The sequence below is a fragment of the Chelon labrosus genome (genome assembly GCF_963514085.1).
Source record: "Chelon labrosus genome assembly, chromosome: 17".
In the NCBI taxonomy this organism is placed as follows: Eukaryota; Metazoa; Chordata; class Actinopteri; order Mugiliformes; family Mugilidae; genus Chelon; species Chelon labrosus.
This window is the reverse complement of record NC_140350.1, coordinates 3,136,051-3,198,325: the sequence shown is the minus strand read 5'-3', so window position 1 is coordinate 3,198,325 and position 62,275 is coordinate 3,136,051. Positions and strand designations below refer to the sequence as shown.

Below are 62,275 nucleotides of genomic sequence, written 5' to 3'. Positions count from 1 at the left end.
ACATTAAAGCAAATGACTCCAGTGAATTCATTTTCATTCATTCATTTTCTGTAAAGGTTTGACCTCTGGAGGGTCGCGGAGAGCCTATCCCAGATGTCATTGGGCAAGATGATAGGGTACACCCTGGACAGATCTCCAGTCTATGGCAGGGCTAACACAGAAAGACAGACAACCATTCACACTCACATGCACACCTACGGCCAATTTAGAATCATCAGTGAACCTAAGAGCATGTCTTTGGACAGTGGGAGGAAGCTGGAGTACCCGGAGAGAACCCATGCACCGTGATCTAAATCCCTCTGCTCTATTTCTGCAGTCATGCACCATCCACTCCTCTCATCTGAAAAAAACCTGCGTAATTTCTTTCCCCCAACTCATGAACACATAAACAAAAGAAAGATCTGGATTGACATGCAGCAGCTGTCATGAATATGAACAAGCTTTTCCTCCTACATTGAAGATCATACAAAGTTACAGTAGGTTGAAGATTATGCTAACACTTGTGTGGCAGTGTTGAGTTCTCCACTTTTGATCTATCTGGGGGCTGCTTCAGAGCTGGATTGCCATTCACCAGATAGATCAAATTTGTGCTGATTTGACTTTTGCTATGTGCCTTCTATGATCCATGTAGGGATGACTCAAATATCAACACATATGAGTTTGGAAGGAAAAATAAACTAATAATCAAGATTTGTTAAATAAAACATGTGCTACTCTTAAAACCAATCATGATGTCTACATTGAACACTTGAGTGATGCTGCTAGGTTACACCTCTCATCAGTAATCACTGCTGTTGCTGAGTTACACTAATAGCCTTGGGCAAGTTGCAACCTCCAGTAATGTCAGGGTGTAATCCTCACCAGCCAATGAAGTCCCAAACAGGATTTCAGGTGCAGAGTAAAACCTCGACCCGAAGCCCTAACCTTTCCAGCACATCAAGTTGATGGGTTAGGAGGGGAGAGTTCAGTATCTTCAAGACCCTGACAAGACGGAGATGAGTTCTAATAGTTCTGGTTAATGGAAGAAAAATAAGCAAATAAGGAGGGAATTATACATTGGATGCTATCCACTTGGAATTAATTCACTAGATTTAAGTCCACATTTGACTCTACTGCAAGAAAGTACGGTGAGTGCTGCTTTATCTGTTCTAATTTCAAATGGTTTTACCCTTAATATTAAATACTTTCTTTTTAAAACAACTGCGAGTCATTTTTTAGGGCTGCAACATTATTTAGTGGTTCAATCATAAATGTTGCACATTAATGAATATTCCCTCCATCAGTGTCTGCTACACCATAATATATTTACCTATTTAAAGCCTGAAAACTAAAACTGACATCTGCAACTGTAACTGTAGATTGCTTTCTTTGGATAGTGTCAGAGCTACACTATAAAATACATAGCTTCAATCCTGAAACATTCATAAAAGTCATTCAACAGAAGTAGGTTTAATTAACAAGAAGGTCAAAATCTGCACTAAATCTCAGGTATCAACGGTCAGTGTTAACTGGATTATTTAGAGTCATGAAAACGCCTGAGCAAACAGTGTCACTTTAAGTACCACATGTACATGAAGTATACACCCAGAGAGACTGGCAGCATTCCAGTGATCTACATTTGCACGTTTTACATGTTCAGAAAGGGGGCTCAGAATGTTGATTTATATCGTCTTTCAGTACAAATAAAATTATGTTCAATATCAGAAGTTATCCTTTACTTAATATTCTAGCTTTCAATCTCACAGAGTTAAAACAAGACTTTCTTTCAGAAGCTTAATGCAAGAAATGCTGATAGTTCTTAACATGTAGGTTAAAAAATTGATTAAAGATTACTTTTCTCTTTTCTTTTCAAAGTTTTCATTGACTGATTCAGGGAAACACTGGCTAAGGAATAATCATTTTCATTCATTCATTCATTCATCTTCTGTACCCGCTTATTCCTGTTAAGGGTCGCAGGGGTCTGCTGGAGCCTATCCCAGCTGTCGAATAATCATTTTCTCTTTTCATAATATATACATGTATCTATATCTAAGTGGGAAGTGTACATCTCAGATTAACTCTATTGTGCAGAACAGAAAAGACACAGAGGAACCAAACTGAGGAAGTGAAAATGCCCTGGAATGACCACTGTGCTCACGTTCTACTTCCTGGGCTTGCTGCTCCTCAAATGCCTTGCTTTGCGTCAGTGTGCAAGTGCAAGTCATGCAAGCCTTATCTGTATCGTCTGAGCTAGAAAGCCGCGTTCGTTCACTTTAGTCTTTTGAACAGCAGGGTGCAGCATATCACAACATTATCATATGCATTCAACTTGTCTCACCTGGATAAAGTCTTGACTTTTATTAACTGCACAGTTTAATACATTTGACACAGGTGTTCGTTTGCCATTCTACATTAATGAGATAGGACAAAGCTGTAGGTAAAGACAACAGCTGACCCTCAATTAAAGAGCCAAGGTTATCTCTGCAAACACCAACAACTAAGGAAGAAATGAACAGCAACATAAATGCATTTTTAATGTTTCCATATATAATTAACTATCAGTGCAAAGAGACTGTGAACTCTGTGCTGTAGACAAACAAAATATGGTAAGAAAACACCAAGTGTAAGTGAATGCTTGTATTAAATATCTAATAGAACATCCTCTAGTAGCAATAACTGCTAACTAACTAACCTGAACAACTTCAGGTTACAGCTGGTGAACAGCCACTCTTATGTAAGATACCACAGTCAATTTGGGAATTTATTTTTCTCTAAATGACAAAGAGGCAGTAAAGCAAGCTGGAATCATGATGCTCCCTTCACCTTGCTTCACATTTGATATGAGGATATGATGATATGATAACATTTTATATCACATATTTTTCTAATGAAATATCAAGGCACTCACTTAGGTGATTTTTATTTAGGGTCCATTCTGCCTGGATCCATTAATGTCCCTTGATTTGTGAACAGACATGCTTGTCTTAATTATCCCTTATACTTTGAGTCTCATATTTAACCTCGCTGTATACTGCAATGCTCTACTGGAGTCATCTTAGCTGGGTTGCCAAGAAGAAGAGCAGTACTAAACCATCTCAATTCAAAAACAATCTATCTGTAGATTGTTCGATTTTAAAAGTCTTGAGATAAACGTTTCCATCTCAACAAACTGGATTATAATTCTTCGGAGAGCTCAAACTCATTTGCGTGTTATTAATTAACACACTTTGTTCATAATAGTAACATAGATGATGATCTGTCTGACCATATTTTCAATTTAGATTATTACACCAGATTGACTTACTTTTCAGTGTCACAGTAAATAGAAGATCTAAATGATGTTAGTCAGGGTGAAACTAGCAGCTTGAGTTTCAGGGACACCTGCAGGTGAAAGGAGAGAGGGAAAATAAACGTCAGAGGAGAAGTCAGGCAAGGGTGAGGGAGTGAGACCTTCTGTGTATGTGTGAGGGAAAACATGGTGTTATCTTATCTGAGAACATGGCCTTCTATGTGCAAACAAATGAAGCCTGACCTTTTCTCAGACCTCACCTAACTCATCAGTTCCCAGACAATTAATTCTAGGATGTAGAAAGTCAGTCACCCCCTAAGTTTGCACAGGTGTCCCTTGGAGAGAAACCACGTCAACAATGTTCAATCATTTTGTTTCTCTATGAAAAAAAACAAAAACAAAAAACTCTATGATGGTCAAACAGTGCTTACCGAGGCCACTACAGTATGTAATTGTGAAAAAATCTGTTAGAATGAGTCCCTAAAGTAAGGAATTCCCAAATACAGAAAGCAGCCCATTAAAAATAAAAACTAATAGATGGAGATTGATAATTGAACCTTTTAAAAGTGGAAATTGAGGGAAATCATAAATTGGATATGGTTATGGTTGTGACTTAAAATCAGTGAAATACAGATATAGTTTCCAGTTCTTTTAACAACATTCTTGGTTTTGTGTGTGCCAGACAAAGGTGTAGCCATGGACATTGGGGGCTTGGAGACAGTTGTGGCCAACTCTGCCTACGTGTCAGCCCGTGGCAGCGTGGATGGATCTGCAGCAGCTGCCATGCGTGACAAGAAGATGCGTGCCAGGCTGAAACTCCCAAACATTAGAGATTGTGAACACATGAAAACAACCGTAGACACAACCTTTGACAGCATGTGTGTCAAACAGCCCATCGGCAAGCGCTTGTTCCAGCAGTTTCTGGAAAGTGACGCAACCCATAAAAATGCAGGAGATCTGTGGAAAGACATTGAAGCGTACACCATATGCCAAGAGAAGGACAGAGCGCAGAAGGCCCAAAAAATTGTCAATAAATACTACGAGTCAGCTTCTAAGAATCTTTGCAGTTTCCTCAAAGAGAAGGCCATCACTCGAGTTAAAGAAGACTTCAAGAATGTCCGCGGTGACCTGTTTAAAGAGAGCGAGCAGCAGCTGCTCAAACACCTGGAGCTGAAGGCCGTAGATGGCTTCAAGAACAGCATGTACTTCCTGCGTTTTGTTCAGTTCAAATGGCTGGAGAGCCAGCCTTTTGATGAGGAGTGGTTCATGGACTTCAGGGTCCTGGGTAAAGGAGGTTTTGGGGAGGTGTATGCTTGTCAGGCAAAGGCAACAGGCAAAATGTACGCCAACAAGAAGCTGGAGAAAAAGAGGCTGAAGAAACGCAAAGGCTACGAGGTAAAGCAGTGACGTGGCACCCACGGCCATTTATAAATCAACAAAAGCGAGATTATTCTACTTGCAATCTCAAAATAAGCCACAGCAGGACAAAAGAAAAACAGACAGTGAGAAGATATTTCCCAGTGAGCGCAGGGGTTTAGCTCTTACCCCATGCAAAGAAGCAAATAAGCTTGTGAGCCTTTAAAGTCCTCACAAAGCAGCTCAGAGTTAGACTAGCTAGAACGTAGCCCACTGCATCTGAAAGTATCATTGCAAAATGAACGTTACTGGGAGATTTACAGATTTACTGTTGCTTTTCCATGAACAAATAGTTCTTGTAGCTATACTCATTGAAAGTGAAGAAGTTGCAGTTGAGAACCATAGTGTAAGCAGCCAATTTAGTGAACAATGTAAAATAACATAAAAAATATGATTTTGATGTTTGTTTTCTGTTAAGGGAGCTATTGTGGAGAAGCGCATCCTTGCCAAAGTTCACAGCCGCTTCATTGTGACACTGAGTTACGCCTTCCAGACCAAGACTGACCTCTGCCTGGTCATGACCATCATGAATGGCGGAGACCTCAGGTGCGCTTTATAAATACCAAATAAAATATCTGTGGAATGACCTCAAACACTATGCCTAGATACTAGTTTATGTAGCTCACAACAAGGCAGTAGTGCTGATTCGTCTCATCTCTACTAATGAGCATGTGATAAAGGCCACACATTCTACAGTAAACAGACCATAAATAAATCACACTATAAATCAGAGAAGTTATTTATCTTATCTCTGCTGCTCTACTACAGATAACACTCAAACACTCTTCACTTTCTCGCAGGTTTCACATGTATAATGTTGATGAAAAAAATCCCGGCTTTGACGAGAAAAGAGCCACTTTCTATACAGCTCAGATCATCTGTGGGCTGGAGCACCTTCATCAGCACAGGATCATCTACAGAGATCTGAAACCAGAGAATGTACTGCTGGATGATGCAGGTGAGCAGCTTTCTCCAAAGCATTTCACCGGATGTACTCACATATAGCTCCAAGTGGGGATTGGGTGTGGCAGGCTGTTGGTTTGTATCTTCACAGCAGCTAGAAATAGCAGCTACATACCCGGAAATCCAGGCCAAGACTACAGGTTTCATGCACCAGTTGTCGTGCAACTTGAGACAACTTGAGATGATGCCTACAATCAATTTACACTCACATTTTAGAACCAGTACAGTGAGAGTATTTGCTTGACAAATACAATTTGATAGCTCGCTGTGAATCTGCAAGCAACCAAAGCCCACTCAAATATGATTGTCAGTACTACTTGGGCTGCAAACTGAAAAAAAGCTCAGATACCAAAATGCAAAAAATACCTGCTTATTCACTATCCATGTGCTCTGACTGTAACCAATGTCTCTTCATTCAGGACATGTCCGCCTGTCAGATTTGGGTCTGGCTGTTGAACTTCCACCGGGAAAAGAGAAAACAACTGGATATGCTGGAACTCCGGGTAAGTTAAAAAAATATCGTTAAAGCATACTTAAAGATGATGTTTAACTGTCCCAGTGTATAGGAAGTACTGTCCTAGTGTTTAAAACATCTATACCATAATACCATATGTTACAAAATCATCTTGTCCATGAATGTAGGTTTCATGGCTCCAGAGCTGCTCCAGAAGAAGGAGTACGACTACACAGTGGACTACTTTACTCTGGGAGTCACCCTGTTTGAGATGATTGCTGCCAAAGGGCCATTTAGAATACGAGGAGAGAAGGTACTATTTATAAATCCTCACTTCATCCATTTCCCTTTATTCAGTGCAAGTTCTCAAATATACATATTGTTTTTTTTTTTTTGCTCAGGTTGAGAATGACGAGGTAGCTCGCAGAATCCTAAACGATCCAGTTTCTTACACAACCAACTTCAGCAAAGAGTGCAAGGGCATTTGTGAAGGGCTAATGGAGAAGGACCCAGCAAAACGACTGGGGTTCAAGAATAACGAGTGTGCAGAGCTCAAGGATCAGCCCTTCTTCAAAGAGATTAACTGGGGCCGTCTGGAAGCAGGTACATGAACAAATCCTCAAAATGTAAATACAACCACATCTCCTGTCATCTGTCCAGTAAAGGGGAAAAGAGACCCACTAAAATATTTAAAAAGGGACGGCTGAATTCAAGCACTATTTTTTTTCTCCCTATGTTTAACCCACAGGTATGCTGCCTCCACCATTTGTCCCCGATCCCAAAATGGTATATGCCAAAGATATTGACGACGTGGGAGCCTTCAGCACAATCAAAGGTGTGGTCCTGGACAACAAGGACACCGAGTTCTACAGTGACTTTGCATCTGGCAACGTCCCAATCCCCTGGCAGGAGGAGATGATCGAGACAGGCGTGTTTGGAGAGATGAACGTCTGGGGAGAAAACGGCAAGCTGCCCAATGACCTTGACCCCAATTACGTGGAGACCAAAGGAGGCGGATGTGTGTTGCTTTGAGTCAGACACGGAAATATATTAACACATGTAGATTTGTGCTCATTTGGTGCCACTTCTTCCTAATCAGTATTATATGTAACTTGTACAATAATATGTTGCTGAAATGAAACAATATTAATTGTGTCTTTACGTAATAATACACATATTTTATGTACTTATATTGTAATATTTGTCGGGTTACCATGTGGCAGCATAGTGAAATAGCACATAGTTTAAATATTATGTAACCAAAATATAAATACAGTTTTTGCTTAGTGTTTTCTGACAAATTAAATGAAATGTGTTTGTATAGTCACATGTATTCTTTGTATAATATGAATTACTTGAAGCAAAGAAATGCAACTGTACTGACACTACAATGCTATGTAATTATTCTGTATTTCTTTATTATAAACTAGTAGTATTTAAGTTATTACTATTGCAAACATTTTAGAGAAAAGAGTTTAAAGCAATCAATAAAATCTTGCAAAGCAGAATTACATGTGTTGACTCTTTTATGCAGCTTTATTGTCTAAATTTGGGTAATATATAATTTGGGTCTAAATATAAGGTTGTAGTGAGTGTAGCGTATGAACTTGAGGAAGTACTATAACTTCCTGGCATCAGAATATGGGATTTCCCTCACTGAGAAATGTCTGCTTGGGTGTGCTTGAACAGTGTCATTGTTGCCAAATATAATAAACCCCATTACCATGACACTGTCTAACTGCTTCATATGTCTGTCGTATTTGCTATTGCGCTTTCAGCATGTTGTCTATTAATGCGTGTTGTCTGGAGTTTGATCTGTTTCCTGCATTTAGCAGATACTGACCTCAATTATATTGTTTTGTGCAATCGTTTGCATCAATTATTAACCGTCTGATAGTGAGTCCAGAAATAGTCTCCAAAGAAATCCTATAGCGCGACCTTTTGAAAATCTTGCATTAATTCCTGTCGTTCGCTTTGTTATTCTGACAGGATTTTGTTACTATGAACAATTTTCTCATGCATTTAATTTGATCAGTGCTGTGAGAAAATGAAAGTTTCTTTAAATCACAATAAATTAGACAAGTGTGACTTAAACAGCCACATAAACATAAATCCCATTAATATCATAAACTGTGAAATGTGATCAGTAATCAGTATTATTAACAATATTTTTACAAAAAAGTTACCCTGATCTTAAAGGGGAATTGCCGTTTTTTACAACCTGGACCTTATTTCTGGCATGAAATACGATCGCTTACTCACCCATATAACTTTGGTGTCACTCGTAGTCGTTTGGGAGATATTTAGAACCCGTATATCCATATAGTGGGAGTGACTGGGGCACCGAAACGCGGCTTCTAAATAACGCATTATCGGCGCATTATCTGCCACGAAACTCATTTCACCAATATTTTGTTATTATATCCTGCTATTCCCCGTTGATTCCAGAGATACCTGTTATCTATTCGTGGACGTGAAGGAGTTTGTTGTTCTTTGGCCAGCTGTTCCTCTCTCTGCCTTTGCATCCTCCTTTCAACGAGCTCCTAATCCCTATACTCTGACTCAAAATGGTAAGGACGTCCATCATAAACAAAGTCGTCATCCACAACCTCTGACTTGGAAAAATATTCAGCCATGTTGCAAAAAACTAGCAGTAGCAAATTACAGGTAAACAAGCCGACCGTCGCGAGATCCGTGTGGCCCTCAGAGATGACATCATCTCATCACCAGGTCAGAAGTTAGTATGTCAGTCTACAGAACCCGGATGATAACAGGTAACTCTGGACTCAACGGGGAATAGCACTAGTGTATCACAACAAAATATTGGTGAAATGAACGAGTTTCAGATAATGTGTTATTTAGAGGCTGCGTTTCGGTGCCCCAGTCACTGCCACTACATGAACATACGCGGATCTGAATATCTCCCGAACGACTACAAATGACACCAAAGTTATATGGGTGAGTAAACGATCGTATTTTATGCCAGAAATAAGGTCCAGGTTGTAAAAAATGGTAGTTCCCCTTTAAGTCTTCAGAACATTTGTATTGCACACACATGCAACTAGTACTCATCTAGTATATGAATATATAGTACATATATTATATTGTAACAGTTCTGTTTGGTTTCTTGGCTTTTTTTTCTGTCACATGTGTCTCATGGGTGCTGTGTTTGATGAGCAACTGAGACGACGGCCTATCAGAAAAGGCTCATATGTGCCACTATTGCAGAACCATTCTGTGGGGTCAAAAGGATGGTTCTGGTAAATGAAACATCAAAAAACCAATGTCACCAGTCCTATGGGAGAGTCTTGATTTATGTCTATTTTACGCAATACAACAAATTTTCCAACCTGGATAAACACTAGCAAAAATCCCTTCACGCTTTTTATTTCAATGGAGTTGAGGAAAAGGTAAATATTAATCCACTGCACATGTCAAATCTACCTTGAAAAGTTGAGCTGAGAGCAGGTCTGTGAAAGTTAAAGTGGGATTGTATGCACATGCTAGAACAGTGATAAAGGTACACCAAAAATCACTGTTTTAATCTATCATGCTAACATTTGCTTATTAGTATGTCCATTAGTATGACCACGTTAGGTTTGATGTTGGTGAAGGTGTCGTTAGTTTTACAGTTGAGGACAACACACATAAACATGAAAGATCAAAAAATCCAAAAGTAAATTTCATATTGGCTTTACAGGCAACGTCCAGTCACCAGAGTCTCTGTGATTCCTCTGGGTACCATTAATGTCCATACAACATGTCAGTGACTAATTGTTGAGATATTTCAGTCTGCACCACCTTGGCAGACCAACCAACAGACACACAATGACATTTATAGAGCCCTGTAAATCATATTGAACTACATAACACCAACTGAGCAACAACTTAATGGACCGCCTTCCAAATCAAGGGTTTTCAAGTATGGAGACACGGTGACTAATATATCCAGGTATTGATGCAGTGGCTTCACCGAAACTCTATTACACACAGTACACAATGTGTCATATTATATAAACAGATTTTGCTGAATGCACATTATTGAACCCACTCATGAATCATACTCTAAATTTAGCTCAGTGGACAGTTGCACATGTCTTTAATGTGATATGTCAATAGACAACCAAAAAAATAAATAAATAAAAAGAAATGTAATTCAAAATAACTACAATAATAGTACACATTCAGCTAAGGCAAACGGCTGTTAAATACATGTATTACTTTAATGAAACTGAAAGATTATAATGTAAATCACTGTAGTTATAAATAAGTTCGATCTTGATTAAGCAGCTGATGACACCATCATTCGGTCCTACTGGAACTTAAAAAAAACAAACAAACCAAAAGCCGTGTTTAAAGTGAAATCTGCCTTTAACTGGGGAGGTCAAAGCGGACACTGATGAATAAATAGTTCAACTGACTGAAGGAAGGGCAAGGAAATAAAATATTAACAGAAACTAGATTATATGTTAAAGACTGCCTCTTTAATACTGTAAATTTATGACAGTACTTTGAACTGTGCTTCTGATTGCTGGCCGACAAAACAGGATTCAAATTTGATAAGATACAGACTGTATATTCTACGTTGGCATTGAGGACACTGAATATGAAAAAGCACTGTGTGCATTTGTACTTCTAGATCTTGCATTAATGCACCTTTCCTTACATTTCCTCTATACGTATAGGGACACTGATGAATTATAAGGGTGTGTGTTCCTTTACCTGGCTTCTTTCAGGTGACAGCACTGTAATGTATCAACAAAGCATTTCAACAGACATCACTGTTAAATCTACACACTTAAGTAATAGAAATGTATTCACAAAGACCAAGGACTTCACCTCATCCTTTGTCCTGCTGCAGACTTGTTAATGCTTAACCTGGACTGAGAAAAGACATGCTCTGCCTTCAATAAATCACCCAAACACTTTTGCCAAGCTTGCAGTGTTTGCTGTGCCTTTTTTCAGTATTTCCCCATTAGTATTTGTATATGGGACTTGAAATAACCTCCCTAAACTCACAAGCTACCAATTCTTCAAAAGGGAACAGGAGGACAAGATGATGTGAGCACCCACATTATACACACTGAGTAAACCTAGAACACAATAAGAACATCGCCACATAGGATGTTTCCCTGTTACCGTCCACATCATCAAATCTTTCCTTGATTGTCTCATTTCATCCTACATGTAAATTTAGGCAAATTTTGCCATTATGGCTGCTCATGAGAGGCTATTCTGCAAGTGAATAAAACCCTGTATAATTGGGTCAATTGTCTTCTAAAGTGTTTTCAAAAGATGTCAAAGCAGAAGCAATTTAAAAGATTGGGCTTGAATTGCAGCCTTTTAAATTGCGGTCTCTTAGAAAGCAGTGATAACTGAGAGAGAGATTATAGATTATCTCTACTGACAGTCAAAGGAGAGGAAAAAAAAAAAACTCCTCATTGTATGCTTTCTATGGTAAAATGCCAGGCATGTGAAATGTCATCAATTTTGGGCGGGAATAGCGGTCTTATAATGTAGCTACAGCCAACAAATCAATGTTGAAATTAGTCCAGGTTTGAGTGCATGAGAAAAAAAAATCCTGAGTCAGGTCTCACACTCCTAAAATGTATGTCAGATACAGAAGTCTGGAATAGAGCTGCACGCACTGGCAATATCCTTTACTTTTGCTAATTATTAATAGAAAATTACTTTCAAAATGAAAGAAATCGTTGAGATTATAGCACTTTTTCTAGGTTTTGCAAGCTGGATACTGATTTTCGTATCACTGGAGGATCAGTATTGGAGAGAATCCACCCAAGATGGGAGTGTGATTGTAACCTCCACAATCTATGAGAACCTCTGGATGTCTTGTGCCAGTGATTCAACGGGGATCTATAACTGTAGAGACTTTCCATCACTCTTTGCTCTCCCAGGTAAGTAAAACTGTCTATCTAGCAATTCTCTAATAGCTCTCTGAAATGGTTAAAATGGTTAATAGTTCCTGGAAAATGAATTCAGTTTTACTTGTGGTAAAAGTATGGGACACTTAATGGCAATGTATATTAAATTACTTATGCTTGTATTAATATTTTCCACATTATCAATTATGCCTTCATGTTTCTCTGATGATTCAGCAGTATGTAACAGCTGATTATGCAATCTGCAACCTTATATCAAGACAAGTCTTTAAATGATTGAGGCATAATTTAAATCAGATAAATTATGGACAACACATACAGAATCAGATAATATAACGTGTTTAAAATACGTGCATATATAGCCCTTCTGTGTAATCTACAGGAGAGAACAAAGACCGCAAATGCAATAGAACTGTAAAGTTCCTAGATGAGGGTTTACGGCTAAAGGTATAGACTGAGCTGGATATCATTGCATGTTTAGGTGTGAACAGTCTCAGTGGTACATAGCCTTAAAAACTTTACATGCATTATTGTAGACCGACAGAATAAAATTACAGGTTGTATTATTTCTTCTCTATCTACTTGGCCATTAAAGCTGATTCTGATTCTGATTCTGTATTTGGAACACTGTGTGACTGACACTCATTACCAGAGGTGTATAAAGTACTTGGAAAAAGTAAGTAAAAGTACAAATACCATAACTGAAAATGACTTTGGTAAAAGTTAAAGTCACCCGAATTACTTGAGTAAAAGTCTTAAAGTAGCTCACATTAAATGCACTTAAGTATCAAAAGTATCTTGTGAAAAAATATACTCAAGTATCATAAGTACAAGTACAAGTAAAATACAAAGTATTTTAGTAGTACGCATAAAAAGAAGGAAAACAACCAAAAATGGTTCTCCCCTTGTTCTCTTTATTTCACTTTCAGGTGAATGAAATAGATGTGGTATGATAAAACAAACAAAAAAAAAAACACTTTTAGAGTGAGTGAATCAAGTGTCTCGTGTCTGCCTAAGAACACAAAAAAGTGCCTCCTATCTCCTAGTCATGGGTGACTGTCGTCTTCTACTTAAGGAGATGCTGTCAGTGTGGGAACGTCTTCCATGTCTTCCTCATCAGCGTTAACTGCGGAGGTAGCCATGTTGATGTCCGCCGCCCCGCGCATCCCGCCCTTACCTCTAAACCTCGTTTAGAGTACCGTACGTTGTTCCTCTCGTCCTCTCGGACACGCCCATTCCAGATAATCCTTCGATGATTAATTATATTTCTGTTTTAATTTGCAACGAGTAACGAGGTGGCAAACGTCACAGTAACAGAGTAAAAGTATATTTTTTAACTTTTAAATAGTAAAAGAGTAAAAGTAAAAGTCAGGTAAAGTACAGATCCTCAAAAAAACTACTTAAGTAGTGTAACGAAGTACATCTACTTCGTAACTATACACCTCTGCTCATTACACCATGCTATATTACACAAGGTAATTGCATACTGTATTTATCAGCATCTCAAACTGTTTTTACCTCTTGTTCATGTAATGCATTGCTTCATACATTTTTTTTCCCTCCTGAATATATAAGTAATCCGCTAAAGATGTTGTTCCTTAGAGATGTCCACAAAGTCAATATAGAATTAAAGTAATTCAACCTGATGGTTCATTGTTCTTGTTTAAGTTGAGACCTTTTGGGTCTTTAATGTATACCCAAACGCCTCGATGTTAAAGGCCTGATAAGTCTTTCAGGTTTGTCAGACAAGCAAATAGCCTTATCTTTTGATAAGCACACCATGTAGTGATGCCCCCACACCCCTCGGTGCCGCGAACTTTCCCAACATCACTTGGAGTGAGGAGCCAAAACGAATCCCATCAATAACGGTTTAATATTATTGACATAGCTTTGAACACTCTGAACTGACACATGGCTTTAAGTCTATAGAGGTTGGTAAGCAGGTTTGAAGGCTGGACTTCAGCTCTCTGTTGTCATTAAGTTAGGTAAACATTTGGTCATTCAAAGGATTCAATAGAACTGAGAATAATAGGGGAAAATTATAAGTGGGCTTCATGGAATTAATCATTGATTTGTTGCTTTCTGTAGCATCCCTGCTCACGGGTTGCTGGGAATTGGTGTGGCACACTGAGGATGTGAAGGCAACAAATACACACATTTGTGAAGGAAGATAGCTTAGAGTTAACGTTTGTATTAAGTGTTCCCCTCTCTGGATAACTTTATACGAGTTGGACTGAAGAAACAAGGAAATATGAATGCAGCAGTGGAGGCTTTTGCTTTCTTTCTGGGCTTTCTGGCCTGGCTGATGGTTGGGATCGCCCTTCCTAATCGATACTGGAAGGTCTCAACAGTGGATGGTAATGTTATCACCACATCCACCATCTATGAAAACCTATGGATGTCCTGTGCAACTGACTCTACAGGGGTTCACAACTGCCGAGACTTTCCGTCTTTGCTCGCTCTCAATGGTATGTGGCAGAAATTGTTTTATTGTTTTGATGACTTACCTATCAAGCTTAAAGGCTATCCACCCATCAAATAATCAGCATTTTGTAGACTGTGACATGGTAAACAAGGAAGTCTTTCATATTACATGAACTTAGTGTTACAGATATGTTGGGGAAAAATACATTTGTGACATGTTAGTACCGGTTAATCTGCTGTGTGTGACGTGGTGACAATGTTAGGATCAATAAAACATTCTGATCTTCAAAGATGCCCAAAAGTGGAGGAATGACAGTTCTTATCTGTTAGCATTTTGTTTCACATTCACTTTATCCCGCTGCACTTGTGGTGTGTCATTTACTTAAGGGTTATTCTTCTATACTGGGTGTAATCTGTAGAGTCATATGAGATATGATAAGATGAGCAAGGATAATCACAGTGAACCAAGAAATCAGATCTCATAAAATAATAAAAACTCTCAATTAATTTGTTAGAAGTACACTGTATGCCCTGTCTGGCCAAGGCTGTCATGTTTGGTGAACTACCTGTTTAGGTATCGGTTCAGAAAGCCTGGTATCGACTTCAGACGTGTGGCTAACATGTCTATGTCAGTTTGGTTGGTACTAAAAAGGTTACTTGGTGGCATACCAAGCCTTTTTAGTTTCAAAATGGTTTTGACAATAGTCAGGCTTCTCTTACTCTTGCTGTTCATGTTGTGATTTGAAATACTAATATCTACTGTATATTTGAAACAAATGAAATTCTGTTTTGTGACTAACTGATTGTAACCTGTTAAAATGGTGGCACTGAAACGGCGGCCTTAACCCCTAACACTAACCCTTCTTGACAGATACATAATTTTATATGGTTTATAAATGAAAACAATGAGAAAAATCTCTGTCTTGCTATGTATAGTGGAACACTGGGTGCACCTGTTCACACCCTATTCAGGTGTTGCAAATATTTGTTTTACTTATGTGTTGCTGACATGTAGTACATTATCAAATATTTTTTGTATCTCCTAATGTTCATACACAGGGTACATTCAGGCCTCCCGAGCTCTGATGATTGCTGCCATTGTGTTTGGGACGTTCGGGCTGGTGGCCACTCTCGCAGGAATGCAGTGCTCTAAAATAGGTGGAGAGAACTACGTTTTGAAGGGGAGAATTGCTGCCATTGGAGGAGTGTTCTTTTTACTACAAGGTAATGAATTGGTCGGAGTGAAAGTTATAAAATGAGAACGTTATTTAAAACATTTTTTACTTATACTCAATACTAACCTGAAAACTCAATAATGGGAGTTTACCAGGTTGAGAGAAAAAGCCTTAATAAGTATTTTGATCCAATACGTTTGATTTAAGAGGTCTTACCCACAACTCTTATCTACACTTGGGTAAGTAAACATGTCTGGTGCTCCACTCTGTGTACAAAAGACAAGCTGTCAGAAAATGGTGCACCAGTTGAAAAGGTTATCCCTGCTCCAACAAGCTTGCCTGCATTGAACAAAACTTTACAAATTGTGAAAATACTGCGGGTCACACTAGTACGCTAACAAACCCTGAAAAGTCTTTACTCCTGAGCATTTTTATTCATTTATCTTGAACAGGTTGGTCGTTATTTACAATTTTAACTTCTACAGGGCTAACAAGTTTTTGTGTTGTGTAGGGATCTGCACCATGATCGCTGTGTCTTGGTACGCAGCCAACATCACACAACAGTTCTTTGACCAGTTTTATCCAGGGACGAAGTAAGTTCATTTGATCTCCATCCACAACTCAATGAGTTGGAACTAACTGGCAAATTTTGAATACTGAGATAAAAAAAAATAAATGCATAGTAGAATATAAGGCAAATGTTACTGTATCACAGGTATGAGATTGGAGAGGGCCTGTACATTGGATGGTCTTCGGCCACGCTTGCCATTTGCGGAGGTTCATGTCTGTTGTTTGCCTGCAGAATCCAGACAGACAGTGAAAAAAGGTGAGTATCTGATGCTGAAACATTTGTATACTTTGATATACGGTAGCACTCTGGCATATTGTCCTAACTGTAATAAACATCTTTTGTGTTTCAGTGCCTATCCGTACCAACCGCCCTCCAGAGGACATGCTCTGTCAGCCGTGACAACGTCTCACACTGCGCCAAGCAACTACGGAAGAAACGCATACGTCTGAGAGGGAAAAACGGCTGGGTCTATTAACAGGACCCATTCCGTATTATAAGAAAAAATGAATAGTTAAATATCCTATGCTAACCTTTACAGTAGTTGGTTTGATTTGGGGAATTTAATAACTTTATACAGTGTAACTTTTCTATGACATATTTTCTCTAAGTTTACATTCTATATAAACTGCTTGACTGTTGTAGCATACTGTATACCTACTTATACGTCTGTTGCAGGTACACCAAAAGAAACAATATCATAAGTATTTTTATCCCCAAAAAATACTGGAGGAAGCCTTTCAAAACAAAACCTTGACACCTAATTAAGTTACATGTTCTTTAATTTAATGAGCGATTGACTGCGAGAAAAGAGTTGCGAAAAAGTTGCCATGAAAATTCTGAGCCTCCAACCTCAGGGGACACACAATTTTTACTATTAGTTTAAGGGCTTAAAATAAAAAGGTCCCTCTGTGTTTTTATTTTGTACTCTAAATAGGACTATGTATATATGACACAAATTTTATGACACATTTTCTGGTCATTTTATTCTATATTAAAGCTAGCTGTGTGCATTGAAGTTTGCATTGTTAGTATATAAAAGGTTGCAACCTTTTATCTTTCTCAGCCAGAAACCCAAAGACAGAGTTGCACCCATCTGTAGCAGGCATCCTCCACTCTGTAAAATAGGATGGTCATTCCAGAAATCTTAGAAATCTACTATCCCGCAGTGCTTAAAGCAAATAAAGCTCTAATCTTCAATCTTTAATATATCGGTTATGAGGAGTAAATCTGAATCTGACATCTTACAATACAAAAGCCCTAACAGACATCTTTCTATTTCTCATAAATAGTAACACTGGTTTGTTGTGATTATACAGTAGAGGCCTTTCTAATCAGTCACAGTCACATAGCACAAGGGTGGTTTTATTCTTGCACAAACATTGAAATCAAAACATGTTGGTTACAGGGTTGGAACTAATATAAGTGTACCTTTTGTGTGTTTAATTATTTGGCATGTGTGTATTTAAAATGAATGTATTTCATAGTTTTTTTCAAAGTGATTTTACATATGTTCCTGTGAAATTTGATGTGTTTTATACAAGCATAAATATCTTCAGTGACTAAGAGTGCACCAACCTTTGAGAATGAGTTTATTTCAACATGGGGGGAACAAAGCTGTCGAAAAATATCATTTACAGTTTTTTAAAGTATACCAGTTGGAATGTTCAAATAAAGGAGCATTCGGTTACAGAAGCAGCAGACTCTCATTTGACTCCTTTAATGAAATTACTAAATGCTCATAGTAAAGACTGTAGTCATGACACAGAGCTGAATATACAGCCACAGCATTCCCTGATTTACCACTCAGTTTTTTATGTCCCTTTTATAAAGTTGAGAAATGTGTTGTACATTTTCACAATACATGAAACTCATAAAAGATGGAGTAATTGCAAGAGTGCCAGTTCCAAGACTAGACAGGCAACTGCCTTTGCTCTAGTTGGAAGACCTGCTATGATTTTTGGTTGGAAATGCCACCTACTGGTAAGACATGGACGAGTTGGATTCATGCTGGTCAAACTGTATGCACTGCTGGGAAACTGGCCCGTGTCTTCTTCACCTGCATCACTAGATCCTTCGGAGATTAAACATGTCAGGGCAGGACCGTGCTCAATTTCCTGATGAAAACATTTGGCTAAATCATAGTTTAATTTGATTTTCTAAACTCTAACAAATACATTTAGAAAAAAACAGTGGTCACACTGAGGTAAATGTAATGTAGCATTTGTCACAGCAGGATACAGTCATGTAGTCCTTTTAATCTTTAGGAGCTTCATTTGCCAAATTGTCCAGGCTTTGTCCATCAAATCGTATAAAGTGCCATCCTTCACTGACAGTGAGGTCCTGGGCTCCTTTGGCAGCATAGAAGTCTCGAGAAGGCGTGTTCCAGTCCAACACAGATAACTGCAGCCGCACACACTGCTTCTTTTTCCCCACCTGAGCAAGAAAAACAGTGCCTTTTTTAAATACTTGGAAGTTACATGCAAATCACATATCCTTTCTTCTTCTGCACTACTAAACCTACCGTACAACTAGAAAATGATGCTTTAGTGGTGTACAAAAGGTTTCTTACCTCAGCTACTTTGCTCAATAAACCCTTGCCAATGCCATTTCCTATAGAGAAAATCCAGAGAAAAACATAAAAAAACATGTATTTCAGGAAGAATAAAACATTTTTATCCAAGTATTGTGTTTGTAGCATATATTATACCTCTGAAATCTTGCATCACGTACAGATCCTCCAGATATAATGTTGGTCCTTTCCATGTGCTGTAAGTGTAAAAATAAAGGGCGTATCCAACAACTGTATATCCTATATGGACAAAAAGGAAGAAGGCAGGGAAGTAACAAAATAGTAGTAAACAAAAGAAAATGTTGAAAGACCGTAATCATACATGATCTTCCACCAATCGATTCGCTGCAGGGTTGTTGTTAGCTTAAACTATAAGTATCTTAACACAGACAAGTTATCCTTCTGTTTGTTTTTGGTTTTTTTGATGATATCCAATGTTGGCTGTTTTTTCCTTGTAAAGGTAAAAGTTTTTGTTGTTATTGACTACAACAAAGAAAGATGTAAAATGTGGCAAGGTCTTTATTCAGAGTAGCATTCACTCTTAATTTTAACTGTGTGAAGGAACAGATGAAGTACTGTCAATGATGATTTATGAGGTGGCACTCAAGTAGCCAAGCGTTATCCTAAAGAACAGGCATATCTATCCATATCTAAACATCAAGGGCAGATACTAATATAACATGCTGACGAGATCAAGGCTGCCTGACAAGGCTTTGATAAACCCTTTACCTTCAGTAGATTTATGCTCCTCAGGTACTTCTGCAACGAGGCATTGGAAAAAAGGATTCTGGCAGAAACCATCACGCTCCAGCTCTAAAGTGACACAAGAAAAAAAAAAAGGACCCAGATATGCCTTTTACATTTCTATCAGAGGCAATAGCATTCATAAACACCCAAGTGACAATATACAGTATATAAATAAATATATACTTGAGAAGAGTTCAAATTGTCTACAAGTTAGCTGGTATTTAATCGTAACAAGTGAAAACGAGACTCATTGGGACATTTCTATAAAATGAGGCAAGTATCAGAGTTTGAGGAATTACATAAAATCATATCCTTTATAAACACACCGATCAGCCATAACATTATAACTGACTGGTCACCATCACCGCTTAAGTGAATAACACAAGCTCATTATCAAGGTACTTGTGAGTGGGTAGGGTATTTTAAGCAAGACTCATTGATGCACGTGGAGAGTGAAAGCTGGCCCGCAATGAAAGAAATTACTTTAGCTCAAACTGATGAAAGCGTTCATGCTGTTTCTGATAGGAGGGTGAATCACAGTTTGTTTTGTATGTGGCTGTGTAGCCACAGGCCAGTCAGGGTGACCATGCTGACTCCTGTCCAAAAGTGGCTACAATGAGCATGTGAGTATAAAAACTCAACCACGGAGCGATGGAAAAAGGTGGCCTGGTCTGATGAATCCCATTTCCTTTCATATGTAGTGTACAGACGGTACCATTGATGTTGTCATGGCAGTGTGCTTGGTCTTCATCCATGTTCAGGTTGTGGTACATGTCAACATCCACATAAATTCCAAGACAAAGCCCAGACAAAACTTACATTGTAATGAGATCATCAAATGTTCACTTTGCAGGATGGTGGTTTTAATATTGTGACTGATCGTTGTATCTGATTTATTCAACTGCAGGTTTTATACTCCAGAATGTGTTTAATGCATGTTGACCCTCATGACATGTAAAGCCACACCCTGAATATTTCAAATCTGCATCAGCTTTCAGTCTTCTTCCTCTATTCCACTCTCACTGGTGCATTAATATCCACCTATCTACACTGCCACCAGCTGTTCATTTGTATCATCTTCAGTCAGCAGAACTACTTAGTGTGCCGTGCTTGTGCTCGCAGAGTGTGGCTTACTTATGAAGAAGGGTCTACTTTCAATGTACTATATCCATAGTAAACATCACATTTATACAGTGTGCAATCCCCGTTGTACTGTTTTAACCACCAGCTACTTACAATACAGTTCAAAATGAGTATTGGGCGTAATTCAAACAGAAATTACACTTTCTATAATCTTTAAGTGTAAGAAAATAGCATGAAGAATTGGGACAGATGCTAAACATCTATACAACAACATGGAAGAGATCTGGTCCTAACCGACTGAGAATGCTGGACGGATCTGAACTCCAGGAGTTGATTTAAGTTACTGATTACCACACTGCGTTTATAATTACCCAGGTTTGGCTACAATGTCCTGCTCTACTGTATGGTATTTAACCTCACAGAGCATATTATACTTTCCACACACTGTCAGACACATTTTTTTGTTTTTTTCCGTGGACAAAAACATGTTTGAATCCAAACGTATTAACTAAAACACTATTAATGCCATTTGTGGCCAAAAGGTCTGCTTGGATTCTAAACAACATGAGTGAGCACAACATGAGGCACGTAGTGTTTTTAAAGTTACTCTCTTAACTTTTGCCAACACATGACCATTTAGAACAATAGCTTTCCTCAAAAACAATGTCATAAAACATAATTTCAAACTCTGCCAATTTTGCAGTGCTTTGTAATTGTGTTCTTTTCACTAGGTTCCCACATAAATCAGTTCAGTTGCTTTTCATTTCCAAGAGTTTTGAGGGCAGACATTTTGGCATGTCATAATTAAATAATGGCTACATATAGAAAGGGTTCAGGTATTGTGTTTAGTATATAACGAATGGTATGGTGTGAATAATGGATACTAAGGGAGCAACTAGCACTAAATGGAACTGTTTCAGTCTTCATGTCATTAAACACACCTGTGCCTTTTCTCCTATGGCAAGTCCTAATGTGAAATGTCCGTGATAGAGGGCGGTGTAAAGGGGCTATATAAAGGTATTTCATATCACTTATTTAGCAATTCATTGTTTTATTACCTTCATGGGATATCTTGACTTGGTCGGGCATTTTTTCATATACCGCCAACTCCTGAAAAACATTAATGAATACAAATTGAATATCAAGTTTAGCAACTGGAAGCACTTATAGGGAGGCGCTAGCTCGCACTGGGACTGACTCACCATAATCATTCTCGATATGTCTTTGCAGTCTTCTTTCGTTGCAGCGCGTATTTTGAAATTCATGTCTACAGCAGAAGCAGCAGCGTTTGTACTTGCTTTGTCTAAGTTTCCACAGCAAAAGTCCGCACTTCTGTTCGACTCTGAGCTGTCATAATGAAAGTGGTCTTTACCGCGTTCAGTACACAGGAAGTGATTGCGATGTAATAATTATCCTTTCAAAATAAAACGTGTTTTTAAAACGTATGTACAGCATAATAAAACCTTATCACCCTTAGTGTAAGTACTTAAATTTACAATTTTAAAATGTGGATTTTATTTTATATCTGTTATTTTTTAGCTTTAAACCTCTTTTAAATTTAAGTGTGAAAAGTGTTTACATTTTTCTCCACTGCATTTATTTGACAGGTGTCAGCAAGCGATCAGCACGTCATTATAAATCTTGCAGTACAGTATGAAAAGCAATTAAATCTTAATCTCCACCAGCAAAATTCCACTTAATTATTATTGCATAAGTCCTCATTAACTTACAGATGTGTTTTTGTCAGCTATTCGATATTTGACTTTGAAGACATAGCTTGAGTTTGACAGTAGAAGACCGACTCTCAGCTCAGAGGTCCAGTGCATCCTGCTGATGAATAACAGTAGAATAATAATTTTCTTTTAAATGATATTAGAAATCTTAAATAAACACATCCAAATCCAGGATTTCATACAAAATCTGATTTATTTTAGGGTAAAAAAGAAAACAAAAACACATGAAATCAATTAGAATGTAAGTTGGAACATTGAAGGTCTCACAGATTGGTCGGTTTTCCTTGGGCATTAACATATTTACAATGTCACATTAGCGCTTTATCAGTGAAGTTCAGATATTTCCTTTCATACCACTTCAGAGTTTACCCCTTTAAGTTCAGCCCAAACAAACCTCCATGTGTGTCCAGCTGCTCCAACATGATAAGAATCTCCACTACATTTATGAGTCTCAGTGTGGCGAGTGTGTGATTACTCCTGGAGACTCAGACCGCTCCAACTTCATGCCTGCGTCTAGTGGAGTTGATGAAATTGAGGTGGGAAGCACAGAGCTCTTAGACTCCAAAGAAGAGGAGGCAGACGAGGGCAGAGATACAACTATGTATTTCTGAAGAGGTCGTGAAGCCGTCAGTCCAGGGCCACTACCAGACTCCAGCTTTACCAATGGCTGCAAGGTGGAGGTAGCGCTGGGAACGGTGCTAGTTACTGGCGAAGCGGACTGGGAGGAGCTGAGAGTGATCACCTAAAAGGAAGACATAAATACATATACTCTGATGTGTTGTGGATCCCACAGGGAAGGAGTGTGTCTGTATTCAGTGACTCCTAGGTCCCTTTTCAGATTTTAATACATTATATTTTATATAAGGTTGTCACTGAGCGTTGAACCACTTGTCATGCCATTTATGTCAGCAAGCAATGACTGATTTACAAGAGCTGACAAAAAGAATTTAGAAACGGATGTTACCTTACTGCTCCCGGACACATTTGTGAAATATTTGATGTAGGCTATGTAGCCATACATTTTCTCTACGTATTTAATGAATAATTGTCCTGGAACTGTGGGAATTTCTCTGTGTTCTTGTAATAATTTTTTATCACAATCTTGGAAGTATATGAAAAATGTTACACATTTTCACAAGTATAAGTCCACGAAGGTACCTTGTGCAGATTTCCTGAAGTGATTTCCTGAAGTGCAAATATCAAAGTACCTGCTGAGTTGAGGCCGCTCCTGCGCTGGTTGCCATAACAATGTACTTTGTTGCGGGCGGAGATGGCTGTGACGGGGTACCAGGTCGGGGGGACATCAGTGTGAGGGAGCTTGGAACCTTAATGATGCTGGGAGTGCGAGGGCCTGTCGACCCACTTAACCCACTTTGTGAAACTGAGAGTGTGGGACGAGGCTGCAAGAAGTTGTTATCATTCATTAGTGAACAGCAGCATGCAAGCCATGGTGCATACATCTGAACTGTATCCTATCGTATTGTAGCTCAAATGCCCCTTAACCTTCTCACATTAATTTGCATTCCAATAAAGCATATCTTATCAAGTACTAACCTGTGTGATTGTTAATGTGGTTCTGTTGACTTGCTGAGCTTGCAGTGCTGCTTGAGTCCTTGCCTTCATTACATGGGAGCAGAGCATGGGTCCAAGGTAACCATAATCTGTCCGATACTGCTCCACAATGTCAGGCTGAGGTCGTATCTTGGCAATAACACTGGCACAATGTTTCTTTGAAAAGACAAAAAAAAAAAAAAAAAAGTTATGACAACTTAAACAACTGCGATACTATCTTTGGGTCTTGCTTTGGCTTTTTTATTTACATGAACATGCATGATACTCATAGAACTGCATTTATTACCAGTAAGAGGCTCTGAACATGGTCAGCTCCTATCTTATCAATATTGGAGACCACAGGTCCTTCCATCACTGCTTTGATGCGAGCACCCTCTATAGTAAGCCGAGGAAGGATCAATGTCTTGATCACCTACAGAGGACAAAAGCAGGATGTTGGAACCAAGTCAACAAAAGGAAAGAAAAACCTAAACAAAATCCCACTCACATCAGGTCCCAGTTCAGCAAGGCCCGCAATGCAGCCGTATCGGGTCGTCCACTGGGTTTTGTCATCCAACCAACTCTGAAGAAAAAAAAATAAACACAGCACTCTGGTTATGTAAAGTCTTTGAATTTACATATTTTCTGAATTCAACTTTGATAGTTGAATTCAGAAATATATAAACTATGCATTAGTATTTGTTTTTCTATTTTGGGGACAAGGACATTATTTTCAAATTTTACTTTTTAGACCGTTTCTGTTTTAACCAACAGAGATTTTCTAGGCTTTATGGTAGTGGGTAAGAAGCCAATGCTGCCAAAAAAGAAGAAACAGGAAACTCATGCTACAATTTTTATTCTATTTTTCTAAAATGAACAGTTATTTAAACTTTCCGTTACATATTGTTTTTTGTTTTATTTTTTTAATGGGCACCATAATTTTATTGAAATGACAAAAGAACCTTAATTATTGTTCCAACATCGATAATGCGTATGCATTTTTCCTGTGACATACCTTAATTTAAAAAAAAAAAAAGGTCTTCACAAAATCTTTGGCAACAAAATACACAATACGAAAACTCACCTTAGTAAAAGTCTTGGTGATACGTGATTGGATGTTGTTGGTTGTAGTACTGAAGGTTTTACAACTCTGGGCCATAAGGCGTGCAGCAAAGTCTCGTAAAGCCCAGTGGTTGTCAACATCTGGCCGTAAGCAGAGCTGCTTACTTACTATACAGGTGACCACAGCTGGGATGAGCTCATGCAGCTACACATACAAACAGACACATTAGAATATTACAATACTATTGATTGTATTAAGATCACATGTAACATTTTATTACTAGTATTTACGTACGTATTTCTCCAAGTACAGGGTGGGATTGTCCATCAGAGCTTTGACCATTCGCATTAGATAAATCAGTAGAGCCAAGTTGTTTTGCACCACATTTACACGAACCTTTGAGGAGAGCAGAGAGTTAGCACTTTCAGCAGAGGTGTGCTTGAGTATATGATGTGATGCAAGTAATGTTTCAGAACATTAGATGAAGTTGGAACCATGCTTACCCCCTCAGAAATGAATGTGCTAAATCTTGGGAGCATCTGGTACAGTCCTGGATCAGTAGCAATACTCTGCAAAGCCTCCTGTGTGAAAAAACAAAGTCATGTGAAAAACAGGGGCAAAATAACTTTTGATAATTTGACAGTATCCTGTAAAAGCACTGACAATTTTCACTCAGTTGTAAAGTGACAAGTGACGTACAGCATAGCTTGTACACAAAAACCCATGCATTATGTTACTCCTCAACCATATATGAAATAAACCATATACAGAAAGACTTACTGCTCTCTTAGCTTCACAGGAGCCAACGCATGCTTCTGTGATCTCCTTGTAGTATAGTTGCTGTTCTACAGACAGCTCATGAGTGCTGCGTGGTTTCAACCTTATTAGACCCTTTTCTTTTCCTGGTAGAGATAACCACAAACATAAGATGAAGTATACAAATATTATATCAAGGTACGGAAAACCAAGAAACAAAACAAAACAAACAAACAAAAAAAATTAAATATAACAAAAGATACTGACCTTTGCCATCAGGAGTTGTTGCACTCTGACCCTTGCCTCGGATAGTACCGTCCTCCTCCTGGCCAGGTTTGACAACTTTAAGGGGTTCTGTGGATTCTGCCTTTTGCTGCTCTTTTGGTGCTGAAAAGTAGTAAATAAAACTTAAATCTAAGTTGGGACTTTATATATATCCATATATTTTGTGAAAACTTAAAATCAACTAACCTGGTGGTGGATTTTCTGGAATAGAAGGCTGCACCCCTTCAATACTTAACCAGTGGGCTATGGACACACAAACACAAATCATGTATAAGGTTACCAAATCATTAAATCAAAACAAGATAATACAATGTATTAGAATATGATGGCATCGGTATGTTATACTGATTCTCTGGGTACCTTTGAGAGACACGTCTAGTGGTACTCTGGGGAGCGGTGTGTTTATAATGTCACTGAGGTCGACTTCTTTTTCCTCATAGAAATGAAGCTCTCTTCCGCCACCACTCGCAAAGCGAAAAGGGATAAACTCTTGTGACTGGAACCCATACAGAGGCTAAAACAAAAATAATTCAGATCCAGTTCAGGACTTTCTTTCCAAATAACATCAATAAAGTTACTTGATAAGGCAACAAAAAAATCTTGTTTTCCCATACCTCCACATTTTTTAATTTGAGAGCATTATCTATGTCACTGGTGGTTAATTTACGTCTCTTCCCATGATGCATGAATTTCAGAGCATCCTATGTAAAAGAAAAAAAACATTAAAATGTATCCACGTATATCACAAATAAAATGCTTTAGAGAAATTTACTGTGACACAAACAACACAATAAATGGTCTGCTTCAAACATCCATGTTTTACCTGTGCAATTTCTTTTATTCTGTAGCTGACTTCTTCACTTAGAGCTACGCAGCTTTCCTCTTGTAATTGCCCCACTCCCACAGACTCCGCCATGGCCTTCATTGACTCTGTGGGCAGGCTGACCGAACACTGCTTCTGCCGACGTTCCTCAGCCATGGCTGTCACAACAAAGCATACACATCTCTAAGAACATTGTTCACATATGCACAGACAAATTCAGGTTCTCACTTGCATGATGCTTTTTTTGGTATATTTTCAGTTCTGCAAATTTTGCAGATACAGACACTTAACAGGTGTTGAGTGTCAGATGTTTCATCTATTTCATATTCTGTTGGAAGCATGTTGTCAGTGAGTATCTAGGCACGTATTACCAATGCAAATGTGATAAAGAATGTGTCTAGCTGCATCAAAAATATGGAGTGCAAGGATGGAGGGAACACCACTGAATGAGATCAGTCACATCACAGAAGGATGTACAGGATTTCCATTTCTGAGATTTGCAAAGTATGATTCACAGTGGAATTATGGAACAACTTCCAGAAACTCAACACAAGACTTTTCTGAGGTCACCGTGACCCTTCTTGGTAACCAATATTATATTTGCTATAAACTTAAATGCACAGGTCAGCTAAATGCAACATTTTCATTATGAAGCCTTGGGGTAACAACAAACTGTCAGGTAAGCAAGTAAATGGTAACGTAGATGCAAACAGAAAACAAGAAACACAAAGCTGGGCAGGAACAGTTTCAAAACAGTGTGTTGTTTACGTCTCTGGAGCTAGTTTTTCAAAGGAATATTTGTGTCAGAATTTAAACTGTTGCTCGTTATCCTTATGCAACTTGTCAAGCGCAAACGGAAGTTAGCGAAGACTGCAAATGACTAGAAATGACTAGAAATGACGAGATGTGCAAAGCTAAAGAGGTCTTTCCTAAAGAAAAGTGATGGTAGACATTTCCATTATATGCCACAGTTAATTACGAATGAAAGTAGATAATTACATTAATACTTATTTACCGTTAGATCAAGACAGTCAGAAGTAGTTTCTGTTCTCAGCGTCAAATTCAATTACATCAAATTTTAGTGTGTCTGAATCTTGCAGATCGAAGAGAATAAACAATTAATAGTTTTAAACAGTACTTATACTTGTAAACAAACGGTAAGCTCCACAGAGAGCGCGCTAACGACACTGACGGAACAACAACCAACTAGCTACATGCAACACACAAGCCACGCCAGGTATAGTCACCCAAAAGCAACAATCTCATTACAAAACCAAAAACCATATTCATTTTAAGCCCCTACACGATGGTATACGTGTTAAAATTTAACTTATACTTGCGCTAAATGTGATGTACGTTAGCTTAAATGCTAATAACGTAGCTTCCGTTGACGTTTTTACCTGTGTGAAGTTGCCGTCTACTTTCTGAGTTTAAGTAGAAACTTGCACGAATAAAAACAATCAATATTTAGAACAATACTGGTTTCGCAAAGCTATGTCTTCTTTATGAATATCCATTTCTCGCTGTAAATAACTAACTAATTCACGGACTGCAGCCTGGAGCTTCGTGAATTAGCGCCTGTGTCCTATCGCCATTTTGAGTCACGTTCCTCATTGTGATATCGCGAGACTATAATTAAGAACCCGATAGAAACCGCCTTTACTGTTTATTAAAAAGTAAACACGTTATAAATACGTTAAAGAAATGCAGTTCGTGTTGTAAAACTAGAAATATTTTAATTTAATTATTCCACTGTATAATCATATTAAAAGTACATTTTCCTACAAGGAAACCCTTCCAATCCTGTACACAAGGATGCTATGGTATCCATAGGCCGGAACTATTGTTGCACTCAAGTTTAGAGGGGAAACGTTATGTTGGAGCAACGTAGGCTAATGTCACGAACGTGGAAGGACATTTCAAGAAACAATCATGTATAGATTTTTATTCCGAAGTGGTTGTGTGGCTCGAAATTCCGCAGTCATCTTGTCTGAGTCGGGTGTATTAACAGCTAAATGTGACAAGGCGGCAGCTCCAGTTTTCAGGTTAGTGGAGACTGTTACTGTCAGCTGGGATTGAACGGAACACGGTGAAAGGCAGAGAGACCCGTCAGCTTCTTGTTGTGTTGCAACAGTAATTTTATTGAAGAAAATATTAGTGTGCAGTCGAAATTACTCTAACCTTACCTATTTTCACTTAAAAAGGGAAGAAAAACAGCTTGCTATTAGCTTACATAACCCACTGGTTACCGACTCTGATGGGCCAGGATGTTTTGATTGACATTTCTTCCAACGATCGTTTCCATGGTAATTTATACATGATGTTGCAACTATTAAACTTAAAAAAAAAAAAAAAAAGACAGAGACGTCCTACGGTGCAATTATTTTGTTATCAATTCAAACGGTTCAGTCGTCTCTTCCTCCAACATGTACAGGGTTACAGATAATGTGTACAGAGATGGATCCACCATGCACAATGCTTTTCATTTTTACTCAGTATTTAAAGAGTGAGAATGGACAGTTTAATTGTGAATGGTGCAGTTTGAAAACTTTTTTTGCATAATACAGTTACATTCAATTTTACAGGGTCCCTGCTATGTAATGTGATTTTAGTGATTTAGAGTGCCTGCGCCTTCAACTTGTAGTAATAGTCATTCAATATTTTTGATAATTTTTTTTAGTTTCTTGTAATTCAATGCCAAATAATGAGTATCCGCGTTGTCATCTTAACACAGGGTTGCAAATGGTGGAGTAAACCCTCTCAGCACAAGTTCAATCAGGCTCTGTGAAAAGAAAGACGATGTCGCTCCCTCTAATCAAGGGGAGAAAACAAATGGAGATGAAGAAGTTGCTCTGCCAGAAACTACCCAAACAAAGATGGTGGGACAAAACGAGGAGCCGGTGGTGTTAAAGGCTGATGATGGACATACCGCAGAGCCAGAGATGGACGTTAGAATTGAACAGGTTGTGGCAAGGCCAGCACAGGTGAAGGCTGATGAAGCTAAGAGTGGGAAGCAGAGTCTCTTGGACCTTCTTGGAGCTATGAAAGTGGAAGTTACCAATAAGAGGAAGATGAAAAGCATGAACGCAATGCAAAGTTCTGAGTCAACTACACAGCATAAGTCAAAGTCAGCAGGTATGGAGAGCACCACCAGTATGTTTCAGAAGGCTTCAGCGGATGCTTCACCACAGAGGTGAGAGAACTGTGGCAACGAAATAGAAACGTTTGCCCCAGCATGATTAGATGATCGCACAAACTGATTCTGTTCACTGTTGATTATTTCATCTGTGTTATGTTCTTTACACCCTAATCTTGGAAATATATCTGAAGCTATTAACTTCATTCACTGATTCCAGCCACTCTGCATTGTGTTCATTTAGTGAGACATTGGATCCTGATCTGGTTGCAGCAGCATCTGCCGCTGCCTCCACTCTTCCTGACAGCAGCCGAGCGGAGTCGGAGCTTCTCAAGCAGCTGAGGCAACGCAAGGCCATGAGTGAGGCTCAGAAGCGGGGGGACGTCAACAACATTGGGTACGTTTCCAGTATGTGCACAGTATATGCTGTTTAAATGAGATGTTGACACTTTGTCTGCTTTTGTATTTAGGAAAAATAATAAGGCCTCGTTCACTTGTAACTAACATTATCCATCAACGCTTTCTCAGAGTAATTATCGCTGACATGAAAGTAGGAAAGAAAACAGGCAGACAGAATGCTTCCCCGACCAGTCAGATCCGATTTGATGAAGACGGGCGAGGATACACAACAGACAAAGGAATCACTAGTGAGCTGGCTGGTGTTCGGAGACGGTAAATACTTTTATCTCTTCTTTTATTTGGTAACTTTTCAGATAGATAACGTATTTAATGTTTTCTTTTTTATAGGAGACAATTGTTTACAGGTAAAAGACTCAACATCTTCTCCTCCACTGCTGATGAAGATGGAGTTGCGTCAGAAGTTGGTAATAATGCATTTGGATTTGTCTGCATTAAGATTACTGTCATTAATTGTCTGTGTTTATCTCAGTGTGTGTACTTTCTGGTGTAATGCAGATTACTTTTGATAACCAGAAATATTTTTAGATCAAACATGTATGTTCTGCTGAAAAGCTGTGCCTTCTAGCAATTTTCCTCCTTACCCTATTCATGCTTCCAATATTCACGTGTTGAGTGACGGTTTCATCCTCTGGAAGTTAGCCACTCCTACTAAAAATTGATGTGGTGCTATAAAAAACTGTTACATTGAGAAATAAGACATATTGCCATGGGATGCTGTCATGTGTTAGTCTAACTTTACGTTAGATTTTTGCTTAACCCTGATATCATATTTGCAGCAAAGCCAACTCTATGGGACGTGGACTTTGCGAATGAGTTGTCTCTGTCGACCAATCAGTTGCCCCGGAATGGGTTTGAGGAATTGATTCAATGGACCAAAGAGGGGAAACTGTGGCAGTATCCCATCAACAATGAAGCTGGTGAGTTGCACAAGCTGTATTTGAATCCATCATACAAATACAGGGGAAAAAAGATTTTGTTTGACAGACTGACTGACAGCGTGTCCTTACTCTGTGTTAGGCCTCGAGGAAGAAGCCAGTGTCCCCTTCCATGAGCATATCTTCTTAGAGAAACACTTGGAGGAGGGCTTCCCTCGTCAGGGACCTATTCGTCACTTCATGGAACTGGTGGTGGCCGGTCTGTCCAAAAACCCCTACCTGACTGTGCAGCAGAAGAAGGAGCATATTTTCTGGTTCAGAGACTATTTCCAACAAAAAGAGGAAGTTCTCAAGGAGGCCGATGTTTACTTAAACTACACTTAAGACAATTATAAAAACATTTTCTCAGTGGGGCTTTGCAACTGTGATCATCCATACACATAAAGGTTAGGAGGTTCGGATAGACATCGGATGTAAACTCGTATCAGGAGACCCATTAGGGCAAACATACTGATCAAACCATGCTGCCACTTCAACACTGGCGTGTCGCAAAGTAGAAGAAAATTGTCCAAAAAGTAAAATAGATGTTGCTGTACACACAAATTTGACTTATTTAAGTGTCTACCAGCTATTCCATCTGATCATTTGATATAATATGTCACTGGCACTGGTGTGGTGATACAGTTGCATTAAAACACATTTGGATTTTCAGTGCCCGAGCTTGTTTTCAAAAGTAAACGTCATCTCTTCAATCACGTCAATGCTGTAAGGTCATGTGATACACAGGGGGTATTAAAGTGATGTACAGTATATGCTTATTCTGGTTGAATTGATTAAAGTATTGGTGTTTAAGGCTTAGTTTTGTATCGGAGCATATTTGCAGACTAGGCTGGACTATTAAATTGGATGGATAGACCTTCACGTGAAAATATTTTGTATTCTTTACATGTCAGAGGTCCCACAAACACTTGCAGTCATGATTAATGGTGTTTTCCAAGGCAGGCTGTGAAAAAAAAAAGTAGATCCTGCACACAGCACTGAGAACCTCCAATCAGGTTTGCAGTAAGAGCGATTAGACCTTGAACCCTGTGCCCCTCATAGGGGAAGTTCTTTTAAAGTTAAACAACCTCTTAACAATGTGCCACACAGATTCCTCCTGGTCTAAAAACACCCACGTCCCATCTATTGTCTGAGAATGTGGAAAGTGACAGGTTGATGTTTGAGAGTGTCTCATTTCCACATTTTGTTCACTTTTCCTCTAGCAGTGATTGGCATGATAAGAAGTTGGCAACACTTCCTCACTTCTATTTGTGTCGGGCTTATACAGTAAGAATTTAAAAAGTGGATCGGTGTGGAAAAACATCAGGTTGTGAATTTAAACCAGTAGATGGCACTATTGACACCTGTGGTTCCACACCAAAATCTTAATACACAGTGTACACTGATTAGGCATAACATTATGACCACCTTCCTAATATTGTGTAGGTCTCCCTTGTGCCTCCAAAACAGTTGTGACTCATCAGAGAATGGACATGGGCCTTCTGAGGGTGTCCTGTGGTGTCTGGTAACAGAATGTTGTTAGTGGGGGCCTTTGGGTCCTATGGGTTGAGGGCAGGGGCCTCTGTGGATCATCCCACAGATACTTGATCAGTTTGGGATCTAGTGAATTTAGAGGCCAGGTCAACACCTTGTGCTGTTCTTCATGTTTTTTGAGTTGTTCCTAAACCGTTTTTGTGTGTGTGCCTGTGTCAGGCTGCATCCTGCTGGGGATGGCTGCTGCCATCAAGGAGTGTCATTGCTATGGGGTGGTGGGGTGGGGGGGGGGTGGGGCTGGTCTGGTCCAGGTGGGTGCTACATGTCTAAGTAACATCCACATGAATGCCAGGTCCAGAAGTTTCCAAGCAGAACACTGAATTGTCACAAGATGGTGAATGTTGTTCACTTCATCAGTCAGTAGTCATAATGTTAGCCCGATGGGTGTATGTTCCACAAGTAAATTTAAGACTTCTTACAATCTGACATTAAGATATTTTTAGACAAGAAATGTCAACTTGTTTTGCAGCATTTGTAATGAAGATTACAAATTATGCTGATGATCATAACTTAGAGTGAAGTTACTGAAGGGCTTTGGATATCAAATTCAGAAAGAAATGCTGCAACTATGGACTGTCTATTAAAATAAGACCACTTGTGGGGAAATACCCACCTACATAATATATATAAATTGTTATTATTATTATTATTATTATTATTATAAACGTGTCACCATTCTAAAAGTAGCGCAATGGAGATAATATTTACTAGATTTTACTATGAAAACCAACGAGATACAAAATTCAGAAAGAAAGGTTGGTCAGTTGCAGGATCTCTCGGACCGCTAGGGGGAGTCTAGATTTTCCTCTGCTTGTATGGTGCATTTAGGTGCCGTCAAAATCATAGACCGTCTAACATGACCAAAATATTTGCAACGGCAGAAAAAAAATGTGAATAGACAAACAAGCAACAACTAGCCAGTGATCCATTCTACAGTTCTGAAGTTATATAATACATTTCACAATACACTGCGAATCACTTCAGAAAAGCAAGCGTTTTCATATAGTCCGTATAGATTCTATTAACTATAAGTAAAATATGATGCAGTGAAGTCGAACCTAGCCTTAAAATAAGTGCTAATCAATGACGCACTCGTAATTCACGAAATTAATCACACTTCCCACTGCAAGCCAAACAACCCACATGAGAACTCAAATAAGAGGCACTGTTGTATTATTTCCCCAAACAAAAAGTACTTGAATGCACCGTCATGTTTTGAAGCTCAGAAGACGGAGCCTGTGAGTGAGCCTGAAGGCAGCATCGTACTCCGTACTACTTGTTAATAGTGACAGAGGGAGCGACAGACTTGACAGTTGCAAGTAGTCGATGCAGGTCAGGATGGTGTGAACTTCAGTGAAGACCCTGAACGAAACATTTGTCTATCTCTTCTCTCTTGCCCGGCTTAGTTCTGGGATCTGGTGTGTGAACGCAGCATTTTACTTTATTTTTGTGGCTGTGTGATTTTTCTTTCCGGTGGTCCTTATTATTTTTATGTGAGTGTCTATGTGACAGAGAGCGCCGGTTTGACCCTGACATGGCTGAGGTACCGCCACCGCAGGCACAGCCGGTCGAGATAGACCCGGATTTTGAGCCTCTCTCCCGCCCGAGATCCTGCACCTGGCCGCTTCCCCGACCGGAGCTCATCGACCCGGCCGGCTCCAACACATCCTCCCCGGCACCGTCCGTGCAACAGGAGCCGGGAGGAAACACCGAGTTCATCAGCAACCTCGGCTTGTTAGAGGAGAACTATGAGGAGTACGCTGAGCGCAAACCGCCTTGCAATGTTTTTCAGTGTCGGGAGGGAAACTGTGCGCATCCACATCACCCCCACCACCATCATCACCATCACCTCCAGCAGCAGCAGCAGCAGCAGCAGCTCCCGGCTCCGCAGCTGCCGCATCAGCAACAGGTGCCTGCTCCCGGGGTCCCACCTTTGGGTGGCTCCGGCCAGAGGAAGAGCAGCTCGTCCCGTCGTAACGCCTGGGGGAACATGTCGTACGCTGACCTGATTACCAAGGCGATAGACAGCTCACCTGAAAAGAGACTGACGCTGTCTCAGATTTACGAGTGGATGGTGAAGAGTGTGCCTTACTTCAAGGATAAAGGAGACAGCAACAGCTCCGCGGGCTGGAAGGTGAGTGGAATTCAGCTACTGGCAGTCAGGAAGAGGGTTTGATATTAAACTTTTTTACGCACCAAGCAACAGCAAGCCAACTGATTGGTGTCTCGTGTTATATTGTGCAAAGAGCACACCTGTACTATATTGTGGTTAGTTATTAAACCTTGATGTGACCTTAAAGTGCAGAAAGTGCAGCAGACAAACACTTCAATGCGAGATCCTAATGTCTGAATGCACCAATGTACAATGTGCAATAGTGCTTATATCTTTCAAGCAGTGTCCCCAGGTTGAGGTTGCTAAATCTGTCATAGGTTAGATAGCAGTAGTAGATAGGGGGGGGGGGGGGGGATGCTGGGCTATGGTTGCAAAATATGCCAAAAGATAGCCATCTGAGGGCCCCCTTTCTTTTCTTTTTTTTTTCATGGGACCACAAACAATTGCTTGGTTTGTCTTAAATAGTGTGTCCTTGCATTAACTGTCTCTGTAGACTTGCTTAAAAATCTGCAAAACGTCCCTTAGTTCACTCTAAACCGTGAACCCAGCAACTATCTCACTCAAACTGTCTAACTCTGCTGAAAAACATTGTAGCTGATGACACTTTGGTATCAGTTTGGTTCACTTTTCAAGACACGTCAAATCACTGGTGTGAGTAGTAATAATAATAGTAAAAATCATGGATGGATTCCATGTATTATGTAATGAGAAACACCAGTGTTTTTCCTGCCATCCGGTCAGTGACGTCACTGAAAAGTGTTTTCTAACGAGAGACAAATAAGTGGTGAGACGTCACCCGCTACGGTGTGCTCAGACTGAGCAACTTATTCCACAGAGAGAAAGCACTTTTCTGATGTATATGTTGTTAGATATTAATCGAGACAACTTTGTTGCAGAAAAGTAGCAATGAAATAAATAGTACTGTCCACTCATTATGTCCAGCCTGACAGGCAGCACAGACAAGTGCTTGCTTTTGCATTAGGCTTTATTCAAAACTTAGTGTACTTCTAAAAGCAGTCTCATAACAGAGTAAAGCCGGCTACGTTCTGCTTCTGCAGATGTCGTTTCCCATGCTGGTGCTAAACTTCTTCCTCTCCGTGAACACTGTTTCAAATGTGTTCAACGGTTAGTTTTAAAATGGGCTGCTGAGCTTTGGCAGCTCAGTAACCTTTGAAGTTCTGGAGTGATTTCCTCTGTCAGCGGTAGCAGCCGCCTCTCTGCTGTGTCAGTGAGGAAACGTATAGCTCTACTGTAAAGCTGCAGAGGACCAGCCTGTTTGTGTGACTGTAAACATCCCCATACATGCATCTTAGAATATATCTCTTTATAGTGTAGTGAAGTAGAACACTGCAAAAAAAAAAAACAACACTGCACCAGTTTGGCATGAGGCATAGCTTTCATCTGTAGCAGACAATTAATTAGCTATTAAGTATCTCACAACAAGATGTTTGAGTGCAAGGTTTGATTGAGGGATTGTTCAAATCTGGTTTGATTGGGAGCAATAAGATGCAGGGATGCTTTGGGCACTATGTGGGAGCAGTTACTCCTGTATTACCATAAAATAAGACTGACTCATTTCCACAGCCACGGAAAACCCAGTTCCCTCCAGAAATTTTGGCCTGGAAAATTTTAAGAACAACTTGTAAAAACATTTGCCTAATGCCTGAACAAACACATTAATCGAGTTTGTCTAGCCCCGGTGAGGAAGTCCCTCAGCCTCTTTCAACGCGAGCAGACAAAGCTGAAAGTGGACCGGCGGAGGAGGCAACAAGACCTGAGTCAAATTCATATTTCTGCCTCTCAGTCATTCCTGAAACCCCTGCATTCTCACCAGACGTCATTTCAAAGTTGTCAGGAAATGCCTTTGGGAAACCTCAATCAAATATAGCTCCCATTGTTTAACACCCCCATGTGAAAAGCTTAATCACAGCTTATATTATGACTTGTGGCTGTGCTAAACCTCCTTTTCCTCCTCTCGTTAGTTCTTAATCTACAATCTTGTGAATGTGCTGTAGGTGGTGGGAATGCGGATTTGAACTTTTTTTTAAAGGGAAGCAGTGTGGAGTAAACTGTTCGGAGCTCCCCCGACAATAACAGGAGGCGACGCAAACAGCTCAATCAGTGTTGGGGAGTGTGTCGGAGGGGAAGGCGCTGGGAGAAGGGGGATGCTGGGAACAACGTCAAACATCCTCCATTCCTGAGTTGTGTGCTCATATCTTTGTGTCCCTGTCTTCTAGAGTTTCCTCAGCGGATGCTTCAGCTTGGAGAAAGGGATCGCTGCTCTTTATCCTATCGCTTCCTTTCATGCACTCTCCCAGACCTTTTGCTGAAGGTGTTTGTTTGAGTGGAGCTCAGGGAGTGAGACTTAGATACTATCCCAATCATTTCACTTGAACCTGGCTCTTTTACATCACCCTGCTATCCCTATTGTTGGATTAAATTAACTGACATTAAGATCATTTTTCTGGTTTCTTTTTGCGTAAACATTTCCTCTTACTCCAATCTTAAGGGTCAAAGTGCTATAGTCTTTCTTTCCATTGCGTGCCATCCAGTGAATCGACAAATGGCTAATGAGTTTTCATCAAGGACAAAATCCTGTTGATCTTTTATATAAAATCAACACATCTTTGCTTCAACCTCTGCATTCCTGAGCGCTAGCATGCCGACTGGGCTTTGGAACCACTGGCTAATAGTTATTTTTACACTTTCCTGTTAAAAAAACACGGCGGTCCCCCCACAATGAACTATGATGCATTTCCTGCCGAGTGCATGGAAAACAGTGCCATGTGTTAACATCCCCACCCTGCAAAACACGAGGGTCAGGGCTGGAAAAAAAAAAGAGGAGGAATCAATAGGAGAGACCATATATGGATCACCATTGTGCAACTTTACACCATGTCAGCATTCATGCCACATATTAAACAAAACCATCATATTATTATATTCTGCGTCATATCCTGGCCCGTGTATTGACTTTACCACATGCATGAGTGTCCTTATTTGTAGTGGCGGACAAAGATAAGCCAGGGACCTCATGGTGGGTGGAGGGCGTTGAGTTTGAACCTCTGTGATTATACCACTCCACCTAGAAAACGGGAGATGGGTGGAGCGCAGGACGAGGGCGATGCTGCTGCCTCTGCAGCTTCCTGGCTCCCTCATCGAGATTTTTTTTTTTGTTTTCCCTCTAAAAATGGCGTGCCAGCGTAGTGCCCCTCGCCACAAGAGAGGGCCCCCGGCAACTGGGAGGACTGGTTCCCCTGAGATATTGGTGGGTCTGTGAGTGAAGAGCATGCAACGTATGCTTGGCATCTTACTGGCACTGCCACTGTTTTTCTCAGTGAACTGTGACATTAAATAATGGAACAGGAAGTGGCACCCCTGCCTTTAACTGGCACTGAGGTGTGCATTTAAAAAAAAAATGTTAAAAAATAGCTCAACATTCTGAGCTGTGAAGAAGCCATTGATTAGTGTTGTTATGGGGAAAGAAGGTTGTTTGTGTTATTAATGTACCAGTGCTTTGTACATAGACTCCTGTATGGCTGCATTATCAGCCTGCAGAGTTGTGTAAAACGACTGTCTGTTGTGAAGCAGTTTATCTTACTATATCATCTAACATGAATGTCAGAAATGCCCCTCTAAGCCTGTGCACCCTGTTGATTTGGTTGTCTGATGTTTGCATATACCCACTGTGGAAAGTAAAGACAGACAACACTGAACATATTTATTCAGGATGAGCTGAGTAGCGCCGTGGAAAAACTCACAATGCTTCTATTTGACACACACAACACCCCCCAGATTAACTGGCAGCTGATGAAAGGAGGACCTGCAGAGTTGGCATAACCCAGTTCTCCTGAAGCTCTGGTTGACTGCAACTTTCAGGAAAATCTGAAGTCATTCTTACACCGATCAAGCATAACATTATGACTATTATCCTAATATTGTGTAGGTCTCCCTTGTTCCTCCAAAACAGTTGTGACTCATCAGAGAATGGACATGGGCCTTCTGAGGGTGTCCTGTGGTGTCTGGTAACAGAATGTTGTTAGTTGGGGCCTTTGGTTCATATGGGTTGAGGGGAGGGGCCTCTGTGGATCATCCCACAGATACTTGATCAGTTTAGGATCTAGTGAATTTGGAGGCCAGGTCAACACCTTGTACTGTTTTTCATGTTTTTTGAGTTGTTCCTAAAGCGTTTTCTGTGTCAGGCTGCATCCTGCTGGGGATGACTGCTGCCATCAAGTGTGAGTGTCATTGCTATGGGGTGGGGTTGCCTGGCTGATCAGTGTATTTAAGCTATGTTTGAAGATGACTGTCATGCATTTAAATTTCCCCTCAAGTGGCTTCAGTTTTAGAACGCCTAGTGTCTCAAATAAGCCAACAAGAAGTGTTTACACTATATAATATATATTGCATATAAATTTAGTTCCAACTAAAACTTTGGTTCAGACTAAATCTCAACGACTATTGGATGGATTACGATGAAATCTTGCAGAGATATTGATGATTCCCACAGGGTAGCTTTTCTCAAGCAGCAACATGAGGTTTACATTTGTGGTGTTGAAATGTTTGATTTGTCGACCATGGGCTGTATAAAAAGTTGGATGAACCCTCTGTGACATCACTCAGAGGTTTCCTGAAAGGTTTTGGCAGGACCTGGCTCCTGCTGTGGCTCAGTAGGTTGAGTGGTTGTCCACAGAGAGGGAGTTAGTGGTTCGATTCCCCGGTACATAGGCCACACGTCTCAGTGCCCTTGACTACTGAGACACTGAAACTCAAGTGTGCACTTGTGTGCTGAATGGGCAGACGTGTTACTGTGACTGTGTTGAGTACCAAATGCACTATATAAATAAATACAAGACCCAACTCCTGCTAGTTGTCACCGCCTAAGCTCCACCCTCTGACCATTTTTAAATTAGGTGGAGCCCTGCAAGGCCAAGATGGCAACGCCTAGAACCACCACACTGAGCTTCAAAACTGCTCCTCAGGAGGATAACATCATGGAGGGTTCACCTTCTTTATATATACATGGACACATTTACACCATGGACTATATAAAGATGGCATTACTCACAGGTTTCCCTTGAGAGGTTTTGGCGCCACCTGACTCTGCCCAACTCCTGGCTAATCCAAAGCTAGAGAAAGAGGTGAACAGAGCTCTTGTTGTCATGGCACCAACCTTTGGGGCAAAAAAAATAAGTGTTACATTACTGCGCCTCTCTCTAGGCATCCTCCACCCAAATAAGATATACTCATAATTTTTTTGGACCTAATGGGTGACAACAAAGAGGATTATGTTCTTAATTATGCATTACTTCAAATATTTATATTTTAAACAGTGAGTTATATAAAAATTTGCATTTGTCACAAATGACTGAACCAGGCTGTAAACATGTTTATTTCTGCTTTAAAGTTGGACATTTAAACATGAAGATTGACTCGCTTTTGGAAGCAGCCACCAGCCTCAAGTGGCCATTCGAGGAACTGCAGTGTTTGGCACTTACGCACTGGCTTCATTTTTTGGTTATGGAGGTTGCCATTTGGTATTGACAAGAATTGTTAGCACTTTATCTTATCTAGGATGCTGCACTACCCAACAACGCATGCCCCCTTCACTATTAGTATATTGAGTTTGTAATCTACCAGGTTTTCATACGTGCAGAATTTTGACAGCACAGTAAACAACAAAACACTAAAGTGGGCTACTTAAATCCATCATATTCTCATATAACTTTTCAGTTGCGGGTTATGAACTCAGTTTGAGTACGCAGGCTTGAAAAAGAGACGACAACTACTAAAAGAAGCAAGCAAATACTGAATAACTGCCAGCTATTTGTGTTGGGATCACAAGGTTAAAAAGAGAGGCCTGCCCTGAACCTAAAGAGGCCCACTAAAAGCTTCAAGTAACCCCATGAAGAAAGAAAGGGAGGCTTGGGGCAGGGGCTTTCAAAGAGGAGCGACCGTGGCTTCAGGGAAGGAGGGGAGCAATCAGCTGACTGGCTGGCTGTGAGCTGAGGCCTGTGTACAGTCTGCTGTCTGCACGTGTGCGTCTGTGGAATCTGTGGCATGTGAATCTTTGCATTGTCCTCCAATCTGCACTGGATAATAATTCCCCTCTCAACAGTGAGTCCACAAAAAGAACTTGGCCTCAAACCCACTATGCAACACATGAAGGAGAGGGAGGACAGAGCAAGGCAAAGGTGTGAAGAAGATGAAGAGAAATGGGATCAAAAGTAATTGGGATTAGTGTCGAGTCCAGCTAAAAAGCAAGTTGGCATTTTAACTCAGTAAAGTGTGCAAAGGATGTGTGTCACTCTTGATTGAGAAAAATTAGAGTCGTGTCTAATCACCTTAGAATTTCTGAATATTCTAGTATGATTTATGTATGGTGCATGTGTGTGTTTTGCTATTCTCGTTTGCCCTCTCCTTGTTTTTCTGAAGCTGAACCCCTGACACAAAGCTCTCTACTCCTTTTCACTGTCCCACTTTGAAGCCATTGCAGAAGTAGGTCAGTCAGTTTGATGCTCAGTGTTAATGAAGTAGCCTGCATTGTGCCTGGAGCCACGAAGGGGCGACATGCTCTCCACACCGAGCTGCAGTGCTCTTCTTCTGCAGCTGTGCTCGCCTCTTTGCCGCCCTGTAACGGAACACAGGTCCCACGCTCATTTTCAGCAAGCACGTCCTGGGTCAGAGGAGAAAGGGGGGAGGGGTGCACAGGAAGACGCTGTCAGGAAGTGGCGTGTCCTTTTACTGTAATCTCTGCAAGTGCTGTAGTTTCTTATTCTCTTATTTACACCTCATATCTGACTGCTTTGTAGTGGTGCATGCTCACAGATTAACAAGTTATTTGCTTTTGTCACAGATTATTTTGACGAGTGAGTAGCAACCACTTGTACCTGTCTTGCATTTTATTTGGACAGGAATAAGAAGCATGGCTGCAAAAAACATATCTTTCAACACAATCGTGATGTGATATGAACCAAATGTGTCACATAGTCTTAATGGGAAGCCCTTCTGTTCAACTGGCATTATGAGCCGTGCAGTCAACCAGTTAGCAGAACTCCATTCATTTCCTACACATCTGAGGATCCAGCCAGAACGTGGAAGGTCAACAAACTGGTCAAGAAGTCTGCCCCAGCTGAATCATGGTTCCTGACAGCTGCAGAGATTAGCATACTTCCCTATTTCACTGTTAATGTGATTTTGAAGCGCGGACAATTGTTCAACGTGTTTCCTCATTCTCTACAACTTTTGTCGGGAAAAAAAAAGTATTTGGGCAGATGCAACACAAAAACAATGCTTAGAGGGTAGCTGCACCCATCGCTGGGATCAGGGACTCAATGACTACAAGAGGGAATAAAAAATAAAAAGTTATGCAACATTACTGCAAAATATATACGTCTTAAAGCTAGACTTTTCAAAGGGGAAATACATTGTTTTCACCCAGGTATTTTCTGCTAATGGTGCTAATATTAGCTAGCTTGTTTCATGAAAACTTCACTGAACTCAACATTTTTGCTTTTGGGTTAAAATCACTTAAGTGTGACATGCTAAAACACAACACAACATTAGCACAAGCATAGCTCAGCCTATATGACTGCATTATCTAAAGGTTGAAAACTTGAAGCTAACATTAAATACCAGAAGTTACTGGTTATACCAAACCAAGGCTGAGTCTAGTAACATAACCTGGATTTAGTAGTTCAAGTTTTCACTTGCAAGAGGAAGAATTTTAAAAGTTGCAAAGTGTCTCAACAAGTGTCTCTACGGTACGTGCAGTATATGCAAATGTATGCTAATTCTCCTTTCCTTCGACTTTTCATTACTAACTAAATATCAGCCGTCATCATTGATATAAACCGGAGTTACTGATTTGAGAAGCAGCTGGCCTCCAGCAGTCGGTCTCCTGGGAGGCCCTCTGTCCTGTCTGTGGTTGTGTCTGGTGCTGTACGTAAAATATTTGGACCAATTACAAGTGAGGCCACTTTCACTGCGGCTGCACCTGTTGCAGCAAATGGGCCCTGTTTGTTTACTTATCCTGCGACCGTTACTGCAAGCCTCATGCTTCACTACACAAGAAACGGCAGCTGTGTCAATTCGATTGTTTTCAAGTCCAGTAGGAGGAGTCAGTTCATGCTGCAGCAGTTTGTTTTGAAGATATTGATCACAGATGAGTCAAAGTCACGTTCAGAGACCATTGGTCGACGATTCTTTGTAATCTAGCACGTATCTGAGCCGGGTTGCCGCAGGTGTACTGTAGAGAGGCAACTGCTTTCTGCTGCACTGCATTTACAGCATTGTGCCTAATGGGGGCATTTCCTGGGTCAAACTGAAATAGATTTTGTCAGAAGGTGTCCTTGCACCGCCTGACCCAAACCCTATGTGGCTTAAAAACACACATTCTTCATTGTTACACCAGTTTGCATCAGAGGCAGCATTGCAAGCGGTTCTGTCCTCAAGAGCACTAAATGCCAAAATACAGCAGCAATGTGTTGACTTGCGTTGCATGATGCATCGCTGCTCTAATTTCTCAATAGATCTTCTCTCTTAAGCATTTTTGTCACTTACAGACCTCCATAATCAGTGCATGGGAACTTCCCTGGTCACCAAGAAAGGTTGATGCAGAATAATGCCTTAATGCCTCACATTCAGATGAGATGCAGCTACAGGTGCTATATCTCAGTCAGTTAAAAGAGCCGCAACAAAACTTTCTATAAAGAAGTTTAGCTACAATGCAATAAAGGCCACCATGGGTCAGGCTTTTAAAGGAATAATGTGTGAATGGGCCACCTCCTGCATTAGTGAAGCAGAGGATGCCTTTTGTTCTCCATGGGCAGAGGTGAGGTCTGTCTCAGACGAGGATTATCCCAGGCCGAGTAGAGAAAGCGCCTTTCCAGGGCCCAGTCATGCAGTCTGTGATCTATTGTGGGCACTAATCAGAGGCTGTGGACATTTGCATATTGGCAGCAATTTCAGCCAGGCATGAGCAAGACATGGTTCACAGACAAGTCTGCGCAGCACACAGCTCAGATCTCAGGTCCTCCGCTAATGACTCATTTCCTGTCGTCAGTTACAGATTGAGATCATGTAAAAAAGAGAAGAAAAGGGAGGAAAAGGTCATGAATCAAATGAACATGCGTCAGATTGTATGCTGCACTTGTGGCCATGCATTGACTGCTAGCTCCACCTCAAGTCTCTTCAGTCTGCATGTGCAGGATGTCCTGTGACACAGGAAGCCTCATTTAAAAGTCAGTGGAAGAGAAGGGAGGAGTACGGTTTTGGGGTGGGGTGGGGCGCAGGTTCTGTTATGGTGAGTCAGAAAACAGGTCCCGACCCAGCGTCGTGTCACATCTGATGCTTCTCTCTCTGTTCCTTTTCAATCCAACCTGTTTGCATGTCTCTGTCAGCGCCTGCCGAGGAGCTCATGTTCAGCACACAGTGAACTCAGTGACCCTCTGGCGGCAAAAACATCATACTCTTTCACCCTCCCCACTTTTGCTTTGAACTCTGTAACCTCCCCTTTACTTTCTTTTCAGTAGAAAAAAAGAAAAAAATCCCATTTGTGCACAGCCCTCTCTGCCTTCACTCTATGCTAATGTATAGTTTGAGGTTCAACTGTTGTATAAGGATAGTCTTCAAAAATAACGCTCAAAATTTCTTTTTATTCTTCACTTGCAGGAAGTTAATTAAATATTGTGTTAAATACATTCTTTATTAAACCATCCTCAACATGCTTTGTTTCCTATTAGAAAGTTTTCACATTCTCAAGTAAATTAGCCATAACTCAAAATATTGTAAAATAAGATATAATTCTTTCATAGTAATAGAGTCTGAGTCATATTCTTGCCAAAAGCCTAACCTCAACCCAAGACCAACATTTCAGAGATGCGCACAGACAATCCATCTATTGTTTTGAACGCGGGTGTCTCTGTCTCCATGCTTCATGTATCCCTGTTGAATCCTGTGGTTGGGGACATCTGGCTTTACTAACTGCAGGGAGCTTCTTTCTTGTTCACATGAGTATTTAGGGGAAATTCCCTGCTGGTACGTCTTGTGTTGCAATTTGGTGTTTCATTGTACGCGCCATCCAGCACTGCAAGTTGCATATTAGGTCTGTGTGTGCAGCATGTCTGCGTACTTTATGACCATTGTTATTTTTCTCTCTCCGTGAATTACCACAGGAGGCGCCTCCTCCTACTTTTTTTAGCGTTCATAACATAGCATTAAAGAAAATGGAATGAAAAAGGGTTTAGGTGTGTACGCAAGAAAAAAAGGAGCAGATGGGTTAAAACCAAAGTTTCTACTGACGGTTAGGTCTTTCGGGAGCGTAACTGTCGGTTTGAGAACATTGAATCTGTGCATAGGCCGTGATATTTCAGATCTTTTTTTTTTTCCTTCCGTCCAAAAATCATGCTAATTTTCCATTTGGATCGGAGGCAGTGCTGCTGTTGTTGCTGGAAGGGTGGGATAGTGTTGTTCAGAAAAAACTAGGTGAAGACATATGATCATAGCCTACGGTGAGAAGGGAATAGGATGACCAGCCTAGTAAACTCAAGTATGGGACTTCACAAAGCAAGCATTGGTTCCTAACTTTGGTCACAGGCTAGTTAAGTAGGTCGCCAGATATAACTGACATTTAACTTCTATTTTGTTTAACTAGATGTTCGGTATATACGATGTTATAAAGCCCTGGAATACTTCCTGGTACCATCAATAGTAATTCATTGGACATAAATGTATGATTTTACTGTGAACAAAACTTTTTTGTTTTCTCGTTCCAGAACTCCATCAGACACAACCTGTCCCTACACAGCCGCTTTGTGCGCATACAGAATGAGGGAACAGGAAAAAGCTCCTGGTGGATGCTGAACCCAGAAGGAGGAAAGAATGGAAAGTCACCACGACGCAGAGCTGCCTCCATGGACAACAACAATAAATTTGTCAAGAGCAAAGGAAGGGCCACGAAGAAAAAGGTACTTTTGTCAACAATATGCTCAATAAAAAAGTCGTAGACAGATATTTTGGTCATTTTCTTTCACAATTCTGAGGACATGGAAACATTTTGGTGAATATTTTATGGTTTTCTGTCCCCAGATGGCTCTTCAAGAAGGGGTTGAGGGAGGAGCAGGCAGCCCTGGCTCCCAGTACTCTAATTGGCTGGGAAGCCCAAACTCCCACAGCAACGATGGCTTTGAAGCCTGGAGCTCTTTTAGGACACGCACCAGCTCTGACGCCAGTACTCTGAGTGGACGCCGTTCACCTTTCCCTTCTGAACAGGATGACCTGGGGGAGTCTGACAGCCACATCATGTATCCTGGAGTGGCGGGGACCAAGATAACCTCCACCCTGCCCAGCCTGTCTGAGGTGGCCGGATCCATGGGCCAACGGGGCTCAGAAAATGTCATGGAGAGTCTGCTGGATAACCTGAACCTGCTGTCTCCTAAACCACCCCAGCTTGGCTCCGACCCCTCACATTCCCCTCATGCTGCCATGCTTCAGAGCAGTCCCTATAGCTCCACTGGCTTGACCACACGGCAACAGCAGGACTATCATAAGTGCATGTACGGTCAGGTGAGGATGAACTCCCTGTCCCCTGTTCCCATGCAGACAGTTCCAGAGTCCAAGCCGAGCTTTGGGGCTTATGAGAATCAGTATATCTGCCCTGCTGGCCTCCTCAAAGACCTGCTGACTGCAGATGCAGACAGCAGTAGGGACATGAGGCCCTCTCGGGATTCACTGGTGTCTGAGGTTGGGAGGGGGCGTTGCCTAATGCCCTCTTACAGCAGCCAGAGCCACGTAGGGGGTCAAAATGCAGTAAAAATGATTAATCGCCCTCAGAGTCACACAGTTCCTCATGTAAATCCACCAGCTATACATAGTCAGGGTCCTGCTGCCTCACGAGACTTGAATAGCTGTAACATGATACCCTTGACTAGTCTGACTAGTCTTTCAGGAGCCCCTCCTCGAATGACAAGCCTGAGGACATGCATGCAGCTTCCCCGTGGACACCCAGCACATACTAATGATGTCTCAGTAAGCTACGGCAGCAGCAACAGCTACAGGGAGCTTCACCCACACGGCCATCATCAGGAGCGGCTACCTAGTGACCTGGACAACGTGTCCATTGAGAGGCTTGAATGCGACCTGGAGTCTGTCCTACATGACACCCTCATGGATGGTGGGGCGCTCGACTTTAATTTTGACCCCGCAGCTGGACCTCATGGGTTTTCCCAGAGGGTGAAGACGACCACACACAGCTGGGTATCAGGGTAGGATGCCTGCAGGATTGCAAACAGGTGAGACTGACAGTTACTCAATACTTCAATCAAACTATAACAAATAAATGAAATGTTTCTTATCGCTAAACATTTTCCATTTTCCCTCGCAGGTTTTTCACATCACTCCACTGCTCACCTTCATTCAGAAAGTGGAAAATATGTACAAAGAAGCCGCCACCATCACTCTTCAAAGAGACACAAACTCATTCTCAAAAATGTACATCCTGAAATCTACCCTCACATATAACAGTCATGTTATTTCTTTACATTTAAGAGTAAATAAAGGACGTTTGTCCTTCAGATCCTTATACTAGCATAAGGTAGCTAGACCTGATATTCATATGAACAGAGAGGCACGTGAACTACTCTCGTTTACGATGTCCTTTCAAAGACAGGACATATGTATATACCTGATTATTTTTACTAAATCATATATATAATATAGTACTGTGTATTAAATAAGACAGAACACATTATCAGTGCCTGACAACTATTAAAGTGAAAGTAATTTCTTAATTGTATGATTTGTGGTCAGTCACATATGACCTTTTGTTGTAAAGCTTTGCAGCATTCACCAGGCTCACCTGAGAATACCTGTGGGACTATGAGGTTGAACTGGAGGCACAGCTATAAGTTGGGTTTTCACAGCACACACTGAATAAGTAGCTGACAGAAGACATTTTAAAATCAGTAATACTGTAGATAAAGCACTCTATCATCTGCATAGTGATACATATTAAAATGATGAAACAGTTATGTAGATAGTCTAAGAGGAAATGAAGCGTGACAGTAAGATACGTATGGGGATGTGCAACGCCATGGAGCACATTATGAAACAAACATCAATTAATTAAGGGCATCTTCTCATCCACATACTGTAGCTTAAATATTGAGACAGGCGTTGGGGTACAGTGCAGCCCTCCAGTCAAAAATCCCCAAAACAAACTGAATCTCTGACTGAAACTAACTCATCACTGATATACTGTATGACGGTATTTATTTATGTTTTTATTTTAATTGTAGCTGGTTGACTATTGCTTCATGCTCTGTAAGCTTGTAAAATATGTGCTGTATATGTATGTATGTATGTATTGTACTGAAGTTGAGTTATTTTTCCCCTTTGAATCAAACTAATTTCAAAGACGGAAAGATATGCATTGTTACCTTCTCAAAACTGTTTACTGAAAGTTCGTATCGTCCTCAATTCACGTAGAGAAGTCAAATTTGTAAATGTTCCTTGTATTGTTAATGGTGTTTTAATGCAGTGATTCAGAGTTGTTTAGAAAATGCAGGGATTTTTATAGTTTTTAAAATGTCCATGGAAAATTTCTTGGATCTAGGATAGGATTACATGATGTTTTGCAAATCATTTGTAAAGTTATGACTAACTTCTCAAAACAATATTGGACCCACTGGAAAAATAAACTTGGCGAACAAGTTGAAATCACTTTGTGATAAAGGGACATTTTGGACAATCTGGAGCTTTTCACCTGGTGGATGCTGGATTGATACAGTGAGAGCAGGAGTGGATGGACAGGTTGATGGTGAGACCCTGGACTTGGTTGCTCTTTACCTCCAAGCAGCTACAGTTGTTATGCACCAAAGACTTATTGTCTCTACTAAACAGATTTCAAAGAAAGTGCCAATTCACTGTGCCTACTCCATCTCAGACTTATTTTCTTCAGTTTTTTGTATATGACTTAACTGTTCTTGTACTGGAACATTATACTGTATAATTGTGTGAGACATGGTTGTTTACATATCTCAGTCCAAACTATATCAATGAAATATATGAACACTCATACCTCAAAATATTTTACCTCTGAAGTGCTGAAGGGATTTTTTTCCTGCCATTGTCCTCAGTGAGTAATGTATTGAATTCACTTCCGACATGTGATTTTTGTACATATTTTTAATTTTTCCTTTTTATTAAATAATGCTGAAACCAGTTATGTTTGGATGTTTTCATCTGTCTTTGCATTTTAGTATTTTTTTGCTTGAATATTATTGCCGTTAACTCTCATTAAATGTTAGACTACAGCAAAGTAACTGACTTTAAAATTGTGACATTATATATGATTTATTTTTTTCATACATATGTGCATTCATCTGTCATCTGACAAAACTGAACTGAATTGAAAGGTATGTACTAAACAGAACGTTGAGTAAATAATTTTATGATGTTGTGGATTTTATCTGTGACTCACAGTATATAATTACTGATTGAAAAATAAATATGTGACGAAACCATTGGAACACAACGCTAAAGCTTGTGACATTTAACATTCAAAGAGTCACTTGATGTGTCATATTAAACACTATGCAAACGATGATAATTTTCAGGAAACATGAAATGCAGATTTATTTTCGTCTTTGATATCCACATCCAGATATTTTTTAAAGAAGTCCTTTTTTCGTATGTAACTCATTCAATGCATACGTTTTCCGCTTGCAACTGAAAGAAAAAGACATGATATCACATATGGGTGATCCCCCCACCCCCACAAAAAAGAAAACAAGCTTTTTTTTTTTTTTTTTTTTAAACATCTTCTTCAGGAATGTAAAAGAAGGGAAATTACAACCGTAATATATACACTACCGGTCAAAAGTCTTAGAACACCCTAATTGTTCCAGTTATTTATTGCAGTTCAAGTCGTGCAAGTCCAATGAATAGCTTGAAATGGTACAAAGGTAAGTACTGAACAGCCAGAGGTTAAAAAAAATGGTTTGGTTACCCAAAACTGAAAAATAATGTACATTTCAGAATTACACAAAAAGGTCTCTTTCAGGGAACATGAAGTGGGTTCACAATTTAAAGCTGTTCTGCAGCAATGAAGGTTAAATCAGCCTTGAAAGCTGGTGCTACTAATTCCTAAAGGTGTTCCAACTTTTCTTGGTTACTTACAACCCTCTCTGTCTGCATAGTGTTGGAACACCATGTGGTACCAGACCCTCATGAGCATCAGGTGAACAGTATTGTACTGCAGAAAGTAGTGTGTTGCTACAAAAATGGTGAGAAAAAGGCAATTAACAATGGAAGAGAGACAGACCATATATCATAACACTTAAAATGTAGGTCTTTCCTACTGGGAAATTGCAAAGAAAGTCAAGGTGGCAGTGAGTACAGTTTTCTTCACCATCAAGAGGCACTCAGAAACTGGAGGAAACTCTGACAGGAAGAGGTCTGGCAGACCCAAAGCCACAACTGAATCAGAGGACAAGTTTCTGAGAGTTAACAGCTTGCGTGATAGGCGGCTCACAGGACAACAGCTTCAAGCACAGCTTAATAGTGGTCGTAGTAAGCAAGTCTCAGCTTCAACTGTGAAGAGAAGACTTCGAGTTGCAGGTTTGACCGGACGAGTTGCAGCAAAAAGATATTTCTAAGATGTCCAAGCTATGCCAGAACTACCTCAGGAAAAAAGAACAAGATGGTAAGCTTGAAAACATGGAGTGGCCAGCACAGTCTCCAGACTTAAACCCCATCGAGCTGGTTTGGGATGAACTGGACAGAAGAGTGAAAGCCAAGCAACCTACAAGTGCCACACATTTATGGAAACTTCTGCAACAGACTTGGGAAGAACTTTCTGAAGAATATTTGATTTCTATTGTAGAAAGAATGCCACGAGTGTGTTCAGCTGTTATATCTGCCAAAGGTGGCTAATTTGATGGGTCAAAAGTTTAGAATACATTTTGGTCTATAAATTGATTCCATGATTTCTTTTTTCAACTCAAATTGCTTATTTGTTCTATGCTTTCATTTCAGAGTGCAGTGAGACACTAAACTGAATCACTTTCAGTAAAAAACTGGAAAAAGCGTAGCTTTGATTTCGGTCTGGCACGGAGTCTGGCCAAATTGCACTTCCACGGTTCGCGTGTAACCGCGCGGGCCGCGCCAATCAGCGAACAGTTGAGTGATGACGCGGAACTCGCATGCCGAGTTGCTTGTAGTCCAGCGAAGCTTTCAACAGCATAGCAACAATGGCGACGGAGGAAGAGACGCTAGAAGCCATCCGCGAAGTTGTCTCAACTCTCGAGAGCATCACGGAATTAAAACCAGAACAAGAGGCTTGTCTTGTCAATTTTATAAATGGCAAGGACGTCGTAGCTCTCCTTCCAACTGGCTTTGGGAAAAGTTTGATTTATTTAACTGGAAGCGGAAGTGGTAAGCGTAAGAGCCTGAACTCCGGCGCACAATATACGTCATTACCAAACGTTGCTGATTGGTTAAGGGAACTCCAATGATTTTAAACCTCAAAATAAGCATCCGCCCATTACGGAGACAGATTCCTATTACATTGGGCCAGACCAGTGCCATAGAGAGACAGAGTTGCGACACTCTTTGATGTCGCCGCTATGGCTGTCACGTGGTTCATGTAAACCCAATTAGTTCCAAAACATGCGCTGGCTGTCATGTTCTTCTATGGGACAGACAGCAGCGATTGCATTGTTGAACGGTAAATATAAAATAAAACACACACCCAAGTACTTTTTCAGCTGTTATTACATTATTGCATTTTTGTTAATGTCAGTTTTGCATTTGGAGAGGCAGGGTGACAACGAAAAACTTACTTAGATAAGTTTTAGGCTACATGGAGGGAAAAGCTTAGTGTTCATGTTCGCATGGGTAGTAACACTGGCTTTAGAGGCTCTAACTTAACTTTTCCATATCATTCATCTGATGGTAGACGTCTCATGATATTCATTTGAGCACAACTGGGCTGTATTAGGCTATTGATTCCCGGGATTTTGCTTATAAATTCCGATTCAGCTATTAGCCTACCTTCGTGATAACGCAAAGAGGTCTGCCATGGCGGTCCGTTCAGAATTCGCCTAGAAGCTAGCTCACTTCTTCTGATGAGTGGCCACCCCCAGGACCACAACGCCAAACTCGCCAGTCCTAAAATTCCCGTCATTCCTAATTAAATAACCCTCGCTCAAATCACGAGTCACGACAATGCCTTGACATACCCTGATCACGAGCTCATGGCATGGGATAGCAATCTATCAGCATCTCATCAAGCATCAGCAAGTAGCGCTGGGCAAATTGTACACTAGCCAAGTGAACATGGAACAGGAACAGTACAACAAATTAAGTACAGCCAACACGTCACATAATGAAAAGTTAGTATATCCCAAAATTAAATTAAATAAAAGTTGCTATAAAGGTGGTAGCGATTCATTACCGAACTACCTTCACAGCAGGGGAAGTCGCGCTGGCTAATTAGCTAGCACGCAATGCTAGAAAATTGGTTGAAACATTCATTCATCTTCTATACCCGTTTAGTCCTGTTAAGGGTCACGGGGGTCTGCTGGAGCCTATCCCAGCTGTCATCGGGCGAGAGGCAGGGGTACACCCTGGACAGGTCGCCAGTCCATCGCAGGGCTAACACAGAGACAGACAACCATTCACACTCACAGTCACACCTACGGCCAATTTAGAATCACCAATTAACCTAATGAGCATGTCTTTGGATGGTGGGAGGAAGCCGGAGTACCCGGAGAGAACCCACGCAGACACAGGGAGAACATGCGAACTCCACACAGAAAGGCCAGCCGGCCCATGGATTCGAACCGGTGATTGGTTGAAACAACCAAGATAAAATATAAATAATTACGCTGTGCATATACAAATGAAGACCAGTATCAGCATCGCAAAGGGCCTCTGATACAATATAGACAGTTGACAATTCAAAAGAGGTCGATATTTCAGCAACTTACCTCTGGAACAACCCGATGCGCAGCAATGTAAGTGAATGAGGTCGAACGCCCAAATGACAGTGTTTGGAACTAATCCGATTTTCAAATCCCGGAAGTAGGAGGTTAAAAGCGCCGCCATTGTTTACAACGGAGGTCTATGGGAGTGTCGCAACTCTCTCCCTCGGCACTGGGCCAGACTAACGTGCCAGACCGAAATCAAATTTCGGGCAGAAACGTAGGATGGTAACGACCACGCTAGAAAAAGCGTGGTGTTCTAAAACTTTTGAATGGTAGTGTATTTATGTACATAAAATATAATAGCTTGTTAAATTATACTAAAATTAATGAATTATGATTAGCTAAACTGGGATGTGTAGAAGTAATAGTTTTGATATTATGTTTTGATATCTGCTGACTTATAGCATGCTAACCTGCTAGCCAGTCATGCTATTTGATACCATGTAGTAAAATGGGATTGTGAGTCAGTGTAGTGTTTAGTATCCCTCAGTCCACTGGAATTAGCAGCAATGCCCACAGAGTATATTATGATTTATAAGTGATTTTACATAATTTATGATTCTAACTTTTTGTCCATCATGATGATAAATGCGACAATGGCTGAAGCTCTTGGCAAGGGACCTATGGAGAGCAAGATGGACAGGAAGTTATGGTTTGTTGTTAGCCTAGCATGGACCTCCATCCTCTTTCTGTTCATTCACTTCCTCTCACACCACTTATGACTTCCCTTACCCTGCCGAAAGCATCAGGTGACACCGAGGCCTGGAGGCCCGAAGGCCCGGAGGCCTGGTTCCTGCAGAAAGCAAGGATGACTTATATTACCAAACAGATCATCATGCAGGTTGGTTGTTTGAAGGTTTACATGCTGTAGCAGTGTCTCCAGTGTCTGATGTCAAATGAAAGTTGGTTGAGCTAACATTGTAAAAGACCTGAAGTTGCCCTTCATGTTTATATAAAGCTGTTCCTTCTGCTTCTGTACTGATCTAAGTTGTAGAAATCAGCCTCATACATTTTATTTTTGTCATAAATGTGTCCTCATTAGCAAAAACAGCTTTCTTTCTTAAGGGGATCGTGTCCCTCAAAACAGAAACAAAAAAACTAATCTATAATAGTCTTTAACAGAAGGTACACGTTTATGTCTCTGAAGTCTGTTGCATGTTCATGTCATGTCAATATTAACTCACAAATGCTTGTGTATCAAAACCCACCATGATGAAAGAGGCTTCAGTATCTCAAGGCTATTTAACAGAAAAAACAGTAACTCTACAAACCATTTTGCACCTCTACTCTGAATGTAATGCTCTCATTGTCACAGCAGGAATGTTGGTTTAAGGACCAGTGCACAGACACCAACTCTTTCCCTAGGCTCAGTCTATCAGAAGCCTCTTTACTCTTTGTTTAGTCTAGTTTGTGACGACCAAGATTGTAACTTTCAAAAACGACTTGACCTGCCGTGACTCGAGGTTATTACTTGACTCCAGTGCTAGAGCATCTTAAACAGTGAAGCTGACTGTGAGGAATGAGGCTCGTGCAGGATGGACACCCGTCATTAAGCACACATGGAACCCACATGCTTTCGTCCAGATGCTCAAAGGTCACGGCAGGCCACACAGGTGAGTGAGTGCTTCAGTTCAAGTTCACTTGAGGGGATTTTTGTGATGTGAAACAATAAAACATCAGATAACAATCAGCTGTCCTTAAGAGAGTTGAGAGTCATGCATCTCACTGCAGCAATATACTCTATGTATCACACAGGAAGTCACATTTAACACCAAGATCTCCCCCAGTGATAAACTTACCACTTTTTCTATAGTTTACTTCTGCCCAAGATAAGCCCACTGACACCACTGATTGATTCATTTGTGTTTATTTAATAAATCATTTACTTTCATTACTTAACTAAACATGCATAAATCCTTCTGCAATAAAATCACTCATCTAACCTCAGGCTACTTACCTGTGGGAAGTAAAAGAATCCAATTCATTATTTTTGGTTAACATTGCATTAAAAGCCTGCTGTAACCTACCTCCAGCACACTGCCTACAGTAGTTCCAGGTCATGAACCCAGGGCAGGCCCACAATCAAACATTCTTTGGTTTCTCCACGACTTATGATCATTATCAAGTAACATTTTCATTCCTTCTGACGGTGACTCACTCAGACTCCCCGGTTTTCTGACTAATTTGGTATTGCTTGAGCTGTGACTGGGAGTTGGGGCTTTTATAGAGGGTGTATGGCAGTGGTAGTAATAAATATGACATTTCCCAGTTGGATCTGCATTTTATGCTGCAGACAAACATGTACCAGTTCCAAATGGCCACATTCAAACAAAATCTTGCTGTAAATCTAGGTTGTGGCGATGCTGCATTCACTCTACAAGTTACAAAACGGCCATGCGTGGCCAGCTATGGCCTCAGTTAGTTACTGTTGACTGTTGTTGACTATGTTGGAGGGTCATCACCTGTTGAAAGTTTAACTGCTGATACAAACACTTGATCGGATAGCACATCAAAAAAAAAGTTGAAGCCAACTCATGGCAGGTGGGTCACGTTGCATGGTATTGCCGCCTTTCATTGGGAAAGAATTGCTGCGTTTTTCCTACTGTGAACACAACATAATGCACCTTCAAACTAGTTTGCCAACAGACAGTTTAAAGTAAATTCTTTTACAAGTTTACAATGCAGGTGAGTACTTCCTTCAAATGATACTGGGCCTTCACTCGGGGAACCAAGTTTGGTTGGCTCTGTGAATCACATTGACTGAGACTGAGAAATTCATAAAGGAAACCATTTACAGTTAATGATGTGCCCATCGTCCCATATTACCCAGTGCATTTTGAAAAAGTCACCTGGATTAACTTTAGAGAACTACAGTAATCACCATATTTTGGACCAAACTGTCAGGTAACTACCCACTGGGGAGCTCCCCCAAGGACCACACACCTTCTTTTTATCTGTCTGCAATCCCACTACCTACAGGAATGCTGATGTGATATTATATATATATGGTATAGTAAGTCTTATACAGAACATAAAACAGTTTGTGAATTTACAATGTCATTTTTTAAGATAGCATTTGTTGATACTGCATTTGTGCATTTGACCAGTGTTCTAAAACAAAAAGTTTGCCATGTACTGGGACAGTACCTTCCCTGAAGTGTGACCTAAAAACAGAGTTCAAAGAATTACAATTGTTCTCATTTTCTACAGTACAGGCGCATACAAGAAAGGGAACCATGAAAAAGTCCCTGCAGTCTGAAAGCACCTATATATCTATCTCCAGTATAGGTTTAATTTATACCTTATACAGATGTGACGTTCCTGAACTAACCAAATCTATTGACCGGTTCTTTAAGACGAACGATGGGAACCGAGACGCAGTTGCAGGCCATTCTCTTCTTGTTGTTTTTGCTGTGTTTCCCACAGATGCACACACAAGAAGGAGAAGAAGATGCTTATTTGATATAAGTATGACGTCACAGTCCACTCTGCCTTCACGTGAGTGCCTCAGTTCGCAGCAGCAGCATCTGAATGCACTTTTGTGACACCAAAAACAGTAAAGCAAAGTGCATTGCCATAATATTGTAGTGTTATAATGGTGAGCATAGCTGCCTTCTGAGCAGTTTGATTCCCACTCAAAGTAAAGGTCTTCACTGAAATTCTCGCAGAATATTTGAAGTACCCATCTATCTAGAATCAATGATTCAGAATAATTCTAACTCAGATACCCACCAATAGAATATATATTGGTGGGATGTCTACGTTTGAATGATTCTGATTCAGATCTTACCCTATCATTCCTCCCAGTTATTATTTCACGGATAAAATGAGAGGAAAGGAACAGATCCACAAGATCTGTCTCTCTTCAAACAGCTGTAAATCCACTAAATGCTATGCTCTGTATGAGAAATCCACCTAAATTATTATTACATAGAAACCATTGCAATTCACTCAACTTGGGATAATATTGTATAGTCCCCTTAAACAAGGCCCCTGAAAAGCAATGGAAATAACTATAGACATTTAAGGCAGCTGATTAATCAGGTGAAATATTATTAGCTCATGACAAGGAGTCATAGAGTTTTCTCTGAACTCACCTGGAGCATTCAGAACACTGAAACCCTTACCTTCAAAACTACTTCCGTGAATTACTTACTACATTATTACTTGTTGCCCTCTGATGGATATTCTTTACTGTTAGTCTTTGCTTTTTTTTAGAGAGACGTGGAAATATTCAAATGGAATAATATGGAAAGTGATAACATGTCCATTTCCTGTATGAAATGAGGCTGCATTACAGTGAGAGTCTTTCGTATCAGCGTTTACTCTCTCCAGCTTAATGATCATTTACATAAATAGCAGAATAAATGAAAGATCATTACATGTTGAATTATAATGTCTGCTCATTTCTCTGACAGACTGTAAACACTACCTTGTTGCCTTTAGTAATTCATTTTGTAATAAGAACAAGTGTATATTCATCTCTGAATAACTGGGTTGGCACATCCAGCCATCTTCACACACAATAATCATGCAGTGAGAGCTATTCAACAAGGAGGCGGTTGAAGTGGCCGTTGTTTTCAGAGTCATCAGGTCACCTCTCATGCCTGACTGGTCAATAAAGTATATTAAAAGAAGGTGGGTGGGTGGCTGTGAGGGGTTAAAGGGCAGTGTTGGGATGGTTACTTTCAAAATGTATTCCCCTACAGTTTACTGATTACATGTCCTAAAATGTAATCTGTAATGTATTCCCTTGGATTACTCAAGTAAAGTAATATATTCTAAATACTTTTGGATTACTTTTAGCTCACTTCAAAATGGTCTAGCTGTGCGTGTTTATCTGGGACACTGAACACATGCTTTAGAGAACTAATCTAATTACTGTCTTCAGAGAAAAAAGTTATGCAAGTACACAAAACATAAATGTGTTGCGTTTTGTCCTGCAACTGATACTATTTAAAGAAAAATGGCATCCAAGAGTCAATAGTATTGAGCTGAAACGGGACGCACTTTGTCCCGTAATACCGTGAGAATCAAAAATAGTGTGTAATATGTCAATGGAATTAATGAATAACAGGGCGCCTTATATGAACATTTACGGTAAACTTATTGCCAGGCTGTCTCCTGCTCTGTGACCAATGAGCTGACAGCAGGAATCCCGCTCATCTCAGTATTACAAGAGGAATGTTCTGCTTTCTATTGTTTTATATTAATTTATACACTTTTAAATTAGGCAGGACAGGTTTCTGTTTAAGATATTTATTTTATTCTGTTAATTTTGTTATTTTGTTTGTCATCCAAGAGTCAATAGTCTTCAAGTTCCTTTACCTTTATTAATTTCCACAGCTCAGAAATGAGGGAAATTAAAGTGCAACATGGCTGCTTTAACAAGCAGGTGTATAACAAAGCAATAACATGCTATGAATGTGCATAAAATAAAAATTGTAAATTGCATTGAGAACAATACAGAGTGCAATCATGCACTTTGTGAACTCACAGCAAACACATTATGCATAGTCAAAAGGTGACGCTTTGTCAATGCGCTGCATCAGAGTCTTCCTGCACATAGGCGCTTTCCCAAAAGTTGTACTGGTAGTGGCGCTGCATTTGTCACCGTCATCAGCAGTCATCATTTTCTCAGTCCTTTTAGCTGCTGTCCTCTGTATGGCTATGGGGTGCTTTCCCTGAATATATATAAAAATAAATAACGGCATAAACTTCCATTGCTACACAGACGACACCCAGCTATATTTATCCATGAAACCAGATGAAACGAATCAGCTGGTTAAACTCCAAGCATGCCTTAAAAACATAAAGGCTTGGATGACCTGTAATTTTCTACTTTTAAACTCAGACAAAACAGAAGTCACTGTATTTGGCCCAAAACATCTCAGAGATTCATTATCTAATCACCTGGCTTCTTTGGATGGCATTACCCTGGCCTCCAGTACTACTATGAAAAACCTTGGTGTTATATTTGATGAGGATATGTCCTTTAATTCACGCATAGCAAGGGGGCGGCTGTGGCTCAGTAGGTAGGTTCGATCCCCGGAATGTGCCACATGCCGAAGTGTCCTTGAGCAAGACACTGAACCCCCAGTTGCTCCCAGTGCGTGGCACTGGTGTGTGAATGTGTGAGTGCTTGTGTGAGCAAATGGGTAGATGTGTCTGTGACTGTAAAGAGCCTTGAGTACCAATAGGTAGAAAAGCGCTATATAAAAACAAGGCAAATTTACCATTTACAAAAAGCAGGTAACCAGGACTGCCTTCTTTCACCTGTGTAATATCGTCAAAATTAGGAACATCCTGTCTCAGAGTGATGCTGAAAAACTAGTACATGCATTTGTGTCTTCCAGGCTGGATTACTGTAATTCATTACTGTCTGGCTGTCAAAATAGCTCTTTAAAAAGCCTCCAGTTGCCAACAAGAATATTGACAGGAATTAGAAAGAGAGATCACATTACTCCAGTATTAGCTTCTCTTCAATGGCTCCCTTTAACATCTAGAATAGAATTTGAAATCCTCCTCCTTACATACAAGGCCCTAAAAGGCCTAGCTCCACCATATCTTAAAGACCTCATTGCACCATATCATCCCAACAGATCACTTCAATCTCAAAGTGCAGGCCTACTTGTGGTTCCTAGAATTTCAAAAAGTAGAATGGGAGGTAGAGCCTTCAACTATCAGGCTCCTCTCCTGTGGAACCAGCTCACAGTTTGGGTTCCGGAGGCAGACACCCTCTCTGCTTTTAAGGCCAGGCTTAAGACTTTCCTTTTTGATGAAGCTTATAGTATGGGCTGGACTGAACCATCCCTTAGCTATGCTGCAATAGGCCTGCTGCACTGAGCGCATGTCCTCTACTCTCTTCTCTCTCACACCAAGCTCCTATCATCTCATTTCTTTTCTCTGGCACTGAGCTCTTGTCCTTTAATTTCTTATCTAATTTCTTCTCTATTATTAGTCATGCAATTCTGTGCTACTGCTGTATAGCATGTTAACTGCTGTGTGTCCCTCTCCCTCCCCTCCCCTCCCCTCTCCTCACCTTTCTGTCTCAACCCAGCTGGCCTTAGGCAGATGGGTCCCTCCATATGAGCTGGGTTCTGCTCAAGGTTTCTTCTTGTTAAAGGGAGTTTTTCCTTGCCACCGTCGCCTTCAGGCTTGCTCTGGAGGTTTCAGACCGGATTTTGTAAACCGTCTTGAGACAATTTGTATTGTTATTGAAGCTAAATAAATAAAATTGAACTGAATTGAAGAGTACTGTCAACTTACTTGTCTAACTCATCAAAAAAAAAAGAAAAAAGTACAGAAAAAAAAGAAAAAGTATATTTCTTTAATTCTTTTAGAATATTCTCACCATGTCACTCACTGTTTTCTTCCAGAATAACAATTCACTTTCCCAGTAAATGTAATCATAACATGAAAAGTGTTCATATTTATAATACATCTGGTGTTTGTGTGCCATTCTCTAGCATAAATGAGCAGATGTGTGTTTGTAAAACTGATGATTGAAGTGTGTCTTGTGTCTCTATATGTAAAGGTTATTCACGTCACAAACATGATTTGTTCCACAATCATTGTCTCATGACACAGATGTGTCCTGCTGTGGTCCCACTCCTGGCTGATGCTCCTAATTGACTCATAGAAAAAGAAGCAGAACCTCCATTAACATCTGCATGGAGAGAAAGATGGATGTTTGTATAATGTACCTCGGGGCTGATGGAGATTATTCCTGCCGTGCCTGTATAAATAAGATGGATCTTTTGGTCATGGTTTTTCCCAAAGGGGGGGCGATGGCCTGGAGAGGTTGCACAGCAAGCTCAGGGCTGGACTAATTTGTCTGTGTGGCCCAGACACAAAGCCAGGAAATTAGGTGGTTTGGGCTTTTGGACCTTTGATAATATAAAACATTATATGCACACGCACATCCAGCGTTGGAGATGTAATGCTTGCCTGGATCTATCAGGGGGAGGCCAAGATAAAGATTAATTTGTGATGAAATTAACCTGGCAGCTGCATGCTGATCAGTCCCGTTACATGATTCTTGAACAGGAAACAGAGGAAATCATGTTGGTAGTATGGGTGCAAATGACTGGCTGGATCTTCACTCATGGTGACAGCATCATGGCAGCTTTCAGTCTCAAACATGCTCTAGTGAAGCTACACTATGTTCAGGATGGGTCTTCAGCCACAAACTGTAGAAGTTGAGAGGAAGCAGATGATACATAACATGCTAGATGACATACAGTATATTTTGTCTTTACTGAACACATTTTCCTGCAATTTACCACAACACTTCTGTAAAGGCTGGCCTGCTATGGCTCAGAGCGGGTTGCCGAAATTGCTTCTGATTCCAGGCAAGCACTTTGCATGCCAGCTTCTGTATAAATGGATGAATACCACTAAGGTAGAAATATAAACGCTATAGAAGTGCAGGCCACAGACTGTATAAAGAGGAATGTCAGGACCGCTCCTCTAAAGCTGCTCTAATGTGAAGCCAAAGCAAGTAGAGCTCCCCCTGGTGACTGGCTGCAGTATAGGTCAAAAGCTCCACCCCCTCCATGTTAGTGGAAGGGACTTGGGCCGAACTAAAATACTAAAGTGCACATCAAATAATTTTTTTTCAAGGATAGTTTCTGTCATTTTAGGTGGTTAATATAACACTGATGCATATTCAAATGTCCATTTTTCATTTCATTTTAGTTACAAGGAAGTGGGGATGCATTGTTCATATTTATATACAGTCTATAGTGCAGACCCACATATAAATCATAAGCTCAAAACTGACCAAGTTACTGTTGGATTTTTTTTATTTGTTTTTATTTTTTACCAAAACTGAGATACGGTATGGTTTTAAACTTGACCATTTGTTACTTTTGCTAAAAAATAAAAAAATAAAAAAATAAAAAGTCATATTTTAGTACAGGTCGCTGACCTGACATAAATACAACAAGAACAGCTAAAACAGTGGATCAAAACAGCACGAGGCTAGTGGATAACATTAACCCAGTAGTGCAACATGGTCTCAAGTCTTTTGATTTCTAGAGTGGAATCAATGCCACAGGAGTAAAGTTGTCAAATCTTTTAGTGGGCATCAAACTCCAGGAACAGTGCATTTCACACTTTCCATAATACAAGCAAATGAATCTTGTCAGAAAGCTCAGTACAAATCCGCAAAAGACAAGTGATGGCAGTAGTGGCACTTTCTGTTCATCTACAAACTGAAACAAAGGTAACACAGGTTTAATTGATTTTTTTGTGTCTCACTGTGACGATGGAGTGTTATTAATAGAGACAGGAAGCCACAGTATTTTTAATTGTTCCTTTATGCAAAGAGCCTCTGATATTTCCATGCAGAAAATATTTCCACTGC

At 40.3% G+C, this 62,275-nt stretch overlaps 6 protein-coding genes across 7 annotated transcripts; 4 read left to right on the top strand and 2 right to left on the bottom strand.

Annotated features, from left to right (window-relative positions):
- Positions 1 to 2,922: 2,922 nt before the first annotated feature.
- grk1b (G protein-coupled receptor kinase 1 b) lies at positions 2,923 to 7,133 on the top strand (the record flags this gene model as incomplete). The annotated part of the gene is made up of 7 exons (XM_084564541.1): positions 2,923 to 4,663; positions 5,103 to 5,230; positions 5,485 to 5,642; positions 6,067 to 6,150; positions 6,290 to 6,414; positions 6,503 to 6,704; positions 6,850 to 7,133. The coding sequence occupies exons 1-7, from the start codon at positions 3,965 to 3,967 to the stop codon at positions 7,131 to 7,133; spliced, it is 1,680 nt and encodes a 559-aa protein (XP_084420667.1). The 5' UTR covers positions 2,923 to 3,964.
- Positions 7,134 to 13,787: 6,654 nt separating this feature from the next.
- Positions 13,788 to 16,674, top strand: LOC311502052 (claudin-15-like). Its single transcript, XM_084564165.1, has 5 exons — positions 13,788 to 14,469; positions 15,485 to 15,649; positions 16,112 to 16,193; positions 16,316 to 16,426; positions 16,521 to 16,674. Exons 1-5 carry the CDS (start codon positions 14,253 to 14,255, stop codon positions 16,618 to 16,620), a joined length of 675 nt encoding a protein of 224 aa, XP_084420291.1. The 5' UTR covers positions 13,788 to 14,252; the 3' UTR covers positions 16,621 to 16,674.
- Positions 16,675 to 16,795: 121 nt separating this feature from the next.
- sat2b (spermidine/spermine N1-acetyltransferase family member 2b) lies at positions 16,796 to 21,976 on the bottom strand. The gene is made up of 6 exons (XM_084564144.1): positions 21,773 to 21,976; positions 21,629 to 21,680; positions 19,470 to 19,553; positions 18,879 to 18,980; positions 18,741 to 18,781; positions 16,796 to 18,604 (listed from the first exon to the last, which is right to left on the bottom strand). Exons 1-6 carry the CDS (start codon positions 21,833 to 21,835, stop codon positions 18,425 to 18,427), a joined length of 522 nt encoding a protein of 173 aa, XP_084420270.1. The 5' UTR covers positions 21,836 to 21,976; the 3' UTR covers positions 16,796 to 18,424.
- A 501-nt stretch (positions 21,977 to 22,477) lies between these two features.
- On the bottom strand, positions 22,478 to 28,432 carry taf6 (TAF6 RNA polymerase II, TATA box binding protein (TBP)-associated factor). The gene is made up of 15 exons (XM_084564036.1): positions 28,182 to 28,432; positions 26,782 to 26,939; positions 26,573 to 26,659; positions 26,319 to 26,472; positions 26,145 to 26,201; positions 25,941 to 26,060; positions 25,698 to 25,819; positions 25,421 to 25,498; positions 25,212 to 25,313; positions 24,939 to 25,121; positions 24,363 to 24,437; positions 24,162 to 24,287; positions 23,858 to 24,031; positions 23,512 to 23,703; positions 22,478 to 23,045 (listed from the first exon to the last, which is right to left on the bottom strand). The coding sequence occupies exons 2-15, from the start codon at positions 26,935 to 26,937 to the stop codon at positions 22,755 to 22,757; spliced, it is 1,917 nt and encodes a 638-aa protein (XP_084420162.1). The 5' UTR covers positions 26,938 to 26,939; positions 28,182 to 28,432; the 3' UTR covers positions 22,478 to 22,754.
- A 127-nt stretch (positions 28,433 to 28,559) lies between these two features.
- Positions 28,560 to 32,030, top strand: mrps31 (mitochondrial ribosomal protein S31). Its single transcript, XM_084564696.1, has 7 exons — positions 28,560 to 28,826; positions 29,516 to 29,974; positions 30,162 to 30,314; positions 30,446 to 30,589; positions 30,665 to 30,741; positions 31,114 to 31,254; positions 31,355 to 32,030. The coding sequence occupies exons 1-7, from the start codon at positions 28,714 to 28,716 to the stop codon at positions 31,594 to 31,596; spliced, it is 1,329 nt and encodes a 442-aa protein (XP_084420822.1). The 5' UTR covers positions 28,560 to 28,713; the 3' UTR covers positions 31,597 to 32,030.
- A 1,978-nt stretch (positions 32,031 to 34,008) lies between these two features.
- LOC311502077 (forkhead box protein O1-A-like) lies at positions 34,009 to 49,132 on the top strand. 2 transcript variants are annotated; one of them, XM_084564189.1, is made up of 4 exons: positions 34,009 to 34,939; positions 45,694 to 45,885; positions 46,007 to 47,208; positions 47,301 to 49,132. In XM_084564189.1, the coding sequence occupies exons 1-3, from the start codon at positions 34,340 to 34,342 to the stop codon at positions 47,183 to 47,185; spliced, it is 1,971 nt and encodes a 656-aa protein (XP_084420315.1). In that variant the 5' UTR covers positions 34,009 to 34,339; the 3' UTR covers positions 47,186 to 47,208; positions 47,301 to 49,132. The 2 variants fall into 2 exon arrangements, with proteins under 2 accessions (XP_084420315.1, XP_084420314.1); XM_084564188.1 differs by having other exon boundaries at positions 46,007 to 49,132.
- The last annotated feature ends 13,143 nt before the right edge of the window (positions 49,133 to 62,275 follow it).

Coding starts and splice junctions, on each gene's coding strand:
- LOC311502052 (XM_084564165.1), top strand. CDS start 14,253: ATGAATGCAGCAGTGGAGGCTTTTGCTTTCTTTCTGGGCTTTCTGGCC. Junction 16,194..16,315: donor CAGTTTTATCCAGGGACGAA/GTAAGTTCATTT, acceptor ACTGTATCACAG/GTATGAGATTGGAGAGGGCC. Junction 16,427..16,520: donor CAGACAGACAGTGAAAAAAG/GTGAGTATCTGA, acceptor TTTGTGTTTCAG/TGCCTATCCGTACCAACCGC.
- sat2b (XM_084564144.1), bottom strand. CDS start 21,835: ATGAATTTCAAAATACGCGCTGCAACGAAAGAAGACTGCAAAGACATA. Junction 18,782..18,878: donor CGTGATGCAAGATTTCAGAG/GTATAATATATG, acceptor TTTTCTCTATAG/GAAATGGCATTGGCAAGGGT. Junction 18,605..18,740: donor TATTGAGCAAAGTAGCTGAG/GTAAGAAACCTT, acceptor TTTCTTGCTCAG/GTGGGGAAAAAGAAGCAGTG.
- taf6 (XM_084564036.1), bottom strand. CDS start 26,937: ATGGCTGAGGAACGTCGGCAGAAGCAGTGTTCGGTCAGCCTGCCCACA. Junction 26,202..26,318: donor ACTAGACGTGTCTCTCAAAG/GTACCCAGAGAA, acceptor GTGTGTCCATAG/CCCACTGGTTAAGTATTGAA. Junction 24,032..24,161: donor ATGTTCAGAGCCTCTTACTG/GTAATAAATGCA, acceptor GTCTTTTCAAAG/AAACATTGTGCCAGTGTTAT.
- mrps31 (XM_084564696.1), top strand. CDS start 28,714: ATGTATAGATTTTTATTCCGAAGTGGTTGTGTGGCTCGAAATTCCGCA. Junction 28,827..29,515: donor GCGGCAGCTCCAGTTTTCAG/GTTAGTGGAGAC, acceptor ATCTTAACACAG/GGTTGCAAATGGTGGAGTAA. Junction 31,255..31,354: donor TCCCATCAACAATGAAGCTG/GTGAGTTGCACA, acceptor ACTCTGTGTTAG/GCCTCGAGGAAGAAGCCAGT.
- LOC311502077 (XM_084564189.1), top strand. CDS start 34,340: ATGGCTGAGGTACCGCCACCGCAGGCACAGCCGGTCGAGATAGACCCG. Junction 34,940..45,693: donor ACAGCTCCGCGGGCTGGAAG/GTGAGTGGAATT, acceptor TTCTCGTTCCAG/AACTCCATCAGACACAACCT. Junction 45,886..46,006: donor GAAGGGCCACGAAGAAAAAG/GTACTTTTGTCA, acceptor TTCTGTCCCCAG/ATGGCTCTTCAAGAAGGGGT.